Source organism: Ipomoea triloba, chromosome 8 (genome assembly GCF_003576645.1).
Source record: "Ipomoea triloba cultivar NCNSP0323 chromosome 8, ASM357664v1".
In the NCBI taxonomy this organism is placed as follows: domain Eukaryota; kingdom Viridiplantae; phylum Streptophyta; class Magnoliopsida; order Solanales; family Convolvulaceae; genus Ipomoea; species Ipomoea triloba.
In genome coordinates, this window is record NC_044923.1 from 1,488,050 (window position 1) to 1,548,779 (window position 60,730).

General features: G+C 36.8%; 8 protein-coding genes, 1 long non-coding RNA gene and 1 other non-coding gene across 12 annotated transcripts in view; 3 read left to right on the forward strand and 7 right to left on the reverse strand.

The window, feature by feature from the left end:
* Positions 1 to 728: 728 nt before the first annotated feature.
* On the reverse strand, positions 729 to 4,999 carry LOC116027800. The gene is made up of 9 exons (XM_031269557.1): positions 4,555 to 4,999; positions 2,863 to 3,014; positions 2,538 to 2,633; positions 2,399 to 2,461; positions 2,097 to 2,165; positions 1,901 to 2,003; positions 1,737 to 1,808; positions 1,550 to 1,638; positions 729 to 1,105 (listed from the first exon to the last, which is right to left on the reverse strand). The coding sequence occupies exons 1-9, from the start codon at positions 4,898 to 4,900 to the stop codon at positions 953 to 955; spliced, it is 1,143 nt and encodes a 380-aa protein (XP_031125417.1). The 5' UTR covers positions 4,901 to 4,999; the 3' UTR covers positions 729 to 952.
* Positions 5,000 to 9,868: 4,869 nt separating this feature from the next.
* On the reverse strand, positions 9,869 to 12,175 carry LOC116027681 (protein HAIKU1-like). The gene is made up of 2 exons (XM_031269395.1): positions 11,946 to 12,175; positions 9,869 to 11,513 (listed from the first exon to the last, which is right to left on the reverse strand). The coding sequence occupies exon 2, from the start codon at positions 11,359 to 11,361 to the stop codon at positions 10,321 to 10,323; it is 1,041 nt and encodes a 346-aa protein (XP_031125255.1). The 5' UTR covers positions 11,362 to 11,513; positions 11,946 to 12,175; the 3' UTR covers positions 9,869 to 10,320.
* A 4,174-nt stretch (positions 12,176 to 16,349) lies between these two features.
* Positions 16,350 to 19,377, forward strand: LOC116026638. Of its 2 annotated transcripts, XR_004099866.1 has the most exons (3): positions 16,350 to 16,600; positions 18,174 to 18,402; positions 18,723 to 19,377. It is a non-coding gene; the product is annotated as an uncharacterized LOC116026638 (long non-coding RNA). The 2 variants fall into 2 exon arrangements; XR_004099865.1 differs by lacking the exon at positions 16,350 to 16,600 and having other exon boundaries at positions 16,607 to 18,402.
* Positions 16,355 to 16,438, reverse strand: TRNAM-CAU. Its single transcript is given in 2 exon segments — positions 16,355 to 16,390; positions 16,401 to 16,438. It is a non-coding gene; the product is annotated as a tRNA-Met (tRNA).
* A 3,675-nt stretch (positions 19,378 to 23,052) lies between the features above and the next one.
* Positions 23,053 to 25,712, reverse strand: LOC116027222 (transcription factor MYC2-like). Its single transcript, XM_031268708.1, has one exon. It carries the CDS (start codon positions 25,550 to 25,552, stop codon positions 23,573 to 23,575), a length of 1,980 nt encoding a protein of 659 aa, XP_031124568.1. The 5' UTR covers positions 25,553 to 25,712; the 3' UTR covers positions 23,053 to 23,572.
* Positions 25,713 to 44,939: 19,227 nt separating this feature from the next.
* LOC116027873 (probable ADP-ribosylation factor GTPase-activating protein AGD8) lies at positions 44,940 to 49,121 on the forward strand. Its single transcript, XM_031269644.1, has 7 exons — positions 44,940 to 45,142; positions 45,260 to 45,378; positions 47,540 to 47,969; positions 48,060 to 48,323; positions 48,448 to 48,570; positions 48,663 to 48,764; positions 48,856 to 49,121. Exons 1-7 carry the CDS (start codon positions 45,074 to 45,076, stop codon positions 48,961 to 48,963), a joined length of 1,215 nt encoding a protein of 404 aa, XP_031125504.1. The 5' UTR covers positions 44,940 to 45,073; the 3' UTR covers positions 48,964 to 49,121.
* Positions 49,122 to 49,329: 208 nt separating this feature from the next.
* On the forward strand, positions 49,330 to 54,106 carry LOC116027617 (ubiquitin carboxyl-terminal hydrolase 21-like). Of its 2 annotated transcripts, XM_031269322.1 has the most exons (9): positions 49,330 to 49,767; positions 49,838 to 50,666; positions 50,769 to 50,889; positions 51,007 to 51,117; positions 51,351 to 51,520; positions 51,593 to 51,931; positions 52,380 to 52,502; positions 52,801 to 53,323; positions 53,411 to 54,106. In XM_031269322.1, the coding sequence occupies exons 2-9, from the start codon at positions 50,001 to 50,003 to the stop codon at positions 53,716 to 53,718; spliced, it is 2,361 nt and encodes a 786-aa protein (XP_031125182.1). In that variant the 5' UTR covers positions 49,330 to 49,767; positions 49,838 to 50,000; the 3' UTR covers positions 53,719 to 54,106. The 2 variants fall into 2 exon arrangements, with proteins under 2 accessions (XP_031125182.1, XP_031125180.1); XM_031269320.1 differs by having other exon boundaries at positions 49,330 to 50,666.
* Positions 54,107 to 54,708: 602 nt separating this feature from the next.
* LOC116027549 (glycine-rich cell wall structural protein 1.0-like) lies at positions 54,709 to 55,218 on the reverse strand. Its single transcript, XM_031269251.1, has one exon. It carries the CDS (start codon positions 55,216 to 55,218, stop codon positions 54,709 to 54,711), a length of 510 nt encoding a protein of 169 aa, XP_031125111.1.
* Positions 55,219 to 58,223: 3,005 nt separating this feature from the next.
* LOC116027550 (keratin, type I cytoskeletal 9-like) lies at positions 58,224 to 59,783 on the reverse strand. The gene has a single exon (XM_031269252.1). It carries the CDS (start codon positions 59,781 to 59,783, stop codon positions 58,224 to 58,226), a length of 1,560 nt encoding a protein of 519 aa, XP_031125112.1.
* Positions 59,784 to 59,873: 90 nt separating this feature from the next.
* Positions 59,874 to 60,730, reverse strand: part of LOC116027551 (loricrin-like) — a 3,387-nt gene continuing 2,530 nt past the window's right edge. Inside the window, exon 4 of the mRNA XM_031269253.1 lies at positions 59,874 to 60,145. Coding sequence (XP_031125113.1) covers positions 59,874 to 60,145 — 272 coding nt within the window. The remainder of the gene's footprint in view (positions 60,146 to 60,730) is intronic.

Consider the following 60,730-nt stretch of genomic DNA (forward strand, 5'->3'; position numbering starts at 1 on the left):
CCCCCCCCCCCCCCCCCCCCAAACATCATTTTCATTTTATTTTTTTTTAATTTTTCAATCTGCTTTCTATCTCCTCAATTAATTACAGAAGTAATCATTGCAAAATAGGGCTCCATTTTGCATTATCTTATCCACATTTATGTGCTCTTTTCCATTATCTTCAGTTCAAAAAAGGCGAAATTTCTCACCCGGAGTCTTCCTATTCTGATTTTATTAGAATTATAAAAAGTTAAATCACAGCAATTCAATGGCTCTATAAGTAGAAAGGCCAAGGCATGATGCGGCCTATAAGACTGGAGTCATCACTCACATATGAGGGTGAAACTCCCACATTGTTACTGTCAAGATTCGATCATGTGTCTTTGAGTGCAATCTTTTTGTCCATGTCTAATATCTCTCCCTCGCTCTCATGCATATTAGAAGTGTTATTACACTCAAAAGACTCAAGAAATCATTTAGTGGATAGCACCCTAATATCACCCCTACCGATGCCATTCCAACATTCCTTTTCGATCTTTTCCTCCTTTTACATGACATGACAAATTTTTTACTGGTCGACTCTACTACTTTAAAGGTAGTATAATTTATCGTTAAACTACACTTAGAATCACATTTTAACCGGTTGAGTCTACTACTTTAAAGGTATAGTAGTATAATTTATTGTTAAATTACACTTTGAACCACATTTTCACATACCTCTATGGCTCTATATATGGCCTATAAACAACTTGAAAAGAAGGCCTCTTTTACATTGATTGATCAACAAAAGTTACCATTTACAGTTAAATGGGATTGTGTCTGTTAAGCTAGTATGTTCATATACAATGTACAAAATTACTTTTTCCAAGATATATACTTAATATATGTATGGCATATACTACTAATAATAGCAACAAGAAGCTCTATATATTAATTTACAAAATTTTCCCAAACCATGCACAGCTCCAATCCATCACTGATCCCTTGACTGTTTTCCTTCCTGTTTGAGCTGTTGGATCCTCTGGCGTAGTCTTCTCCGGTGATCGTTGATCTTCCACAGCCCATGCCCCAAAACGACAGTCGAGTATATACCGTGCGTGATGATGGGCGCGAGAATGTTATCCGTCTGTCGTGGACAGACAAATGAAGCGTAAGAGGTTCGTTTACAAAATGCAGACAACAGTACTAGGATGTTGTCAAAATGCAACAATGGAAAGTTTAACGTTGTGGGATATGCTTGCCTTATGCTTACTTCTCAGTATCTGGTTGTCATATCCTACTTAAAACCAATTGGTGATAACTAGGTGGGTATTAACCATTTAACTACATCCCTCCGTGGTAAGCCATAGCCCCACGTCTCGAATCAAGCAGGGGCTGAACTCAGCCAACCCTGCTAACGCCCAACGGACAGGGAGTACTAGGATGTTATCAGAATGACATAATGCAACAATGGAAAGTTTGTCGTGGTGGGATACATCAGGTTATAACATGCGACAACAGTACTAGGATGTTATCAGAATAATGCATCAATGGAAAGTTTATCGGGGTGGTATATGATATATTAGGTTACCTGGATCCATTCGAAACCGAGGTAGAGGGCTAGAATTGCTTCTAGCAAGGGAGAGTATATCTTCTTCATTTGCCGCCTCTCATACCAGGCTGCATAGTAGAACATTGGTTCAGAACAGATTATGTTACAAGTCTTGAAAGCAGGGGTGATAAAACTACTAGTTCTTAATTAAGTTAAATTTTCGTACCTGCAAATAGCTTTTTCAGATCTTCACGACCCGAACGAGTCTTCAATACAGGTGCAACAATATAAGCGGGATCTGAAGTGAAAGTAGAAATGAACGAATAACTTTTCGGATCAAATAGCAGCAGTATTGCATAAAAGTTCCTATAGGATACACTCGGGGCTTACCTTTTGGAGAGGAAGCCATATAGTAAAGAGAACCCGTAAGAGCAGCAGTGACAACAGCAGCAAACGCCTGAGCAAATGGGACGAATGGTGGCAAAACCCCAGTCTACATTTCGACGAAACAGAGCACATTACGATTATATATTCGAACAGCTGAAAGTTCAAACAAGAATAGACAGGTTATTAAGTATTAACCTACCATAGATGCCATCCCGCGAGCATCAGTGACCAAATCCGTGCTCCTAAGGAATATGTCTGCCAAAGCTCCCTGCAAATTATGAATAAGATCACAAAAGGATTCCATTTGATTGTCGCCTTTCCTTTGTTAACTGAAATACTAGTGAAAGATAGATGCATATCGATCTTTTGCAAAATGGCTGGATAGTTTTTGCCCCGAAAAGGGTGTCTGAATGGATGGAGCATGATTCTCGGGCCAAAATCTGGCAAGTTCGATTCTTGCCAGCATCCAAAGGAATAAAGGTGAAAGTACTAGAGACTGACCTGGACAGCAGCTCGGTAAAATAGCTCCTCCCCGACAGAACTTGCAGCAACGATCAGAACGAACTACAAAATAATATCAGATTCGTGAATTCTCTCTCTGTATGTTACAATGGTGCAGAACAATAGGCAGATAACTCACCTGCCAAGGCGACATGCCATAAAAGAAGTTTCGTAGCTCCTCATCTTCAACATCTCTAATGGCACGAGCATGAGGCGATAACTTCACAACTTCATCCTGTTTCAGTCGCAATAATACAGAAAGGTGAGCTTATACGGGTAATATCATATTAACCTAAGTCCTTCAACTTTCAACCAAAGACCTTGTGGTCAAGCGGCATAATTCTGGCTCTCCCAAATGGGAGGTCACGGGACAAATACTACATTGTAACAAAATCAATAGTACTAAAAAAAAATTGTTCTAGTTAGTGCCTGGAGCTCACGAGCAGTAAGGAAGTTCAACGTACATCTAGTATAAATAGAAGGGCCATGATTGGAGGGGCCGCGTATCCCAACCCTTCAACAATCGCATCTAATGTTGGCGTGAACCCTCCTGTACTATCTATTCCCGTCATGGAACATATAAACCTTCCAGCTAAAGCCATTGCACCATATATTCCTGAGTTCCAAACATAAACATCAAGAATGTCAGGTAATCACGAAAAAAATAAATCTTTTATCATTATTTTGTTCAAAAAATTATGCACACAAGGAAATATAGAAAACGGTCCAAAAACGAACAATCGAAAGGCAACATTGATGACTCCTGCAAAATGACAACAGAACTTCAAAACCAAAACAGTGTCCAATTTCGATGTCCCGTTTAAATAAGCACTTCCAAGATAAACACTTTTTGATAAGTTCAAAACAGTTCATAGAGTTTGTCGTTTAATTTCAACAGGTGTTTCAAAAATGCTTAAAATAAATTCGATATTTCCCTTTCAGTAAACCTATCCAAACACAGTAAGCATTCTGCTTTCACGTGTTTTTTACAACACAGTATTATTCTGCTGTTGTTACAAATATGAAACATCAAAGCTGAAAAGCTAAGCAAGGAAACTCAATATTTCACTTTTTAGTTCAATTTTCCAATTTAGGAAATAGGATGAACTATTACAAGAATGGTAGGCAGAGGTTAACCTCCTGTCTCTTCCCATAACTTTTTTCTTTTTTTTTTTGTTCTTTTTTTGTTTTTTATAACCCAAATTTCTCGACTTCGCTAAACTATATCCCAGACCTCATGAGCCCAGGAGGAGATAAATCAAGTCAATCTAGCTTCGAGACTCAGTACCAAACTGTATGCCCATAGTTCTGGACCCCATGAACCCACCTCCGGGGCCCATAAAGAGGTAAATCAAGTCAATTTAACTTCGAAACTCAATACCAAATTGTATGCCCATAGCCGTAGTTCTAGACCCCATGAACCCACCTCCGGACCCATAAGGAGGTAAATCAAGTCAATCTGGCTTCGAGACCTAATATCAAACCATACAAGGCAAGTCTTAATTGAAACTTTCGAGTCTTTCCATAACTTTTCAAAATGGAATAATGAATATCATTTTTTTGCTTTTGAGTTCTGAGAACCAAAGGGGCAAAGGGAAATGTTCACTTTTTCCATCATCAATGTACAGAAAAGACTCAAAAGAGACCCAAACCGAAATCTGTTCTTTTGCCCAAACTATTTACTGTATTATAAAGGTTTATCAGTTAATCTGGTGTTTATACAGTTTGCAGAGTAAATACTCACTAACTACTGCACTAATTCAGCAATTATTAACCCAGGGTACTTGCAAAGATTATAGCTTTTATGAAGAAACTCAAGAATTTTCACTGTTTTTTAGCTTGGGTTCTTGATTATCCGCTAAATTGAAGCATGTGCTCCATCTCAAACCTAAACTGTTAGTTGGACAACTCGTCCCCTCAGATTACTTTTTGATAGATTCCAAGCAAAACGTGTACCATAGTCTCTTTTTTATCGGAGTTACACAGAGAGATTCGAACGGTTCTATACCAAATTGAAGCATGTGCTCCATTTGAGCTAAAAATCTGATACTAAATTGAAGCATGTGCTCCATCTGAACTAAAAGTCTAAGTTGATAGTCGGACAATAAGCTAAAGAGTTGCAGATAATCAAAGAAAAGCTATGGGAAGAAGCTCACCGATTCCATAGCTAAGACGCACGATTGCACCGATCTTATCCCAAACTGGAAGTTCGGCTTCCCGGAAGGTCTGGTTGAGCGTGGTGACCTCCATAGTGGGTCCCGTGAACGTCCCGGCAGCTCCGGCCGCCGCGGAATCTCTCTCCGCCGCTGCTCCGCCTTCCACGGCGTCGCCGCCAGTTCTCTCCGCCGTCGCCTTGACTCTAACCACCGCAATACCAGCCGTGCTTTTCTTCTTCTTGTTCTTGATGAAATTGACCGGAAATTCGTGAAAGATTGCAGCTTTGCAGCCCGGAAAGAACGGTAGAGGGGGATTCGGCGCCCGGAATATCATCGGAAGCTCCATTTTTTTAAGAGAGGTCACCGGAGGTTTTATACGGCCGGCGAGATAATGATTCCCGTCCGGGTTCTTGTTCTGAGCATGCTGTAATCAAGTCTCGCAAGCAAGAAGAAGAGATTTATAGTATATAATATATGATATATGATATTGGCCGCTGGTTTTGTTTTGTGGTCTCAACTCTCAACATGTCAACCTCAATCAATACTTCAATGCTATTTTATTATTAATTTTTTACAGCACCCCATGTTTTTAGGGGTTAAATTATAGGTAAGTACGCGAATCAAGTCATGACAGTCACACCATACAAGTTTTATGTAACCTTACGGTTAAATGGACCTCCTCTTCTCCTCAAGGGGTGTGGACCGACCGAGCAATTTGAGTATGTTGCTGAGTGGTCATCATGCTGAAATGCGAAATTCTGAATGTGGAAATGTGGTTGCAGGTATCATGTACTGATCCTCCCTCTAATAGGCTGCTAAACGCATAAGTTAGACATTCGCTTATTGGATGTGGAAATGTGGTTGCGAGTATCATGTACTGATCCTCTCTCTAATAGACAGCTGAACACAGAAGTTAGACGTTTACTTACTGGATGTGGAAATATGGTTGCGAGCATCATATACTAATCCTCCCTCTAATAGGCAGCTAAACACAGAAGTTAGATATTTGCTTACTGGATGTGGAAATATGGTTGCGAGCATCATGTACTGATCCACCCTCTAATAGGCAGCTGAATAAAGGGATTTGACATTTGTTTAGTGCTCACGAGAAACCTCTTTCACTTTAAAAAATTACTCTCATGTAAATGCAAGTAAAACTCGATCTTTAATCTTTCTTCTCAAACTTCACCATTGTAACTAATTAAGCTGTCCATACTAGCTACCAAGATATATCATTTAATTTTGACAGTGGCATAAACTATCTATTTAGAGGTTGTATCGGTTTATCAACTGTCTGGAGCGGTTAAATTGGCGTGGCATACTGTTTTTACACTTCGATGTTAACAAGGTGGTTTTAGGGGTGGGTCCCACGGTAATCTCGCAATTATGTACACTGTAGTAAAGGGTTAGAAGATTTTTGCATTGCGTGGGGCCGGAAAATCAAGCTGGCCATTGAGAATGCGCCACGCGGAGATAACGAGGGATTTCCTGAGCTTGAGAGATTATGTACGATTGGTCATTTAATCCATCCATAATTGACAGTTAGCAGAAATTTATGTGGTATTTAGGGATGAGAATTCTAGCTAACACCTTTTTTTTTTAGTGGTGGACATTTAAGTTTTGTACTTACTGTGAATTTAAATTGGATCTGAATATATAGTTGTTTCAATATCTAGTGTCATAAATTCTTCTCTTTAGATAAGGTCGTAGTTCCAATTAAAATGAGAATCCTATACAATATCTTAATTTGGACTTTTATTAAGTAATTTGAAAGCATACGTACATATGTGTGTTCAAAAAGTTATGTCAAAATATAAAATATATTAAAAAATTACATCTAAAGTTTTACATAAAAGTGGAATGTGATGTGCACATTTAATTTAGACGCAAAATAAAATTTATCAAATTTTGGGGGCCTTGTGCATGGCCCTAGGCAAACATGTCAAGAGCCGGCCTTGTAACTCTAGACCTATTGCGAATTTAAGTATGATATCAATATTGTCGAATATTATTCTATCTAAACTTGTTGTGAATTCAGATTAGATGTGAGTTTATATGTATAGTCGATTAAATATCAATGTAAATTTTTAATAATGCCAGAGGTTATTCAGTTATTCCCTCTAGACTCATTGCAAAATTAGGTTGAGTGAGAGTTTATTTATGTAGTTGTTTAAATGTCAATGTTAATAGTGTCGAAAGTTTTACTCACGAAATTCGTTGTGAATTTAGTTCGGAAACGAGTTTATATAGGGTTCTACCCTCTAGACTATGAACCCCCTTCTTTTTATACACTATTCTCTCAATAATAAGTATTCAAACTAAAAAAAATAAAAAAAATAGCACATTTCAAAAGACTAATTCAATAGATGAGATACTATTTAAAGTTTAAATATCACTTCACAATTCTTACGAAATCAATTAAAAATGTAACAAGAGGTTACGTGTGAAATTCGAGATCCCATATGAAACTTCACATTCAGCTTTAAAATCGTATCATTTTCAATTATCCACCATCAAGATTACATATATTCATTTAATTTGTACTTGTACTCTAGAATTTGAAAGTGTGACGCCAATTATTCAGACATTGTACTATGTCAAGACTTTTAGAATTTGTACCAAACATTGGCACATGACATAATTGCCGAAGTTTACCTACCATTTTTGAACTTTTTGTCAACCTCTTTTGGGATAACCTTGTACTTCAAAATGTTAAATTATTGATACCTTTTAATATGTTTCGAATTTGTAAATTCTTGTTTCAATTTTAAAATGATTAATTATTGAAGTCATATCATTTTAATTTCCTTTGGATGGGATTTTTTTCACCTGAAAAATAACATTTTATAGCGTTTATTTTTACTTTCTCGCTGGTGTAACTTGAATGTTCGAATATTACAACTTATGACATATTTATGCAAATCGAACGACAAACATAACATTAACTATGAGAATTGTCGGATAATCAAATAACTCCATGTCTTTCACTCTTTTGGAGGTATTAATGTCTATAGTTAGAATAAAGTAAATATTCTTGGATCGAATTTCTAGTTAAACTTGAAGCGACCTTGTATGGTGACATTTTCTTTGAAAAACCAAATGATTTTTGGTTGACCCCATCTAGCAAGTCGAGCCTAATCACTTTGGATTATTGACCATCATCCAGGCATCATTATACCATCATATTTAATTATTTAGCTTCGTTATTGTGAACGTGATGACTAATCTCATCCGTTTATCAAAGATGACCAATGGTTGAAAATTAAGAAAAAAGTGCAGTGACTTTTCTATGACTACGATAGTGTATTTGGAAACACTCAATGCATTCGTAGATACCTAATTGTGTACTTATGATCTATAACTGTGCACTCACGTGTGTGCACTGTTAGTTATTTACGAATGTACTTTTAAGCATTTTCAAATACATCATCGTAATTACGAAAATAACATCGCATTTTTTTATTTATTTCCAAGCCTTGATTATTATATAGGAATTTATGAGATTAGTCTATACGTTCTCACGAGGCATCCAATAAAGAAAATAATGAAAGTTTTTAAGATGAAGTTCATTGCCTTAGCCCTTATTGGCTTTATATGGTTGAGTAAAAAAGATGGACATTTTCTTTTCCCAAAAAAAAAGATGGACATTTTCATAATGGGCTTGAAGATCCAATCCATGATACCCAAATTGTCTATTGAAATTTATTTTTGGTCCTACAAATTTGATTGTAAAGTAACAAGTCTATCAATTGAAATGCACAGAACAAGAAAGTATAATTTGGTAAAAGATGGGGTGAGAGAGGCTCGAACTCTCGACCTCAGGATCACTCAAAGCTATGAGACCTACGCGCTAGCCAACTGCGCCACCACCCCATTTGTTTATCTAAGTAGAAGCGTTGTTTATTATTTCTATCGTTTGTATTCTTACAATACAATTCATTAGCCAAGGTGAGTCTGGTTCCTGTATAACCTATATTCATCACGCTTGAACTGAATATTTATAATATTAGACCTAAACATTCATCAAGTTCGAACTATACTTTTATGTTCATCTCGTTCAAAAATTATGTCTGCCACTCCAGTCTCACTTCTAGACATGCCTTTAAAATGGCGGGCAATCCATCCAAATTAGTCAGGTTGTTAGCTTGGTTCCAAGTTAGTCAGGTTGTTAGCTTGGTAATTATTACAAGGTTCTAAGCTTTACTCTCAACGGCCTATTAGCCTTCTTGATTCGAAGACCGATGAAAACAACCCTATCCAAGTTGGTCAGACTGTTAACTTAATAACTACAAGATTCTAAGTTTTACCCCTGACGATCTATTAGCCTTCTTGATTTAAATCGATCAGTTATAGGTAACTTAGGTTATGTTGGTTTACCTCCTTATGATTCTTCACCGACTAAGGTCACAAGATAGAGTTTACCCAATGCTCATCTAAAAATAAAATAATAAATAAGGGGAATGACTTCTGTTATGTGTTTTCCCAGCAGCCATTTTTGTTGCATTGATATCTTCACTGCCCAGATTTAACCATTTAAGCTTCATTTCTTGGACTAACATGGATGTCACAGCAGCCATGAAAGCATACACTGTCTGATCTAGAGTCTAGAAATTCATAGAAATGTGATCAAGGAAGATGAATTTGCAGATGGTATATCTCGCTCAATGCTCAATATGTACTGGATGAAACATAAATGCGTATTTCAATTATCAGTTCAGACTTTTAGTCGAAACAGAACATATCCTACAACTCATCTAGTTGTGAAAGTAACCTCGTTGCATAGCACTTTCAAAGGAAGAACAGATCATTGCCACTCTGTTTCGACTAAAAGTCTGAACTGATAATTGAAATACGCATTTAGTTGTGAAAGTAACCTTGTTGCATAGTGGTTTCAAAGGAAGAACAGATCATTGCCACTCAATCAACACCAAACAAGGGCAACAAGCCAACAACCATTACTTTCAAGCATATAGGAACCAAGAAAATAGCACAAGACGAATCAAAAGGAACTCGACGTTGATGCTATTCTACCTGTTCCCGTCGTATAGCTTAACCATTGAAAGACGAGACAGACCGCCTATCGGTTGTGTCCTTCCCTCGACTCCGGTGGTACGATGCTCCAACTAGATAATCCAATACCATTTTCTTTCTTTCACATAGTACACATTAATTACACATGCATTGAAAAGTAAACCTCAAATTGAATAGTCAAGGCACTACTAGTCACAAAAGGTCATTCAACTATCAATGGATCACATATTTCTTGCACTGAATAAAAAGAAAAACAAAAGAAGGCAAGCATGACATCATAAAATTGATAAAAAGTGCACATTTATAAGATGATGTGGTTTCAACCAAGTTAAAAGAATATAAAAAAAAACGTTTACATCTATAAATTTCAGTAACCTACATCCTTACAAGTTACAGGCCACGCTTGTTGTTTGGAAGAGTTGTTTAACTAACTCGCCACCTAACATGTGTGAGCCGGAAATAAACTGGTTACATTGGCTACTGCTAGGAAATCTACGTCTAAGATGTGAAATGAGTATTGACAGAACAGATACAAACAGCAAATGAAAACAAAATACATATTTCGAAGAAGATCTTACATTTTAGGGTATGAATCTCCATAGGAGAAGACACTGAATTCTCGGCAACATAGAAGACAGGCTTAGCTGCGATGAACTCCAAAAGTGATTGGAGAGGATGTGATGTGCATTTGTGCAAGAACCCGAGGGGAGTCAGTAGCTTTTGCTCCTAGGACTATTAAGCCCTCCATCTAGGGCTTGTAATGGGGAAGAATCCGGACGGGGACAATGGGAATCCGTAGCCAGGAGACGGAGGAGGATGAGGCCCGGGACCAAGAATACCTGGCTGACCGATAGGAGAAAAGGAGAAATTAGGCGACAGTGGTGGGGGCTGCTGCATACCCGGGGAAAGCAGTGGGTATGATGAGTGTGGAGACAACAAATTCAAGAACCCGGAAGGCGAAGGCAAAAGGAACTGAGAAGTAGGGGAAGGCAAAAAAGGAGGACCGTTTATTCCCGGGGAGGGAAGAGGGGATGGAGCGCCATTCATCCGGGGAGACGGAAATGGAGGAGCAGCAGCATTCATCCGTGGGGATGGAAGGCCATATCGAGGCGATGGAATGGGCGGGACAGGAGGGTTAGGAAGTAAACCGGATGGTGGCGGGTGTGGTTGACCGTGCATAGGCCCTTGTGGTTGAAAATTTGGCTGTCCTGGTAAGTGTGTTTGTTGTCTAGGGCCTGAATCCACAATTGAAGTTTGCAAGTACCGCATATAGGCTGAAATGGGAGACTCAGCCGTATTCGCCCAAATATCAGTAGGAGTAAAAGGCGGCAACACAGGGGACGGGGGCTGACCATACTGAGGAGGCGGGGGAGGAGGTCTAGCAAAGCTATTATTATACGGAACATTCGTGGGACCCTGGGGTGGACCCACCATCTGAGGCGGAGGGCGGATGGGAAGTTGAGGACGGTTTATTGGTGTCAAGGGAGGAGGCTTAATCTTTTGCAACCTAGTATTTTGCGGTTTGGGAGCATTCGGTGGCCTAGGAGCAGGCTCACGCAAAGGCGAGCCTGTCAGCTGCTGAACTATGCTCCGGAAATCGTTCTTGTTTATATTGTAGACCTGCGGTTGAGGTTGAGGCCTAGCACCTCCCGCACCCCCAACGTTAGCATTGCTGAAATTCGGTTGGTGTATCGGACTCTTCTTTATATTCTTCCCCATCTTATTCACCCCCAAAGTATCTGGATGTCTACCCATCTGCCTATTCGAATTATCCATTTCACACAATCTCAAGCCTTTCACTATGATCCAACAACAATTTTCTCTAAACTTTCACTTCTTCTCCCAACACAATCTCACTGAACTTAACTACCAATCACAATTCACAAAACTTCAAATGCCATCCAAAACAGATCCAACCACTCATAACCCTGCAAATCCAAGTGTGATATACTTAAAATCACTTAAAATCAAGAAATAAAGCAAAACCATAAATGAAAATCATAAAACTATCCATCCATGCCCACCAAAATCCCAGATCAAATCAGCTTAAGTTCCTTCAAAACCCAATACCCAAATTCCCAAATAATAAAGTGTCACTAACAGACAGCAAAATACTCAATACCCAATTGTTAATCATCTCCAAAAAAATCCCAAAAAAAAATCCAAAAAATCAGAAAAAGATTTCATGTTTTTAGCTATTCAACACTCACAGAAGCAAACAGAAGTCAAATAAACCAAAAACTCCCAAAAGTCTTCGCCTTTTTCCAATTTTCAGCCGTGTTTTTCGTTCACATCGCTGGAAAACAGTAAACCCGGCACGAAAATAGAAGCCAAAAGACAAGAGGGGAAAGAGAAATTACAGCGTGATTCGCGGCTTTTGCGTCTGAATCTCAATTTTCTCCTCCTCTTTCCGCAGATTCTTTCCGGTGAGGTTTGTCTTGCTAAAACCCCTTCCGGCGGGGAGAAAACTCTTGACCGGAGCGGCGGATGAGAGCTCTGAATCGAGGGAGGCGGCGATGAGCGGTGGGTCAACGATGGAACGGAGATTGAAAAAAAGGTTGCGAGCGAGAGAGCGAAAAAAAACGAAAAGAAAAAAAAACCACAAAAAAATGAGACGAAATGACGAATTAAAAATTATCGTGCGCGGTGGGGACCACCGGCGCTGTTGAATTGGACTCTGAGAGTGATGGCCCCCACTCCACGCCCGCGCTATAATGCACTGCCATTTACGTCGTCGCCGTCGCTGCGTGACGGAGGCGGTCAAACCCCCCGTGGCGGTGATTATAAGGGACGTTATAATAGTCAAGAAAAAACCAATACAACGACGTCGTACTACCATAATTCTTTTTTTTTTTTTTTGGTACAACGTACTACCATAATTCTAAACTGAAAAAGTAACATTATATGGTGATAACCCAGGAAAATTGGTCGAATGGTCAGACAATTAATTTGATAACTTCAAAGTTTCATATTTGATTTGTCATGAAAGTTGTCTAATGTAGTAAATAGGGGTAGTACAAACTACAAGTTACAGAGCTAAGGTTGGTCCGGAGTAAGGCCCCTTAGCCTAGCCTACTTGTTGGTTTAAAGTGCGGAGTTGTGACAGCGGGTCAGAGATTCTCGAACTTCCTTCAGCTTATAGGGGTAGTCAAAAGTCCATCTCTTCGTAATAAATGCGGTATTTATAAGGTAGGAGGGGGAGCATGTTTCGACCCTGCAACATGCACGGCACGTGGAACGCATGCACGGGTCTAAGTCGAGACCCAAGGGGACTTGACCACGTGCCTTAAAGTCCCTGCGATGTCGCACACTCTTGCCAGAAAAGAGGTCAGTACGTCGGTCTCGACTTGATTAGGCTATGGCGCATCGCCTACTAAGGTTCTCGTACATACTGTCTCTTGGCGATACCCGGTTGAGAAAAATGGTCGAGAATTTCCTGGGGAGGTTGGTTTGTGCTTCGTACCCACGATGGGCCGCAACCGACCACTGACCATGCAAGGGTATCAAGGGATATTCTCCATCATTGTCTATTGGTTTTTTTTATTTGAGTCGGTTAATTATGTACAACATAAATTAATTTTGCTCATTATGATCCTCTATTAAGCACAAGACAAATTTCATTCAAAACGCAAAATCAGATAGCATGCAGTTGTCAATTTTCCGTATAAAGGAATAGTCTTTGCTCCCAAACTATAAAGGATTAGTCTTGATCCTCAAGGTGGAGGCTCAGGCTCAAAATTTGGTAACCTCTATAAAGCAAAATAAATTAATAATATACTCACCAAACTAATGGACTCTTCTATATAAAAATTTGGGAGTTTAATTGAATTGGTTCTAATTATTATATAACAAACTTTAACGAACATACTAGAGCGTTTAAATCAAACAAAAATATGACATATTATTATGAAAATTTACAAGGAGATCCTAGGTAACATCCTTTATATACAATAGTCAAGAAACAACACGGGAAAGATAAATCATACTAAAAAAAATACTATGCTACGAGCTCGACCAACAAGGTATTTGCAAGAATCCAACTCGTGACCTTCCAGTACGAGAATTATGTTTCACCAACTTAATCGCCCATTTCGGAGCTATCTTAAGTCGAAACTCGAATTTGACATTAAATTATTAGACCTGAGATCTAAACCGATAGAGGTTAATTTCTTTTAGTGAAGCCAACACTATTATTAAATAATAATTAATTATAAATCATTTTTTATTTCGATTTTTTTTAATGAGTTGTTAGAATAATATTGGGAATTTCTTATTATTAAATATTTAAATTTAAATTAAAAAGAAAAGTTGTATTCCATAGCTTAAAACACAGTCTAAATCCTATTGTTAATTATAACGACTTTCTACCAAACTTTTATTCCCTTCAAATTTGACCGGACCTTAGGCCGGTGACCTATTTAGATCAAGACCGGTTCGAGTTAATTCATTTTATTTACTTCATTTATCATTTTATGTGTGTTTACTAACTTAGTGTTGATTTGGTCAAATTACTTAGTGCAATTTGATTTTTGCCCACGTATTCTTGATTGAACCGGTCATATAAAAATTTTCTTGTGTAATTTATCTCTTATGTATTATCTGTAGGCTATTAGGTATTAGTGAAATTAACTCAATGTACACCCTTAAATACTGCTTGCAAGTTTCCTCGTCACAAAAAAAAAAGTTATTTTTTCTCATGATTTTAGTTCACATCTTGACGTGACAAACATATTCCTTTTATTCTCACAACCATGAATTGACTACCTTCATCGATTATGCACTAAAATTTACTTATTAATCAAATACAAAACGAAATAATTATATCTTGACACGTAAATAAGTGAAATCAAGAAGGGAATGTAGCATCGCTCTTGTCAAAAAGCAATAACCAAAATCCTTTTTTTTAGTATAATGTTTGTTTTATTTAATTTCATATTAGTAAATAAAATTTATATAAGATACAAAGAGTTAATTTAAAAATTATAAACCTTCAAAAAAAAATTAAAAAGTATAATAAAATGCAAAAGGAAAATTTGAAAATTATTATTTTTAATTGAATTTCCCTAACAACTTTTTAGTAGTTGATGTTAATTTTCTTTGACCCAAATTTACTCAAGAAATTTCCTTTTATTGACATGTTTAACCCTATAAAAATGATATCAACATCTCTCCCAAAATAAACAAACTAATTCATTTTAAAGTTGATATTTTAACCTTATAATTGTATTTTCGGTTCCGCTTACTAATTGTCCTGATCATAAGTTTATTTTTTTTTTTGGTACAAATTGACAATATAAATTTGTTTTCTCTTTTTTTTTTTTTTGTGATGTCAATTTATTCAAAATTTCTTATACTCGTTTTGTAATTATAATTATTGTGTATTTATGTTATTTATCATTTCGAACAAAAATATGGATGAAATCATTTGACCGAAGGAGATGACCAATTGAAGAGTCAACCTAGCTAAATGCTAATGTAGTAGTTGCGTGAGGAGTTCCTTTTGTAGCTTGCTTGTGTATCCTCCTATGTGGTTTTGCTATTTTTGGCAAGGAGGTGTTTTAATTTCATTTATTGTAATATTGTTGATGGGTTATACCTACTTAGTCAATATAGTAGTTTGACATGCACCTTAGGTAGTTATACTTGGCTGGTACATAAGGTCCCATGTTACATAGGAAAGTTTGTGAATTCAGGGCGACTAAGCTGATCGACTAACCCTGACAGGGCAGTTAGGATGAGACACATGGAGTCACAACAGTAGATCAGACCAACTTAGTATAGTTGTATAAATCGATTCCAATATAGTATAAATAGCTTGGTTGGCCCCGCTCATAAAGAGCATGAAGAACGAGAATGAAATCTTTCTTTAGTCCCAAAATATCGAATAGTGAGAATTTTATCTAATCGAATACTTTCGAACTTATGCAATATCAAGTTGTTTAAGTACTGTGATTAATCCTGGATTAAGATTTGAACCAACATGATTGGGGTTATAACCTATCACCCATACAGATTAAACAGAAAGTAAAGTATGTAAATGACACGATAATTGATAACCAAGTTAAGAGATAACAATTCCTACATCCGAGGGGGAGGGGGGCATTCCAAGAACAGATTGCTCAATCCTTCATTCACCAATTTCCTAATCAATAAACCTTACAACATTGTATGGACGAAGCACACAGAAACAACAACAACTACTTAGCTCTATTTAGTAGTGTGTCGATTGAGCTCTTGATCAGAACGCTCTGAAGCTCCCTCTAATAACGTCATGTCCTAACCTCCTGTTAGGTGATCTTGTTGTACCACAAGAGCGCTTAAACATTACATACTCAGACTCTAAACTAATGATTTTCTTTCAAAATTTTTAACAATTCAGATGAGATATTTTCAAGTATTGTTCTTTTGAAAAAGTATTTTATTAACAAGGCATCTTGTACTCACTTAACAACCTATATCTCTTTCTAACTATTGTGCACAATTGTTTATATATGAAAGCCTAAGCCTCTCACGCCACTCACGCAGGTATTCCACCCTATTTAAATTTAAATATACATAAAATAACCTATAGCACTATGGAGTTGATGCTAAGTTGCTAACTATGGGCTATGGTGGCTATGGAGTTGATGCTAAGTTGCTAACTATGGGCTATGGTGGTAGGCAAAAAGATTGGGGTGAGGGCTATGGTGGTAGGCAAAAAGATTGGGGTGAGGGCTATGGTGGTAGGCAAAAAGATTGGGGTGAGGGCTATGGTGGTAGGCAAAAAGATTGGGGTGAGAGAGGCTCGAACTCTCGACCTCAGGATCACTCTAAGCTATGAGACCTACGCGCTAGCCAACTGCGCCACCACCCCAATTGTCAAACAATTCTATATGATCGCTACTTGAATCTACAGAACATTTGTTTGATTGTTTCTTTCCTGCCCTTATTCCCCTCATCCGATCAGAAGTCAAATCCACCATTTCTCTGATGATTGTCTGTGCCCAAAGGGAAAATTCCTCTTCAAGCATAAAAGGTATTCTTCTACTTTCTATCTTTTATTCTGCTTGTTTTTCTCAGTAGTTTGGGCACTCAAGATTGTGTTTTTCTTTGGTTTTTATGATTACTGTCATATGCTTTTCTGAATTCAATTTGCTCATCCAAGAATAAGAAGAAGAATTATTGAAATTTGAAAGATACCCAGTCTATGGTGTTCATGTCTGCACCTACCATGGCTCACAAGGAAACAGTGAAACTTCTCTGACCAAATTGCACTATGTGCCATAATCTACACCACTGGTTTTTAGCTCAAGAAAATCTCCACCTTTCACTTAATACTGCTTAAAGCTGCAATTTTGCTCCATTCATGCCTTCACTGCCCACATTTACCTTTCTTTCTTTCTTTCTTTCTTTCTTTTTGGCTTGAGTAGGAAACCGTAGTCACTATCCGAGAACGTGCACAGGTAAATCCCGCCTTGTAAGGACCCAAGAGGTAATCCGACTTTGGTTGCCCATAGCTTATCGGTTCAACCCAAGAATACCAATATATATGCTATTCCCACTAGTAGCTGACTTTGTGGTTATCAAGCCAATAACCCGACTAACTTGGTTGGGTTGCCCCTTTGTTATTAAGTACAATTGCCAGTATAGATGAACAAATACTACAATGTAATAGAGTCAGTAGTACTAAAAAAAAAAGTATAGTTGCCAGTAAGATGGAAAATCTATGGGGACAGAAAGTAAATACAAAGTATCTGAGGAACAATCTTTCTAAGCACTATGATGGAGTCTTTAAAGGATGTTTGTGTGCTTGAAAGTTGTGATCTTTGATCTTTGATTTGTTTATATCTACTGCCATGTGGTTTGGGATTTTTTTATCAAATTGGAAGTAAAAGGAAGAAAGGTATGAAATGTGCTAAGGATATAGGATTTCAACTTTCTTCAATTTTAGTAATAGACAAATGGTGTGTTACACTAGGGAGACTTTAGGCTACATTTACTTCAGTTTTTCTAGTTTTCGGTTATCTATTCTCTGTTTTTCGAATTGGGTAAATGTACAGGTTAGCGTGTTCTTTGTTATATTCTTTCCTTGATAGAAGAAGGATAACACTAGCTTGAAAATTGGAGAGGCTGTTTAGTGCTTTGTGAGGGATAAGAAAAAGACGGGGTGGATTACAAATGTTAGAAGAGTGAAAATACTAAGAATGGCTGGCAATCCCAACCGAGTTGGTCGAACAGTTAGCTTGGTTAAGATACTGATTCTCCAACTTATAGGTCGAAATTGTGTAAAGTTATTGATCAAGCTCAACCATGAAAGCTTCAATCTATGGTTTGATGTTTCTGTAAGTTATAATGCCATTTGCACTTCTTGCTGTAAGTTAGGCATATATGCAACCTGAAAAGACTAAATTTTTTCCTGTTTTCTGAGGCAAACAGTCTTGAATAGGTAGAGGTAAGCCTTTTTTTTTTTGGGTGACTGAGAAAAACTTGCAGTTACTATTCGAGGGTGTGCACTGAGTAAACCTCGTCTTGTGTAGCGAGTTTTATATGGTAGCCTGTTAGCATTTCATTTCCCTTTCTTGTTAAGACGCCTAATTAACCATTTGCAGAAGCAGCATTGTCCATCTTTGGTTGGAGACATCACTAAATTTCTCAAAAACTAGAAACCTTAAAAACATGATCGAGAAAATGGCAAAAGATCGGAGCAACCCTAGCCAAGCTGGTCAACCAGTTGTTAACCACAACGTTACGTTTCAAGTTCAACTCCCGGTGAAAGCTGCTTGTTGGCCGTTTAGGCCATTTACCCCTTTGTGATCCTTTGCTGGTTAAGGCCATAAGGTAGGCTTCACCATAACGCACCTTCCGGTCCAATAGTGATTACAGGCTTTCCAATAAATCAAAAAATGGCAAAAGATGAGGTGCATGTTAGGCATAAATTATATTTATGCATTTTATTATCATATATCATCATGAATAAGATACATATGTATATGAACAATTCTGGAAACAAAAAAATTACATATAATACATATTTTTGCACCCAATCACCCCCCAAATGATCAAGTGTACATGCATATATTCCTCATTTGTTCATATATATATAACAGAGTCTTCAATTTGCAGTTTTTAGACCTAATTTCCTTAATCTGTCTGGTCAGGCTTTCACATTCTGTCTCAGATCCTCAAAACTCCAATCCCTCCTCATCCCACTGCTCCTGACCAGCCGAGGCGTCTCGCACTCCACCGGCCCGCTGTGCCTGCGCTGTGACACTCGGCCGCCCTCTGCCTTCTGCCGCCCGGGATTTGACGTGGCGGCGCCGTTGTTGTTCCCAGGGGCCGGCCAGCTGGGAACCAAGTTCCCCGACCAGCTCCTGTCGTGATGCCGCCTCAAGCTCCGGCCATTCCTGGCCTTCGATCCGCCCACGATAATGGCGGCCTCAATTCCGCCCCTCAGCGAGTTCGATCTGTGGCACGTCAGGCAATTCAGACTCATAATGGTGATGATGAATGGATCAATGATATGATAATGGTTATGGAATATGATGAAGATGATATATAGATACTAGATATAGGTTATCCGTGGGGGGCGGAAAGATTTTAGTTTTGTTTGTGGGCTTTAAGGTTTTGAGGATACATATTTACTTACTAGTATAAATAGGTTGTAGCATGCATGGAGAGGAGGAGGTGACAAAACTGGCTTCATTGTATGTATTATATATACGTATAGAGAGATAGACAGACAGAGAGAGAGAGAGAGCTATTTTGATGGAGGAAAGACAGTCTTACGTTAATGGCCATTGTTTTTCAAGTTTCTTGTTGGCTCCAAATTCAATCCCATCCTATAATTAAGCTCAGCCAGTGTTCGTGTCGGGTAAGTCCTCAAAATGGTGACAAAGTTTGTTCTCATGCGTTTTAAAGTAATTGTATTCTCAAGATTTAAATCCGAGATGTCTTGGTAGGTGTTGATTTGAGAAACTCATATGACAACTATCATTAAACAATGACAAATATAATTAATGTGTTTGACAAATTCTAGGTTTCCAATCCATGCAAGCAGGTGCCACTCCTACTTTTATTTTCGACTCCCCGTGACTAAGCTAAAAGTCTAAAACATATGCAAAATTTAAGACAAAACTAATGACTATCTTGACATAAGGGATCGAAATAGTCAATTCTTCATTTTTTTCCCCTTGTTTCTATGTAATAGCGGTTTTGTTGGGAACGGGTCCACCATAAATCAAGCATGTAAGTACAGAACAGAGTAGGAAAGTATAGTAGTAGTATTATTCCTCAAGGCGTGGGGTCCAAAATGATACATACAAAGCTCGAGATACTACGTTGATCGCACCACCCCTGGAAACGGGGGTGCGGGCAGGCATTCAGGGCCGCACCAGGGGTGTGGGACACGCAATGATCGATGGGGGCCAGTTTCTTGGCTGACGACACCCTTCCACTTGCACCACTGCACCGCACCACCTCGGAAACAGGGGCATAGGTGGGGTGCTCAGCCCCGCACGGGGGACACGCACCAGCTAACAAGGGTCAGCGCCCCGGTCGATGACCCCATTAGTAGGTCGTTGATGGCGGGGCGGTACCCCATGCTAGCCCGCCCCACCACTCTCTCGTTGACCTTCTGACCTTGTACCCAGCCCAAGACCTATAGTAAGCCCACTACTCTCAGCCCATGGCCTATATCCCCATCAACTCGCAAGCACAAGACATTAAGATTGAAGACCATGTGCAACGGCCTTGACAAAGATGGTGTTAGCAAGACAATTCTTACTTATTTTAATAACTAAAAGTATAATTAACATTATTTTTTTGGATGACGAGGCAAACCCACAACTACTACCCAAATGTATATACTGGGTAAATCTCACAAAACTCTGTGCAATGAGCTTGACCGAAAGAGTATTGACAAAAATTAAACTCATATTTTTCTATTACAAAAATCATGCTTCATCTACTCATCCACCATTTTTGAGCAATATAATTAACCTCATTTTTAAGTGGACTATGTGTAGAGCTGTCAAAATGCGTCGGACCAACCCATCTAAAATATGGGTTATACGGACCCAACCCGACGGGTTGGGCCATTTTGACAGGTTTAGGTGGGGATTGGGGAAAACCTAACCCCCAAATATATTATGTGAAAAATATGGAGACCCATCACCAAATCCTGACTTATGTTCATCCAAATTAGATTAAAATAAGATTGCAATTAAAATATGACTGCTTGATAGATTAAATAAAAGAAAAAAATATAGTTAATAAGGAGGTATGGACAAGATGGAAAACGAGTGGGACATATTATATTATATATATAATGATGATTTCTAGGAATAATTAAGAAATTTCACATGTAAAACATAACATGATTATTTTCATTAATCAACATCATTTGTCCTAAGTCCACTCCCCAACAAAAGTATCCACCTCATAATTTAGTGAGGGATTAGATGTTTATCAACATCTTTTGTAGTTTAGTGTCCTTTATTTTATGTTTCATCGGCAGACAATTAACAACCCTTCAACTCATACCATATTGTCTTCCACACGTAAGGTGAATGCATATATTCATCATCTCAAACTTCATTTCATTATCTCCATGCTATTTCATACCGGTCAGTATGCCTTGATACAATTTCACATCGACTTTATTAAAAAAAAAAAAAAGTATTGCAGAGTATTTAATTTTAGTACAGTCAAAGCGGGCCGACCTATTCCATTGTAGGCCTAATTTTTGGTGGATTTTTGTAGGCTGGCCCGCGAGCTAGGGTTCATGCAACCCTAGCCTACCATACGCGGACAAATCTGAACCATTGATCTAGTAGATTTAACAGTTGAAAATAAACAAAAATTTGTAATATTTATGAAAATGGTCTCGTTCATATTTTATTTGATTTCTCATCCATAAGATCTTAGAGATCAATAGTTTGAATTTACCCACACCTTCTCGCATGCATGGGGAGTTGGTTTCGGGAAATACTCTTTCTTTGGGGTATGATTAAGTAATTGTTATTGGTACTTTTATTGAAAGGCAGACTACTCGATAATTTTTTTTAAATAAAAAATTGACAAAATTTATAAGCTTATTCATTCAATTTTATCAAATTACAAAAATATACTCCGTATTACATTTCCAATTATTTTTAATATTTTGTACTGGTACAATTTGGCATCATACAATTTTCGTCATACAATGAAAAAATGTTGACTTCTTTTTGATATTACACTTTTGATTTATATGACAAATTATATGAATGTTGAGCTACAACTCATTAACAACAATTTATATGACAATTAATTGACAACTAAATAAAATTAGGTTAGGTGGGGCTACCGATCTCTTGAGTAGTCACAACTTCAAGACACAAGGTTTAATACTGAAAAAAAAATATGATTATATATATTCTTGTACCAGAAAGTCACGCCCTCTTAGTTAAGTCTATTGTATATGGTCTTCCTAATTCAGTTCACCTCTCATTTTTTTTCTCGGTCGAGCCCATCCATAGTAGTTACCGATTTTCTCGTCACCAGAACAAATAATAATAATAATAAATAATGTGAAAGGTTGACAGAGATTAAGTTAATCTACTATATTTAAGAAGTGTAGCAGTACAGTGCATGCATGTATAATAAATTTACCCTAAACAACCTTTTTGACAAATTGTGGCACTTTTCAAGACCAACATTAGTATCATTAAGGAATTCAAAGAAAATCAGAACCTCAATCAACTTCTCTGAAAAAATCACAAAGAATATGTGGTAATTCACAATGGCAAGTTCAATGAACTCCTAAACAAACAGTAAATGAGAATATTAATCATATCCAATTATAAACAAAGAATAACATCCTCATTTAATGTTATTTATTTATTTATGTTTGACTAAAGTATCAATTTGCATTGTTTTTTCTACCATGGTTTTAATAACTTGGTTTAGTTTCATCCCATCTGGGTTGTTTGTTAAAAAAAAAAAAAGTGTTAGTTATATACATCTCATTTCTAACCTAATTTAGACGAATAGGTAAACTCAACATCTGTAAAAAATAAAAATAAAAAAATAAAAAAATAATAAAAAATCCCTAGGTGTATATACCTAGGGACTATCATATGATAGTGAGGATGAATTTTCGCTATAAAAAAATCACATAAGTATGTATGTACTCAATCTTAAAAGAAGAGTCAATTCCAAAATTCTCTGCTCCTTTTGGATTATGAGTAAAAAAACTTATCAAGTTTAAACACAATATCACAATTTCAACATTTCGATCACTAAGCTATGTCCTGCAAACAACCCACGGAATCTATGATAAATATAGTTCAAAGAAGCCCAAAACATGAATTATCAAGAAAAAAAAAAAAAAAAAGAGTTTTGCTTTTAGTACTATATATAGCTTGGATTTAGACTCCTCAACTAAAAAAGCTTTTAAAAGCCCAATATTTAATCGTTGGTGTGAGATGGGAAGAACTCGTACACGCACCGTAACAACAATGGAGGATTGAACTTCATCTCATCTCTATACAATTCTGCAGAAATTTGATATGTACAAATGCACCACAGAATTCACAAAGACTAGACATTAATGGAGTCCGGAATTAGAACTTAAAATCAATAAAACAGAACTAAAATAGTCTAACAACAATATATACCCACTAAAGCATACTTAAACAGCCCTTCTGTCTATTTGTCTGATCATCATAAGTTCATAACAAATATATAATACAGATGCATCTAACACATAGATGTTCGGGTGATACAAGCACTGGATCATGGGAGACAGCCACGAGAATCAGCCACGGAAATCAGCCACTGCAATCTGCCATGAGAGACTGCAACAGGAATCAGTCATAGAAATTGAGTCGAGAGACAGCCACGGGAATCAACCACGGAAATCAACACAGGTTCTAAATTGCTCGGACCATTGGCCCTTGATTAGTTGGACCAGTGGCCCTCGGTTGATTTTTGTGTGACAGATTGCCCGGGCCAATACTGGCCCGGGATTTTAACGATTTGAAGTGATGCTTGAAGTTAGAGCTAAGCGGAGCTCTTCTTGGTTGTAAACATGGCTGCCCATCTTGACCGTGGCTTGTTGGATCATTAAATCGTTGACCACGGACACGCTGGCGTGGTGGACGTCGAGGTCGAGGTCTTTAAGCGCCACCATTAGACGCGCCGCCGGGTGGTTCTTTTTGCTGCATTGTATTCTAATCATAGCGTCCCAGCCGATTATTTTCACGTCCACGTCGATATCCACGATTTTGCCGGCGAGTTTGGGGGGCGGGTCGGTCGGCGGCGGGTCGGGTCGGCCGGATTCTCGGGTTGAGAGTTCTTTCTTTAAGGATTCCAATTGGGTTTTCAGATCTTCCTGGGCGGACTCGGTGGATTGGAGCTTCGATTTTAATTCGTTTATGTACGAAATAGCGTCGCCGAGGAGGGACGCTTTGTCCATTTTTGAAACGTTGGGCACGACGGCGCGTAGCGCGTAGAATCTCTGGTTTAGTTTCTCCCGCCGTTGTCTCTCCGCTTCTACGTGGTTCAGCGGCTCTTCCCGGCCGTTCGCCGGTTTCCGGCCGCGCTTCTTCGGCCGTTTTTCCGGCTCCACCACCCGGCTGCTGTCGGCTTCTCTCACCACCGAGGCTTCGAGATCTGAGTGGTCGGAGTCGCCTCCGGCGGCGGCGGCGGCCGGCACCACCACGCCGGAAACAAAAGAAAGCATCCCCTCGTCGTTGCTCCCCCGGGAAGTGGTTGTTCTTTTCTTGGTTTTGTTCTCGTCGGTCGCCGGAAACTGGCCGGGAAAAATGGCGTCGTTCCCGTTTCCGGTGCAGGCGCTTCTTTTAACGGCGTTTTCACCGAAATTCAAGATCTCCCCGGACTCTCTCTTGCAGGAAAGCGACGTCGTTTCGTTTCTGACGGCGGCGCCGTCGAGGCCGAACTCGGAGAAATTTAATCCTCGGGGGAAAAGCTGGGAATTGTTTTGGGTTTGGACGGTTTCTGGATTTGGGTTTTCGTTTCCGAACACGATTTGCTTGGTGATTGAGGAGGGAAAGGAGTTTGCTTGGACGTTTGTGTTGACGGAATCTTTAACTTCCACGCCGGGGTCGGTGAGCCAGAGCGCCGACGGGTCGTTTTCCGGCGCCGCCGCCCAGGAGCCGGAGGCGGAGAGGGAACCCAAATCGGGGTTATTGAAATTGAACAAAACCCGGACTTTGTTCATCAAATCTGTGCTCTGAAAAATCACCTCCGTCGATCCGAGCTCTACGACGCCGTTCGCCGACGGGATACACACCATGGTTTGGAGCCCGAACCCCTGGGCCTGTCTGGCTCGTTCGCAGACCGAGCTAGCGAGCCGTTCCGGTCCAGCGAGCCAGACCGGGTTCGATGTGTAGAAGGCTTGGCCCGGGAGGCCCGAACCGGTCATGAATGATTGGGTCATGGAGACTAAGAAGAACCACTCGGTGTCCGTGACTTCCTCGTCGACGGCGTCGTCGGTGGAGGCCGGGCCGGAGATTAAAGAATTGAGCTCCCGGAGGACCTTTTTCCGGTGCTCTTGCTCCGCTATCGACGCCGGCGACGACCCTTTCTTGCTCCGCTTCGCCTTGTCCTCCTCCCCTTTATAGTACCCGTCGCCCCACCCCAAAAACGCCTGCGCCGCGAAATCGTCGACGGAGCTCTGCCAGAAAATCGCGTACGTCCAGCTCTCCTGCGCGCCGTCGATCAGCGTCTGCAGCCGCTGCTGCAGCGTCTCCTGGTTGAACGCCGCCGTCACCGGTGGCGCGTGAGACGGTGCGTGAGAAGTTGTCGTATTCATCGCCGCCGACCCGGCGGCGTTGATGGCGGTGGTGGTATTATTACTAGACGGCGGGAGCCAAAACTGGGGCATATCGGAGGACAAGAACGCCTCCATCATGGAAGCGTCATCGCCGGCGGCGCCGGCCGCCGTGGCGGCCCAGAGATTCGTCGACGGCAGCCTATAGTCCGTCATCCAACAATCGGAGAACTTGAGATTCACAGTGAAAAAATTCTCGCCGGATTTTCAAGAAACCGAGCAGTGAAGTCTGCTCTCACTGTATTTCTAGAGAGAGAGAGAGAGAGAGAGTTGAGAGTAAGAGAGTGGTGGAGATGAGAGAAAAGAGAAGATATGGTGGAGATATGAGGGGGGCAGTGGAGTTGAAGCTTCCATGATAGCAACGCCGATTAATCGGGGCGTGTATTTAACATTTATCGCCAGCGTAGTAAAGCCGGCGCTGTCTTTTTTACTACCACCTTGGACTTTACCACACGTGCAACAATATTGCAACCATTTTCATCTCTCTACTAGGAAAGGGAAATCAAATCCTCGTGTTCCCGAGCATAACTTAATTGGTTAACCAGTTCGAAATAAAGTTAATATATTTCGTTAATCATTAGCCGTTATAAAATGGGGGTTTCAATCTTTCTCAAGAGATGGTGTGAATTAAATGCAGATTTTGTAATTTATTCACCTACCAAAATTCTATAATAAGAACATACATGTTGTCGGATTTAAAATGCAAATTATATAAGAAAAGAAAAATAAACTTTTATGTGATAATAAACCATTGTGTCACTGCAGGTTTCATTCGTCATTCGGGCTTATTATAGAAGTGGGATTTACCCACTGGTTAGTTGAAATTTAGGCATATGTAAGAGGATATAAAATATTGTGGTGGGTATTGAATATTGAGGAGCTTATGAAGTGTTAATTGAAATATGTGCTCCATCTCAATTAAAAGTTTAAGCTGATAATTGGATTGCACTTTATGTGTGTATATATTATATGCTCAATAGTTTTGATTGTGCAATGTTCCAATTTAAGAAAAGGGGAATATAATGTCCTAGGAAGATTGAGTTCAATTTTATGCCTTATTATGTGGATTCTATGATAAACCATTAAAAAATAGCAAGTCATTAAAATGGAAATGGAACAAATATTCTTCATTTTTGTATTTGTATGAGAATCTTCATGCAGTTGGCAATCAGAATCCCATTCGTGTATATGTTTTATGCACTTCATATTTTCTATAAAAAGTAATTGAAGGTAAAATCATAAATTTTGTTTATTTGGTTGATTGGTTCAAATATGCGAAATCGGGATAAGAATTGAAATTGGATGGATTTGCTTATTCTGGATTTGAAGCGGGTGTAAACTGCGTTAAAAAAAATTTGTGCAATAAAATTGATTGGAATGGTGTTAACATGAATCAAACCCGTGACATTTATGTAAAAGAATCATATTTCACTCACTCGACGACCACCAATTATTATCATTGACCAGCATTTATCATGAGCATTGTAGACCTTGCTCTAGATTATGTATATATATGCAGGTAACATATTAGTATTTTTATGAACTGACACGCGAATTCATGGATCTAGAAATTAGTATGACAAAGTCAAAGAAATTAATAAAAAAAAAACATATGATTACAAATTTGACTCCTAGCATGAGTAGCCTATTGACTTTCTTGATTTGAACTAATTAACTATAAACAACTTATATCGAACTAATTACCGATTTAAGAATAAAATATAAAATTTATTCAATGGTGATTACAAATTTTTATCATCACTATACCCAAAAAAAAAAAAAAAAACACATTGAAGAAGCGTACGGTGTCAAGCTACAACAGCCGACCATGTTGCGGAACACAATAGGCTATTGATTAGCCATTTTGCTGGCCCCACACATAATCATATATGCACCAAATATCTACATACACCCCAATTCCATCACAAAATTTTAAATTACCAACAAAAAAAAAAAAAAAAAAAAACATAATGCACCTGCCAACAATTATACTTCTCGTCTCAAAATGAGTGATCAAGTAAATAAATAGGCAAAATATGATTATTTTATAATAATGTTATGAATTCGATTCTTGTCAATAGTATATTAAACAAGTCTATTGCACAATATCTTTTTAGTATGATTTATCTAGTTGCATGAACGTAATTTACCTAAAACTTATAATTTGTACATAGTACAAGAGGTGCTGATATCAATCGGTGCTATAGACTTTTCCATATATATATATATAGAAGATTATTACGGTAGAAACTAAGACTCTCGCTTTCATTTATTCGAGACAATCATAGCACTATCTCAATAAGAGTGTCCTTATTTTGTAAAAAAATATTTATATAGAAGTTTATATGTATGTACAAATTCGACGATTACCTCGTGGATGCTTTCTTGTTTCGATATGAAAGTGTTCACTATCCCTTTTGATAATGTTTGTTTGCTTTCATTTTTTGTGATTTCGTATAGTTTGTTTTGGGAAAAAATATTAATAAAAATTACCTTATAGAATCACATTATAAAAATTTCGGTCGCTAAGTGAATGTGTATTTTACCTTAAATTCGTCGTCCTACTATTCTAATATCAACTTTAAAAAAAAATACTAATAGATCACTCTTAAAAATTAAATTTAAATTTTTATAATTATCAAACTAAATATTAAAGTAACTCTGCTTTGTAATTGTATGTCTTTATTAACTTCTAGCTTCCGAGAAAGGGCCGCCACTCGTTGAGCGTAAAAAACGAATTAATCGTCGGCCGCGTATTCAACTAATCGCCATCGACAGTCAACTATTCAACTCACACTGCACTCCAAATTTTGTTTTATTTTTTAAATTTATTTTTAATTATTTTCTGGTACTCTCATTGTCCCTACATGGCTACATACCAATTTAACTTTAACTTTCCAATTTCTTTTTAGGGCCCCACAATTATTTTTGTCTATATTTTCCATTTTGTTTCTTTAATTTGCCTTCAATTTTTGACAAAATTAAAATGAAATACTTTATATATAATCAATTCTCATATTATTCTGAAAAGAGTAGTACTATGTTCTCCTAAATTCACCTTCTGACAGTTACCTTCTTCAATCTATGAGAATTGTTTTTTTAAAGAAATTTATGAGAAAGTTAGTCACCAATCTTAGCTGACGAAAGATTACAATGAGATAATATTTGATTGTTTTTTTTTTGTATTTAATTAATAAATGTCTATTTTTTAAATTTAGATAAATCTAACTAATTCATGATCAGTAAATGAGTATTAAAAATTGTATTGTTATGTCAAGATATGAGCATTGGAATATGAAATCAATATGAGAAAATGGCTGGTATCAGATATATAAATAAAAAATATTATCGATATTCTTCAATTTCGATCCTTTAGTTATGATTTTTTATTTATTTTTATTTTTTTAAAAGAACTTTAAACTTTTGAGTTCAAAATCAACGGTTGATCATAAGTCATAACTATTAAAAATGTGTCAATTTTAGTCTTGAAAAAGAACTAACATAGAAAAAGGGCACAACAGTCAACAAATCAAAACTAAAATCAACTCTAACATTTAATAATGATAAAGTTTGTCTAATATTTTATTGAATGATTTTTTTTGTGATATAACAACGCTCTTGACAGAGTTGTCTACGAATAGTATTTGATCGAGACTCAATAGAATTGCTTCGCATTTTAAAATACGGATATCACTGCAATTAAAAAAAATACACACACTATTTTTTTGAGTGGTAATATCTTTACTAATGAGCTACATATGTAAGCAAATAGAATTAAAAATTTATAATTTAATATTTTGGCTGAGCTGAATTACATCTCTTTTAGCTTTGATTTTGAGCTCAAGTTTCCCAACAAACATCAACTTTGATGCATTAAAAAAATAATTTTTTTTAATTAAATCTTTACTTTTATATAGGAGAGGGATAACAATTTCAGTCCGCCACGCAGATATCTACCTGAATCCACCTGGCATGGATCACTTTTTTTTTTTTAACATGAATTCATCACTATTAACACCAATTTGAATTAAAAATAAACCGTTACTTATGATAGATATTGTAATACTTATAACAGAAATTGTGATACTTACACACCCAATTGTTTACCGCCCAACCTATTTAATGGATAATGATTCATGAGACGATTTCACACAAATTTTTTGACAATAGATAACATTGGCTAGGAAATGGTATTATTATTTTGATATATATAAAGTTCACAATACATAAGGATCTATTAGAGTTACGTTTTTATTTTAGACAGCTCTCAACAAGTCGGGAAATACTAAGGACGTCCTTGAAGGGTTAGCTGATTTTTATAGTGTTTAGTAATGGAGCACATGTCGAGATTCTTGTCAGTAAGGGAACACTTACCTATGACTTAGTGATCAAGTTGATTGTGTGTTCTGTCAGAGTCGACTTGAAGGATAGGACAATTGAAATTACATTTCATATATCATTTTTTTGTTCATGTGAGACTAATTTTTGGATCTGACAAGTTGAGAAGCGCACTCTTAATGTTAAAAATGATCGAGAATCACCATATTTATTTCATATATATATATATATATATATATATATATATATATATATATATATATATATATATATATATATATATATATATATATATATCCCATCAATAATAATAATAATAATAATGGCCATAGGCATACACTCCACAAAAGTTGAGAATATTGGTGGAGGTTGGTTGGCATGAAGCGAGGGCATTAATAATAACAATAATATATTTAAGGGGTCCATTCTTGCTGGTCCGAAATAATTATAATATCTCTTGGTATTATATATATAACGTGATTGTGGCACGTTTTGGGCAATGCCTGTCCTGAAAATAACGTTGATTTTTTTTTTCTCTGAGTTTTTTATCCTAAAAAATTTATTTTGTGACGGCTTTCGTGACATGTGAATTATGAAGAAGAGCAGAAGAAGCAAGCAAGCAGTATATTACATCTGTCTTAGCTTCATTGTGTTAATTTGTCTTTTTACATTTGTCTATTCGTATATCCTTATCTCATCGGTTAAAAAAAATTATTAGTAAATATATTATTTAATTTGGTCCAAAAGAAATGACCAGGTATTTTGAGTATAATTTTTGTATCAAAATATCACGAGTTTAATTCTTGTTAATACGTTATTGGTTGACTCAGTCAAATTAGGTTTCTTAGTATGATTTATCTCTTCTATGCGGTTTGTGAGCTGTTACATAATAGCAAGGTTAATTACCTGATGCACATTGTCTTTAGGGAATGCGAATACAAACTAAATTACAATAGCGAGAACACTCTAATATTGAGCTTGACATATCGAAAATAAATTAATAACGACACCTTATAATTAAGAATTTTATTATAAGATTTACTTGTATCAAATATATCAAAAGAGTCGACCCTCATTTTTCCTAGTCTGATCTTTTCATGTAATAATGAGTCATGCACTTCGAGTCCTTTGGTTATCGACTGTACATTAAGTAAACATCACTTTTATATTGACAAAATCAAGCTCATGATTTTTTAGATGATAATTATGTTTCAGTTTTCACCCTATCGACTATCCCTTTCGGGGCATAAAATTAATAATTATTGGTACATATCATCATGTGATCGAGGTGCATGTGCAGATAGATAAATTAATTACGGAATTAAGTAAAATTTTAACATATATAGTTGCATACTACCACATTGGACAACTAATTCATGTTAACTCCACTATGTTCCATGTGCTTTTATGTTAATCAATTAATTACTTAATTATGTTATTGTCCTTCCCTAATTAAATATAAAGGCTGCTTTTTGTATAGTTTATTTAATTTTTAACTTGCAACCTCAGCATCGTACGTGGATATGTTTGACAACTCAACAGACAACTAATCACAACCCTTTTATTAATATTTTAATTAATCACTATACTTTTTGAGTTCTACTGACTCGGTTACAATGTAGTATCTGTTCATAATTAATCACTATACTTATTAGTATTATTATAAGAAAAATGCTCATTTCCCCTCGTAATTTTTATTAATATTTTAATTAACCACTATAATTATTAGTAATAAAAGATTAAAAATTAATAGTTCATCTAAAAATAAGTAATTTTCACCATTGGGCGTATGAGCTTCTACAGACTTGCAGAGATTAGGAGGGAAATTAGAATTATTTCGGAGATAAAAAAGTTTAATTTTTTTTTAATAAATCTATTTAAATCTAACTTTGTTGTCATCACAATTGTGCAACGTGGATAAAAAAAATGTCAAAATTGAGAGGTCCCTATTTTAGCTATTTATTATATTTAGAGAATTATAGGTTTTTATTAATACATTGACCCCATTATATTAATTTTAGTGGGTCAATTTTAAAAATTTTCGATATAGGAGTGTAATGCATTTAGAATGATCTAGTCATGTATTTTAATCTTATCACCGATATTCTTAATACGAATATAATATCACCACTCTATATTTAAAATGATACAAATCTTTGTTTTTTTTTTTTTAACAAGGAAAACCTGTTGCCACTACTTAAGAGTTGAAAGTACACATTAGGTAAACTCTGCTCATCTGTAATACCTCGCAAACTATACAAGAAAGATAAATTGTACTAAGAAGAGACATTGTGCAACAGACCGACACAACTAAAAAAGTATTGATAAAAATAAAATTCGTGACTTTTAGTACGAGAATTATGCTCGCCCGGCTATCCCAGATTACAAAGCCTTTGATTGTTATGGAAGGGCAAATCCTAGAGATCTTACAATTGCAACATTATATATGTAGATGTTGATGTGGGAGTCCCAAATCCCCAATTGGACAATTTTGTGGGGTTAAACTTAACAGCAAAATAAACGTGAAAGCAAAGGTACAGGCCTGTATTAAATATAAAAAACAAAACAAAACCCTAGGTCATTTTCACTATTGTTTGGGCATATGCTGCAATGCAACTTGCACAATGTGCGTTTTATTAATTCAATAAAAAAAAGATTATATATTATTAATTAATTACATTATATATTATTATAATCCTAATTTGATTAGCCCAACTAACTATATTCCTTTCTTTTCAAACACGTTTTGAACATATCAATAATTAGATTATGATAATGTTAACAAGTTACAATTACGTTAAGGGTACCGATTAAAAATCATTAAATGTTTACGAATGATGTTTCTGTTACAAATTAAAATGCTAATTAGGTGAACTAAAGAGAAGTACTAAGGTAGTTTAGTTAAATTAATCCATGCGTACAAAACGGATATTATTGGTGCAAAATTACGTATTTAATGTCCCTTTTTTGTTAATGTATACGTAGCTATTCCATTAATTCATAACATAAAACGTTTACATCAATGATCAATGAAATGGTAAACCATTCCTTACAGTCAGACATAAAAACAACTTTTCTAACTATGCTATAGAAAACTTGAATCGCAGACTGTTTCATAACAAGCTATGTTCCTTCAGGGAGCTTAAAGCTTCATCAAAGATCTGGGTCTTCGTCATCATTCTTTTTTGCTCGCCCAGGATAAGATCAACACTTGTCGAAACCAAGTTAAACGATTTATGCTAATGAAAATGAAAAGCTCGTGAAATTAACGAGAGGAAAAATGCTCGTGAAACTAACGAGAGGAAAACACAATAATAGAGAAAATAAAAAGTGGTAAAGTCAAAGTAGGGTTGGGAGTTCAAGACTACCAACACAAACCCCAATACCTACCTACTATTATTTTATTCAAAGGGAGAGAAAACTGAAGAAGAAGATATGTGGCGGTGGTTGGAGGCGGACGGAGTTGCGACGGTGGTCGGGGCGGAAGAAGAGCGAGAGCAAACATAGAAGGTGACCAAAACCGCCGGCTCAAAGCTCCCTTAGTGATTATTATAATTTTTTTTTAGAGAATTTATTGACATTTTGATGATTTTATTTTTGAAAGCAAATCAAAGAGTATATTTATAAATGCAACGAAATGAAGTCAGGAAGGACATAATCCCAGTACAATATGTTAGCCTGAGCATAGGATGCTGTAACTAGAGAATGAGCTAAAGAATTAGATAAATTAAACGAGGTATAAAATGAATAGAATAAATATCAAACGATCGCATTAGGTTCCTACCGTCACTGTTGATGATACCAACATAGGACCTAACATTAGTTGATTACGATTAGATTATGACAAAAATTAGCGCAGTCCGAGTATAATCTAATGGTAGATATCCCTCGGTCTTTCAACCAAGTGAGAGTCTCTTTGCGCGCTATTTTTTCCCCCATTAAGAGACATGACCAGCTCATATTGTCATACCGAACTTAAAAGTGATTGGATCCTCTTAGCACCTACCAATTAGCACCTACCAATCATCAATTGTATAGTACACATGCCTAACCTATAATAATGTCTAGATATCAATTTTTATGATTAATCATTTATCGTTGCATCAAAAGTTATAGTTAACAGTAGGGCTTTGATTTAACGCTAGCGAAGATGTAACTAATAATATTAACATTTGCGTCAAAATTTGTAGATCGTTAACGCTAGCGAAGATGTAACTATATTTTCTTATACTTTGATTTAAAAGAAAGCTTGCAGTTGCTGTCCGAAAATTTGCTTTAGAAACCCACATTGTGACCCTAGTCGACAAATGACCACATACAAGAAGATAAACCAGCCTAAATTGTTCATAGCTGACCACACACACACATATATATATATATATATATATATATATATTATACTTGTATAATAGTCATTATTATGTTTCGAATCTAAACCAACAACAGTATATTAATCTCGACCGTCAAAACGTAGATCCAGTCAACCAAAGGACAGTACAAACACTAGATCAGACCAACTCAATGTGCATATATAAAACCTAATTCCACCGTAAAGATTTACCTAAATCTAAATAATTATTAATTAATAATTTTTAGATACTACCAAATTTATTTATTCTTTATTATTATATATTCTTATGGACAATACGGTAAAAAATCATTTTCTAAAACAGTAAGAATATTTACACGTGAATCACACCTAAACTGTTCTACTCTGTGTCCTGTTTGGCTGGATCTTGAGGCTCCTAATTAAAACGAGTACAAGAAATGGTTGTATTTACATAAAATAAAATTGTTATTGTCGTATGTACGTCGTAGGTATCGAGGTACACATCGGAACTTTTTTTTTTTTTTAATACTTATCTGAAATGAAAATTAAAACATTATACTATATGTTTGTCAAAAAAAAAAAACATTATACTATATTGTTTACTATTGTATATCATGCATTTTGAAACTAAAAGAAAAAAGCGCAAATTGATAAAAATGTCTTTGTATTTCTTATTTTAACAAGTTACCACATGTCGTAAGAAGTACCGAAGCTATTTCTCTAAAAAGATGTATATCTAACATTATACAATGACTTTTACTATTGTGTCTATTTTTAAACGTAAAAGGAAAAAGTACGGGTGGGTAAAATGTTCCTATATTTGTTATTTAATGAGATAGCACCTATTGTTTTTTTAGTACTACTGACTATGTTCCAATATAATGCAATATCTGTTCATAATTACTTTCTCAACCTACTGAAACACAATACCGAATTAAAGTTATTTATTTGAAAATATGTATAATTAAAATTATCCAATATAATGTACTCAAAAAAAAATTATCCAATATAATATCGTGTACTATTGTACATCTTAAATAAAAGGTAAAAGTAAGGGTTGATAGGAAGTTAGCATTGGTTGTAAGAAGTACCAAATTTATTTCTCTGAAAAATGCGTAATTGGACCGCATTTGTTGAGAAATTGTAAATTTTGTAATTAGAATATTTGTTGGATGATAGGTGATGTGTAATCCCATACAAAAAAAAAATGCTTATTCTCCATGCTTAAATAGACTATTTATTTTTTATACTTATTCTTAATGTAGCATGATAAAATATCATGAATCTTAGTATTATTTCTATATAATTCAAAGACAAAAAGTGAATTTTCCTTTTAAATTATTAATACAATATGAGTATCTAACAAGATAAATGTAAACATTATATACAACAAGTAAATATTAACACTTATCTTAGACCGAATACAACCATTATTAATATATCGTTTAAATAAAGAGAGAACATTTTAATTTTTTTTTTCGCATACTGCATTGAAATTTACATCGTGCAATATAAAATTAGTCCAGTTAAACATTTGTTGTGCTTTATTAAGAAGTTGTTCTACCAAACTCAAACCCCTCCCATCTGAATCAACAATTTTAACCAAAAATAAAAATAATGTTTGATATATAAATAAACAAACTTATACGATTGATTTTGAAGTTTGAAGGGATAAGAATAGAATTGTTTGGGGAGAATCTTTTCTTGACCAAATAACAGAAGAAGCCAAAGACATAATTGTATATTTCAGCTGGATCTCTTTCCTTTTCTCACCTGGCAGGGCGAAATACGAAACGTGCCCAAACGCGGCGTTATGGACCGTCCAGTCCAATTATTCCAGGATTAATTAAAATTCGGGGATAAGTTAACGTGTGGCCGGAATCATTTCACAGGGCTCTTCTTCAACTTCAACTTTACCTTCGGATTAGAGGTCCATTGATTGGAAAGCAACATTTAAAATTACTTTTAGCGGTAGCGTGGAGGTTCGGATCCTGCTAGAGACAATTTAGAGATTAGACTCTCAGATATGACAGACAAAAGTTGAAATGGACGTTTTGTGCGTAGAAATGTATATTTTTAGTGTTGAGTTATGATGTAATTCGATGAAACTGGAAAAAAAACCTTTGGGGTAGTGGGCTAGTGATTTTTTAGCAGTTAGGTAAGGGTTCGAATTCTAGCTACCACAAACAATCTAAAAATTGGGTCTGTTTACTAACAGAAAACTGTTTTCTGTTTTTCAATTTTTCAGTTTTCATTCTCTGTTTTCTGTTTAGAAAACTTGTATACTAACACTTATTTTTTCAAATTTATTTTTTTAAATTAACGTTATAAAATTAACAATAAGTTTAATTTCGAGTTATTTTTAGACCTTATATTTAAAATATTTAAAGATATATTTGGTTTAAATAGAATAAATATATATTTTACTTTGAAGTCCAATATATGTAAAAAAAAAAAAATTACATTTGATATCCGGACCAAATTTATATATGTATATAACATAAATATAAATATATTTGAACCAATAACATATTAAGTTCACAAAAAAATTAGTTTAGATAATATTAATATTTTTTGAGCTAATATTTAAAATATGTTTGGATATATTCATTTGAATTATATGTATGTAATATATAATTTTTATTTTGAATTCTAATATAGTAATATATGTGTGAAATTTCAATATCTGATATATGGACCAAAATCAATAATCAATTGAGTTCAATCAAAATATAAAGTGTGGTATAGATTTCAATTTTTAATTTGGATAATGTGAATGATGTATAATTTTAAGCATAATCAAATAAGTAATGTTTAAATAAATAATGTAAATAGAAAAAATAGAAGATAATGATAAGTAAAAGAAGATGATAATAAATGTAATCATAGTAATGAATAAATATGTAAGTAGATAATTGTGAGAATGTGGTTATAATGACATATAGTCTAATAGATAATAGCTAATGCTGTTTTCCATTTAGAAAACAGTTTTTTTATAGTAGAAAACTGAAAAATTATTTCCTGTTTTCAAAATAGAAAACTGTGCTAGTAAACATGTTTTCTGTTTTCTGTTCTCCAATTTTCAAAATTTTCAGAAAATTAGAGAAAATTTCCAGTTAGTAAACTAAGGGCCTGTTTACTAACAGAAAACTGTTTTCTGTTTTTCAAATTTTCAGTTTTCATTTCTCTGTTTTTCATTCTCTGTTTTCGTTTAGAAAACTTGTTTACTGACACTTATTTTTTCAAAATTTTTTTTTAGATTAACGTTATAAAATTAACAATAAATAAAAATATATCCGAACAAATAACCTATTAAGTTCACATAAAAATTTACTTTGGATAATATTAATATTTTTTGAGCTAATATTTAAAATATGTTTGGATATATTTATTTGAATAACATGTATATAATATATATTATATAACTTTTTATTTTGAACTCTGATATAGTAATATATGTGAAATTTCGATATCCCATATCGGGACCAAACTTATATCCGATATAACATAATTTAAAATATCCGAACGAATAACCAATTGAGTTCAATCAAAATATAAAATCTAGTATAGATTTCATTTTTAAATTTTGATAATGTGAATGATGTATAATTTTAAGCATAAGCAAATAAGTTATGTTTAAATAAGTAATGCAAGTAGAAAAGATAGACGATGATAATGATGTAATCATAGTAATGAACACTTATGTAAGTAGATAATCGTGAGAATGTAGTTATAGTGACATATAGTCTAATAAATGATAGTTGATTCTGTTTTCCATTTAGAAAACAGTTTTTAATACTGTTTCAGTTTTCTAGAAAACTAGAAAATTATTTCCTGTTTTCAAAATGGAAAACTGTGCTAGTAAACATGTTTTCTGTTTTCTGTTTTCTAATTTTCCAAATTTTCAGAAAACTGGAGAAAATTTCCAGTTAGTAAACATGCCCAGCTTCCCAATATGAAATCTTTAATTTGTGCATAAACTGTACATTTTTAGTGTTAGGTTAGGATGTAATTATGTGAAGTTAAGGTACCTGAGTTATATAAAATATTTTTTTTTTTAAAAGAAGAAAAATTACACTTTCTTCTCTAAATATATGGTAATTGTAAGATTCGTCACTACTTGTTGATTGTGGTTACTTCTTGTCCCTAAGCTATAACTGATATTATAAATTTCGTTATTTTTCTAACAAATTAAACCATAAAGATGAAATTTGCAACTTCAGTTATGACTTAAAACGAGAAATGAGCACGACTTGTTAGAAAAAAGATGAAATTTGTAATGTCAGTTATAACTTAATAACGTACGAGAAATCAGCACGATCAACAAGTACAAATGAATTCTATAATAACTCTATAATTTAGAGATGAAATGTACAATTAAAAAAAAAAGTAATACATTAACAAATTCACAAAAATACAAGCAACACGTGACTGCTAAACCTCAGCAGGCACCAGGGAGAGAGACAGGATTATTAAAAACAAGATTGCATATACAATGTTTTGGTCCCCTACTAATTGTTACAGTCCAATAATGTTTGCCACGTTTCATTTTCTTCATTCTTTTCTTTATCTGATCTTCTCCTGTTTTTGTCATAAACGTAAATAAATTAATTTTCAATTATTCATTATTGTGTGCTTAACTGCTTGATTGCTTTCTAATGTGATAATAAAATTGTGGAGTAAGCGAAATGTACGCGACACAACTTAATTAGGGAGCGCGCAACATAACTTAATTAGTCAATCAATTCAAAATAAGTTCATATGCTTTGTTTTGATAGCAGCCGCAGCCCGCAGGGTACAGGATCAATAAAATGAAATATAGATTTGCATGACTTGTTATGAACACTAGCGTATACATATTCGGAAGCATGTAGATCAGCTAAGAGACATTTTGCAATTTACTCGTTCACCAGTCTTCAAAGCAGAACAATAAAAAGCCTTATAGACTTGCCCTCCAATGCATCCTCGTTAAAGGATTTAGATTATACTCATTCCAATTACTAGACTCGATCGGACCCAGTATTGTTATTTATCGCCACTACTGTCTTAATCGATCAACACCCTTTTTGGGATCTATGCTAGCGCGCAGTTGGGCACCGTAACCCGGCTTCCAGTTCATTCCGCATCGCCAGTTCTACTTACTAAAAATGGCCCACTTGGAGCTGTACGTTGATTCCGTGGCGTGGTGTTCGACGAAGCAGCCACGTCGTCCTACCTATTTAAAGTTTAAAAATAGATTGAGGGCCGTTAGTGTTACTCTCCGACCGTCACCCCATGCCAGGTGAGATTATCCGCTGAGTTTAAGCATATTAATAAGCGGAGGAAAAGAAACTTACATCAAACTTATATATAATTAGGGTTGAACTTAAAGCACAACACTATAATCTTTAAGATGAATTAATCCTAAATATTGATACTATTGCCACTGACATTTTGGTAGTTGCAAAAAAGTGTGCATTTTGTGGGGTATGCAACATAGTTCCACCAGCAATCGCACATGGCCTAATTACACATGCAACAACCTTTTCAACAACTAAAATCATTAAAGTTCAAGCCCGGCCAAGAATAATTTTGTTCCAAAAGCGATAATTAATGAGTGACATAATGTTATATTTTTATATTTGATTATTGTGTAATTTATTTTTTTTAAACTTAGAGTGAACTAAGATTACTTAATTTACGAGCAACCAATAAATATAAAATGTTTTGTTGTTACGTTAGAGAAGATGATTATTAAGAAATAATTTAAGAGAGAAAAGTAACATTTTTCTTACTTGAATTGTCTTGGTTGTCTATCTTTCATTATTTTTAAATCTAGACAATTATGGCTATCACTTCTATTGATGGACAACCTATGCCACGAGTTGTCCGTTAACAAAAACAACCACCGAATGTCATTATTGACGATTAGTGGCAGTTTTTTTTTTTGAATTAAAATTTTAAAAATAAAAGTGGTATAACTAAAATTCATTTAAGCATCATGACATAATGTGTTAGTCTAGTCAGTGCCACGTTAGCAGTAATATGAATTAATTGCACTATTTTGTCTGTCTAGAGAGTTACACTATCCATTGAATTTATGGAGCGAATTGATACTTTTTTTAAGTGTCGGTCTTGAGAGCTTCTAGATTGTACCTTTGGTAAGGACTTCAAGTTTTATAATTAGGAGTAATTTTGTGTAAATTATTTGTAATCTTTGTATGCAGATAGTATTTTTAGTATAATTTAAGACTAGTTTACTGAAATTTTATTAATTATCTCGTAAAATCATGTACTTGCATACTTAAATAAAATTTAATTACTTTTAACCACAACCATAAACCTACAATAATAAAACTATTTGTCTAAAGAAGGGTAATTGAGTGAGTGGAACACAATTATTGTATCAGAAGGTCATGAGTTCAGTTCTTGCCACCCTCTCAGTCGAGCTTATCGCACCGTCTTTATAGTGCGATTTACCTATCCTTTGTGATTTGTGGACTATTATACATGATTGAGATTTAATTATTTACTATATACCATTGAGAAGTGGATCCATGTTTCTCTCGACATTCAAGCCCCCAAAAAAATTTATTTATTGAGCATGAATGTATTGATGTACCAAAATTTGTAAAAATCAAATCAATTAATATATGATGAGTGAAATAGATCCACCAATTATATTGTGGGGTCACCGGCCATAAAGTCTTGTTATTATTATTTCAAAACGTGCATGTATGTTTCTAGCAAGTTTGTCTCATGCATATTGATTGATGTATTTTTGTATTTTGGGAGTTTTTTTATATATAAAAAATAATTACTAACCTATACTACGTACAAGTGAGACAATTCAAATATAACATGACACTTTTGTATATTGACAAACTATCTAATTAATTAGTCTCCTTTTAGAACACAATCAATCAATAAAAAGAAGTCACATTAAGTATATATTAAAAAAAAAAAAGACTTGAAACTAAAGAGTGATTCGTAGTAGATTATAAAAAATAAAAAAGATTATTAAAAGAAAAGTTGAGGACAATAATGAAAAATATCATTTGCACCTTGAGTTGAGCCATTCAGGACCTTCCGAAAAAGTCGGAATTGAATTGCAATCTTCAACATATTCATAGAAAGAGGCTAATAGATGCGCAAATTATATGGAATTTAAATAGGAAGTTTAATAAGTGGTCTTCTGGTTTTCTGACTCCTGTCAAAGGGATTTAGGCCTATATTCTTTTTAAGGGCAAATTATTGTGTGGACGGAGTGATCCACATAACTGTTCAAAACGATGCCGTTTTGATGTTTTAAAGGCAAATTACTTTGAATTAATCCACATGCCCGCATTTATTCACAACTGTTTGGTACTACATACGTAGTACAAATTTCTTTAACCCTTCATTCCTGCAGGTTTTAATGGAGTGATTATTATGTTGTGTACAAATAATTTTAGTGAAGTAAAAAAGATAGAATATAATATTTTGGCCTTCCTATGATCATTACTAAATTGGGAGGCCAAACCCACCTTTTCCAACATATATGGGGGTAATAATGGGAATGTTGTCACACATAAATGCAGGAAATAATGCAGTAAAAAAAAATGTTCTTTTTAAGTAGTAAAATATTCCATGACTCCATCTAAAAAAAAAATGATAATACATTTAATAATTTACTACTTTTTAGTTTTACCCTAAAAAAACCCGTTGCCCCTTATAGAAGAAACAAAGTAAGTGTGACTTTATAGTAGAGATACCAGCTATTCACAACTGGAAGCAATTTCGCTCCTCGTTAATAGAGATTGGTTGTGCTCAGTTAACCATATTCATTGTGAAGCAAACAAGTGTGTAGATTAGACGATGGTACACAACTACTACTCCCTTAATTTCTCTTTTGATCTTATGGACTTACAATGCCCTAGATATTTATAGGTTGCCTTTCTTTTTCTTCTCTTTGATCTTGTGGGCTTACAATGCCCTAGATATTTATAGGTCGCCTTTCTTTTTCTTCTTGTATGTTTAAAAACAACTACCTAATATAAAGTGACAAAAAAAAATACTGTCCATATCATACTCCAATAACTTTATGTAAAAAAGTTCATTACGAACTCAAATATCAACTAGAACTATCTGTCAAGTTCAATAAAATCACAAACTAAACATAGAAAAGCCTAAAGCATTATACTATATAATTAACATACAGTGTGAGTCGAACATAAAACTAATCCCGTTACCTTATACAAATGACAAAAACTTTAGAACCAAAACCCTTACTTACGAGTCTAACTTCGATCCCAATAACAAAAGAACTGATATGAGTCGAACATAAAGCTAATATAATCCTGGTGCTCTTGTGGTTTAGTGACACCCGGTTGCACCCCCACATGGGAAGGGGTGGGTTCGAGTGCTTCATTTGATTGAGAAAGTAGCTATGAACAAATACTACATTGTAACAGAGTCAATAGTACTAAAAAAAAATCCCAACAACAAAAAAAAACATAGTATCAACACACATGAGTCATGAATATTTGCTAGCTAGCTATATATGCAAGTCATTTGTGATAACTTTTTTTGACCTAGTTTTGGTTCAACTTTCTTTGTATCAAGAGGGTAGTGCACCTTTCAATTCAGTCAAGTGTGTGTTGGGAAACATTCACCAAATGTACCTAGACATGCATGTGACCGATCAAAATCAGCCCAAAAGTTCCAATAATGGGGTAAAATCATAGTGCCTCAACAACAGCAACATGATAAGCTAGGGCACCCATTATTTTCATGGCACCACAACACATGGTTCCATGGTTGAAAAGTGGAGGGTTCACTTTATGTTGCATATGCTGCCTCTTCCTCTTTGGGGCTTGTGATCAACAAGCAAAACAAAACAAGAGATATTCATGTCGTATATTGTGATCTGCGTTGAACGTCATGATTTTTTAATATAGATATTTATTAATCGGTCAGTTTTATTGTGAATTAATTAGATAAGATTGTATAAAATGATATGAATTTTGACATAAAGATAGAATACTTTTTTTCCCTTCTAATTAATTCACAAAATGATATGTAGAGGTAGGCTTTATTCCATCCTTTCATGTAGGAGTGTCAAAGTGGGCCGAAGTCTGCGGGTCAACCCTAAACCGCCCCGCGGTGGGGCGGGTTAGTGCCTATAATTTTTAACCTGTTAAAATGCGGACCTCACATACTTGGCATGCACGGGTTAGCGGGCTGCGGGCTTTTCAAAATTTTAAAAAATATATTTATATATATGTTACACAGCAAGGCGCGTGCACACACAACGTATCAATAATGATATATTCATCTCTCGTTTGCACACTTCCAACAAGTTGCCAACGACTTATTGCGATGCTTGCGACCAATTTACGATGTCTCCGTCACTGACGTTTGTCAAGCAGGCCAGGGTCTTCTTGAGCTAATGAGACCTCAATCCCGAAACCTTTGGGATATCTTTAGGCGTCTGAGCACCTCTATTTATATGAGAAATTCGCTCCAATAGTCCCCATAGAAAATCACTTCTAGAATTAGTTAACTATTTAACCATCCTCTTAAAATCACACTCCACCACACTATGAGCAAATCTCTTGCCCCACGAGAATGACCCCAAAATGTTTATAGTAACCATCCGTACATATTTAGTTTGACCCCTAACCTTTATAAATTACATTTTTCTATTCGAAAATGAAAAGCATTCGAATCCATTTCGTATAAGGCTTTTGTAAAGAAAAGAGCAAACAAGTTGGGCCAACTAAAGATGGGTAGAAAATCAAGCCTAGCCCAATAGAGCTGCCACCTTATATGGATTAATGAGACGACATTGGGCCAACCCAAAATTAATGCAATCACAAACAACTAAATGGACCATCTCGATTCATTTAACTTGAAAGTGAAGGGGTAATATAGATAGTCACGAGTCTGTTCAGGGTCAAACCAAGTCTAACTAATACTCTAGTAGCTCGAGTTTGCAACTTGACAAATGTGTCATTGAATTACAAGTTACTTGGCAATTGATGCGGTTAATATACAAGTTTTTATACATCGTCAAAGTATTTGGGCTCGGGGGTAGTTGTGTTAGTGATCAAACGTTCCCGAGTGCAGACGTGTGTTGTGAAATTGTCCAAAAGTCCACCATTTAGGCATTGAATGTGCCTTATATAGAGGCCTGGAAGGTTACACATGCTGAGTGTCCAGCGTGCACACAACGCGTCCTGCATGCACCGATTTCAATAAGGGTAATCTCGATAGGTACACGTGGGATGAGATTCCCAACTACCACACTAATAGGAATATAGGATATAGGTGGGGTGTTGATGTCAGCTCGGGCTTACCCCTTAAACAATAAAGGTATCTGCTCGGGATAGTCATTCCGACAATGTAAGCTAAAGTCGGTTCCTGAAGCCTGAGCGCGCGGTGTAACTATTACACTCCCTGTGACTATTCTTTGATCTCCACTCAAGTCGGGTTAGATCCAAATAGGTCAGCTGTGTTCAGGAGACGACCCTCTCGATATCAAGTGCAAATACTGAGCACATAGAGTCATATACGAACATAGATTTTTCCCATTATTAATGACAAATATTATATTTCGATAGTACTTCTAATTGAAATTGTGATATTAAAACACTTTAATTGTGCCAACTACCTTGTGGTCTGATGGCATCACTGTTACCATTCCAAATGGAAGGTCTCAGGTTTGAGTCCCATCCCAATAAAAGATGTTGGCATTATCATGTTGTTTGAGCAGATACTATGTTTAGAGTTAGATTGTAATACTCAAAAAAAAAAAAAAACACTTTAATTGTCTACAACCTAACATAACGCATGGTTGGAAAGTTCCCTTTATTACATATTTTTATCTTGAGACCAAAATTTTAGCATAATTGAAGAAATTTTTACCCGAAGACGAAAAGCTACTTGTTCTGTTGCGCCATTCGGTTTGTGGCGTTCCCTGCGGAAGTGCTTGCGCTCTCTTCGTTTCTCGCTACTTTTGGGCTCTCTCTAGATTTCCTCAGCAAGCCATGGCTGCCGAAAATTTCAGCGACAAAAACGCCGTATTCCGCAAGCTCCGTTCCAGAGCCGAAAACAAGGTGATCTGTCTGTTCCTCTTTCAAAATTCGATCCACTTTTATTTCGGATCTAGATGCATTATAGTAGGCCGAGATCTGATTCGGATTTGGCATAACGCTGTTCGTTTGATTTGGCAGATGTGCTTTGATTGCAATGCGAAGAACCCGACATGGGCGTCGGTGACTTACGGGATCTTCCTGTGTATCGATTGTTCCGCGGTGCATCGCAGCCTTGGTGTTCATATCAGCTTTGTTAGGTGAATTCTGTCATGCTCATTGCTCCTTCTTATTCAAAATTGTGCGTTGGAGGATTGTTGTTTCATTGATCAGCTGATAATTCGTGTTTCGTCTTAATTAAAAGTTTATATTACTTGTTTCATTTCAATTAAAAGCTGATAGTATGTGTTTCGTCTCAATTAAAAGCTAATAGTATGTGTTTAGTCACAATTAAAAGCTTAAAGTTTATAGTATGTGTTTCGTTTCAATTAAAAGCTGATACTATATGTTTAGTCACAATTACAAGCTTATAGTACATGGTTTAGTTGATAGGATCTGTTTTGTCTTGATTAAAGAGCTGGATAGTACATTTTTTGTTTCAATTAATAGCTGACAGTACGTGCTTTGTCTCAATTGAAATCTGATAGGATGTGTTTTGTCACAAATTGAAAGGTTATAGCAAACTTGTTAAAAGCGCGCAAAAGCGAAGTGAGCCCTGGCTGAGGGCCTCGCTTGAACAAGGCCCACAAATATGATAAAGCGTGCGCCTTTGTGGGCATTTTGGATAAAGCGGTGAAGCGATAAAGCGCAGAAAAGCGTGCTTTTTCATGTGTAGCGTAGTCAACGGTTATAAGTTGAAAAAAAAAAAAACAAACTAAACCTAATAACCTGGTCGGGTCGCGAGTATAGACTAGTGGAAGAAGATGATGAAGAAGGATTTGAGGATGATGGAATTATCAAATTTGACAATTTGGATTTGTGTGATGAAGAAGATGAGTTTGATATGGAGGATTGAATGACTTTGAAGGATTGAATGAATGAATGATTGACAATATGTTATATTTTGATGACAAAATGGCTTAAGTGACCTTATTTTGATGACTAAAGTTTGTTTTATTATGATGTTATGACTATAGTTGTTCTTATTTAATGTTATTTTGCATTAGTATTTGACTATTTGGAGTTTTTGATATATATATATATGAAAAAGCGTCGCTTCGCTTTGCGCTTTCGCTTTAAAGCAAAGCCCGACCTCGTCGCTTTAGTGCGCTTTTTCGCTTTAAAGAGTTTGGGTTATAGTATGTGTTTCGTCACAATTGAAAGCTTAAAGTACTAGTTTTATAACAATTAAAAGTTAATAGTTACATGGTTTAGCTGAATAGCTGATAGTTTTTGTTTCGTCTTGATTAAAAAGAGCTGATAGTACATGTTTTGTTTCAATTAAAAGCTGATAGTATGTGTTTTCTCTCAATTCAAAAAGCTGATAGTATGTGTTTCGTTTCAATTAAAAGCTGATAGTATGTTTTTTCTCTTAATTAAATGCTTAAACCAATAGTGAGATTGTGTTTTTTGTGCATATATATATGTACAGTTTATTTATTTCTTCGTAAAATTTACCAAGCTTTTAAGTGTTAGGTAATAGACATTACAGTATTATCTCTTGTAGGTGTAATGTTAGTGAACGTTTTAGGTCATTGATTATGGACACAGTTGATCAGCCTCAAAACAGTTCAAAAGATGAAGTGAAGAGGAAATGTTTTCATATTTATTTGCATGCATTTGGCATTCTTTGGTTGTCAAACTGGGGTTTGAGTATAGAATCCAAAATGACATCGAAGAGTTTGAAGATTTGAGTCTAGATTGAGATGAAAACTTAGAATAAGCGAATAGATTTGAATGATCTTATTGAACTTTATGAGTTTATGGTTAATGTAAGGTGGAGACTAGTCTTTATGACACAATGTTGTTTAGAAGCTAATGGGTTTCTCTACATTTTCAATAAAAATGGATGAAAGGAGTTCACTATTAAAGAAGCTAATGGTTTTCTCTGGTCGTTATGACACAATGTTGTTTAGAAGCTTAGTTGTTTTCTCTACATTTTCAATTAAAATGGCTGAAAGGACTCAATGAGATCACTTTGATTTCAGATTTTTGCACTAGTTCTTTCACTTCATAAAACTAGTTTTCTACCAACTGAAAATTTTTGTTTTTGGGGTTCACGTTTCTAGGATTTGTTCAATTGTATTTTGATAGGATCTTAGTTTTCATGTTCTTTATTTTGTACTCCATACAAAGTTGCGATTCTTGAAAATGGAAACTACCACTGCTGGTTCTCTTGCTCTGCACATGTGTTCTCGTAGAATCTTCTTTTTTTGGTAGAAATTCGATTCTAATGTTGACAAGAACCTTCGTGCTGTTCAGATCTACTAATTTAGATTCGTGGAGTCCGGAGCAGTTGAAAACAATGTACTTTGGTGGAAATAACCGTGCTCAAGTTTTCTTCAAGCAGCATGGATGGGCGGATGGAGGCAAGGTCGACGCCAAGTATTCCTCTAGGGCGGCTGAATTGTATAGGCAGTTACTAGCAAAAGAAGTTGCTAAGAGCGTGACAGAAGATGCAGACTCGGCAGCACCACCTGTTACTTCTCAGGCTGTACAATCTGCTAATGGATTTTCTGAGAAAAAGATTGATGAAGAACCGAAACAGACCTCCTTTGTTCAAGATGAAACCCCTGAAATTTCTGCTCCCCCGAAAGCTTCTCTTCCTGTTACTTCATCTGTTAAGAAACCTATACTTGCAAAGAAAACTGGAAAGTCGGGGGGCCTTGGTGCTCGAAAGCTTACAAATAAGGTATGCCACGTCTTCCCAAGTTGCAAAGTGATTTGTTTCGTGAATAGAATTCGTGATTGTTAACATTTGGTACTAAAAATTGATTTGCAGCCGAGGGAGAGTCTGTACGACCAGAAACCTGAAGAACCGCCTGTCCAGGAACCATCCGTTTCTGCAAATAAAACCACCACAGCTGGTTCATCATTTACTTCACGTTTCGAGTACACAGAAAACTCGCAGGCTGCTGAGGAGAATCCTGGAGGTCCTCGTGTTCTTAACCATGTAGCTCCTCCAAAGGCAACCAATTTTTTCGCAGAATATGGGATGGACAGTGGCTTCGCTAAGAAGACAAGCTCAAATTCATCGAAAGTTCAAGTAAAGCTTTCTTTCATTTTATTTTCTTTGTTTTCCTCTTCTTCTTCACTTTTAGTAGTTAGTATATAGAAGGAATTAGACTGGGTATTTCGTTCGTTCTCGTTTCTCATCCTGTCATTGCCAGGTCGAGGAAACTGATGAAGCGAGGAAGAAGTTTTCAAACGCGAAGTCCATTTCATCAGCTCAGTTTTTCGGTGATCAGAACAAAGCTGCCGCTGAAGCTTCAGTTTCCCTACAGAAATTCTCGGTACGCTACCCCTTACTATGGTACCTTTCAGCCCCGCTTTTGTCGATGTAATGTATCAGTTTCTTCACCATTTCCTGACCTTGCAAATTTAGGGTTCAAGTGCCATCTCCAGTGCTGACCTCTTCGGTCACAACGAAGATGACTCCACCATTGACCTCGCAGCAAGCGACCTCATCAACCGCCTCTCGTTCCAGGCAAGTGCTCGAATTCACCATTGTTCTTGCGATTTTAGATACACATCTCTTTGTACGAGTAACATTTACGCGTATTTTCAATTCTGCTCAGGCCCAACAGGACATATCCTCCCTCAAAAACATGGCTGGAGAAACTGGAAGGAAGCTCAGCTCTATTGCATCCACTTTGATGTCAGATTTCCAGGACAGAATCCTGTGATTACAAGAATTTGATTTATGAGTGTTTCACATAAACCATAGTTTGTGTCATTATGAGAAATGTTATATACTCTGTATAGGTATAAAGACAGTATTTCTGAATTTTTTTTCTTTTAATATCAGACAACTATTTTTTTGGGATATTATTCGCTATTTTTATGTCAAAATTATGTTGGCAGCCATGTGTGCTCAGATTCTTGACCGTCCATTGAGATGGGGTTGGATTAGGGCCCGCAATCCAGGTCCGAATCTTCACGTAGCCCTTAGATTCTTGACTGCCCATTGAGATAGGGTTGGATTAGGTCCTGCAATCTAGATTCGAATATTCATATTGTCCTGCTCGGGATGATTGTCCGTTGGGACCCGTCCCTAAGCAATGAAGTGCTACTATATTTTCCAGCTATTATGATTATTAGCAGCCATGTGTGCTCAGATTTTTGACTGCCACTAAGACGGGATTGAATTAGGGCTTGCAATCTAGGTTCGAATCTTCACGTAGCCCTCATATTCTTGACCCTCCACTGAAATGGGTTGGATTAGAACCTGCAATCTAGGTCTAAATATTCACGTAGTCTTGCTCGGGATGATCGTTCATTGGAACCGGTCCTTATGCAGCTATACTCAAAAAATATTTTCCATCAGCATTTGATCGATCCAATTAGAGTGTATGATCACTCAGACTAACTAAAATCGTTTGAGCCATTCGCACATTGGTCGCACATGATCTTCGATTCTTAAAATTGACAGTGTTTCGGTGTTTGGGATACTACTAATGATGCATCGTCCCCAACTGAATTGATTTCAGGTTTTTCCCTCCCTTTTCACGAATTTCATTTTCTGCAAAACAAAAACTATTTAAACCCTAATTTCTGCAGAAATTTTCAACGTCTCAACACTCTGCTATTCTCCGCATTTTAGTGGGAAATGAAGTCTCATAAGCCCTAGAGACACACTTCTCAGTTCTCAGTCCTCAGTCCTCAGTCCTCACCTCTCAATTCTCCCGATTCTCCACAAACTGGACTCGGGTTTCCTGGTAACATGTCGGGTTTCACCGACTCCTCACCGGAATCGACGGGAATGGGAAACGGAGAGGGTGATTTCAAGGAAGTAATGGATGAATTGGGCTCGGATTCATTACCTGCGGTTCGAAGCTCTTCTAGGTATTCATCTTGGTCCGGATGGAGTTTTGGGAGCGAATTGGGGCATACGGAGCCCAAATTGTATGGAGGTCTTGATCCTCAGCGCTCCGAACCTGATTGGACCGATTCGTGGAGTGCTGGTTATGACTCCAAGCATGAATTGCCTTTCTCTGCTTATGGGATTTCGGGTTTGGATCGGAAGAGTTTGAGTTTGGCCTCAGTAAGTAAATGGGAAGCTCCTCCCACCATTTCGAGTTGGTCTGATATAAAGGAGCAAGTGGAGATGGGATTCGAAACCAAATTTTTTCCGAGCGAGGCTGAGAGGAAACAGGAGGAGGAAGAACCAGTTGCTGTAGAGGATAACATATTTGCTAATTCTATATGGGAAGCTCCTCCCACCTATTCGGATTGGTCTTATGTAAAGGAGCAAGTGGAGATGGGATTGGAAACCGAATCATTTATTCCGGGAGAGGCTGAGAGGAAACAAGAGGAGGAAGAACCAGTTGCTGTAGAGGATAACATATTTGCTAGTTCTTTTTTCTGGGATGATAATTCTTTGTTGGTGGTACAGTGTCTTATATGCTATACTTGTCTTAGTTGCTTATCTATTAGGCTGATTGAATATTCTGTGTTTGTTTGTTTGTTATTCACTGGAATTATGTTATAGGGTGGAGGGCTTGCTAATTTGGGTAACACTTGCTTTCTTAATGCGGTGTTGCAATGCTTCATGCACATTGTACCTCTAATACAAAGCATTCAAGCTTGTGATCATCCATCCCCTTGTGAAGGTAGGATCAATACACTCAAATTTCAGTTTCGGGCCGTCTGTGTTTTATTGCTTTTATGTGAAGTTCTAGATTGGCGAATCGCAATACACTCAAATTGTGGTTAATCGTGAATTGCAGCTTGTAATGAAGGGTTCTGTGTGCTTTGTGCTCTCAAAGAGCTTATCAACATCTCCTTGGCTTCTAAGGGTAGCACTATCTGTCCCAAGAAGATTGTCAACAATCTAAGTTGTATCTATTTTGATTTTGGCTTACGTGTATACATGGTTTTTGCTTTCTTTTCCATGTAGTTTAGATAACTTATGCTGTTTATTGTATTCGTTTTCATTATTTTGGATTTAGTTTAATCCATAAATATGGCTAAATTCTGTCCCGTGATGTCTGCTTTGCATATGTGGATTGTACTTTTGAAAATGTTTCAAGAACTTTGTTCCACTTTGATCCTTAACTTTGTGAAAATCCAGATTTTTCCTCTACTTTTCAAAGGTTTCAACAGGAAGATGCTCATGAATTTCTCCAGTGTTTTCTGGAGAGACTTGAAAGTTGTTGCAATTATCCAAAGCTGAATGGCCAGGTGTCCTCAAAGCATGAGAATGTTGTAAAGCAGACTTTTGGTGGTCACCTAATTAGCAAAGTAATGAAAGTGTGACTATAATTTAGTTATGTGCTTATTGTCAACCAAAAGCTAATAATCCTATAATTGCAGCTGCAATGTTGCAATTGTGGTCACCGTTCTGACACTTATGAACCCCTGGTTGACCTGAGTTTGGAGATAGAGGATGTGGACAGCCTCTCTCTGGCTTTGGATTCTTTCACAAAAGTGGAAAGGATTGAAGATCCTGAGACAAAGTTTACATGCGAAAAGTGTAAGGTACAAGTGTCAATTGAGAAGCAGCTTCTGTTGGATGAGGCACCATTAGTTGCTACCTTTCATTTGAAGAGATTCAAAAATGATGGCTCTCTTGTCGAGAAGATTGACAAGCATGTAGCATTCCCGCTTGAACTGGATTTGCTTCCTTATGTGGAAAGGAATGAGAAAGTTATTGTGAGTTCCTTCAATTCTTGCATTATCCATGCTGTGATTTCAATGTTTTAATTCTTTACTTATTTGGTTCCTGACGTGAGTGTTGGTTAAATGGTTAACTAAAGAAAATATTAATGTTTAGGTGCTTTTAAAGGAAATCCACAACAAATTAATGCAACTTGAAGAAAACAGTTATTCTTTACCTGTATACTCTGCCGGTTAGATGCAATTCAGTATTACTCCATATATATCATGATAGGGCTGTGGCTTAGTGGACATAGTTTGAATAGTGCAATGCCTATAGCGAAGCTTGGAGTGAAAATTCTGTTTTCCTCTTTAGTTGTGGAGCCCAATGAACTCAGGATCTTTAATTTGGTGATGCAAATGACTGAATGAGCAGGATGAAAGCGTTAGGGCATCTGTTTATACCGTGACATCTTATTGATTCTTTATTTTTCCTCATCTACAGGAGGAATCAAAATATAATCTTTTTGCAGTTGTGGTGCATATTGGGGTTTCATTGTCTTCTGGGCATTACTACTGCTTTGTCCATGCTTCCCCCAGTGAATGGTACAAGTTTGATGACTCAAAGGTGCATCACTCTCCAAAGTTTCGACCTTCTATTTTTTGGGTTTTAATTTAGATGACTGCTTGTTTCATGTTAAGCAATGATTTTTGAGTTCTGAATGTTTCCGGGGTTAGTTGTTGATTATTAGCTACAAAAACCTATATGAATGTATGGCTTCTGCAACACCACATACTTTGATTGCTCGTGTTGTTGATTTCTCTTGCAATTAATCCCTTAATTGGTATTTATTGTATCTTAAATTAGGAGAGATTTATGGACTCACTAAATATGAACTAAGTTGATGCGTGTTTCGATCTTTTAGGTTACTCTGGTTCAAGAAGAGTTTGTCATGTCTCAGGAGGCATACATTCTCTTCTATGTAAAGCAGGGCACTCCCTGGTTCTCAGAGATCATCGAAACGCAGCATCTAATTCTCGATGCATCCATATCGAGCAGTTCTCCACATCCACAATCAGTGTTATATAGTGTTGATCAAATCTTTAATCTGTCTGCCAAAACGGAAACTGATCGTCCTTGTGATGTGAATGAGATCGGTAATGCTGCAGATGAGGCATCTTCAAATCTTGACGGGCCAAAAGATAATGGGATTGATAGAAGTGATGGAAAAGAAAACTCGAATGTGGCGTCTGCCCTGATACACGAGGGTGGTATGAACAATTCTTCAGATATCTGCTCTGCTGAAGCCGAGAAAACACCGCCTCCATCTGTACTTAAAGAAAAAAACTGCAAACAGGAGTTCAGGATAGGTAAAAGGTATGCAGATCTGAGTACTGAAACACCGTCGATATCTCCAAGCCTAGAGATATACAGTGAAGACACAGCTGGTAAATTTACTTATGTACTTCAATGTGATTTGCATTACTCGTTAGTATACAGATAGCAGTAAAACACACCCCGGGTTTGATTTGCAGATAACGCTTATTCTCCTCCTCGTGCCCTACTGAGACCAGCGGACGAGGCTTCATGCAAAAACCAATTACAGAATCACCCGGAGGGAGAAAAGCTAGTCAAGAAAAAGATCCCTAGCGCACGAGGGAGTGCGTCGAAGGGATCCCACAATGAAAGTTGTATGAAGAAGAGAAGGCGAAGAACGGAGGCTTCTCCAACCCGAGAAAGAAGTTCATCCACTCGCCGTTCCCCGCGGTTAGTTGGAGAAAGAAGTTCATCCACTAGCCGTTCCTCGCGGTTACGGCCTTTAACCGCCACCAGCTTCAGATGAGTACAGGTGAACTTGGGGGACAAGTTGATTATCTTAGGATATATGCTTGTTTCTGAGCCAAATAGTGAGAGAGTATTTTAGGTCAAATGTAAATTGCAGGGCTTATGTTTTATGTCCTTTCTCTCTTGCAATGCATGACAAATAGTGTTGCACTAGGTATAAGCTTTTTGTTTACCCTTGCACATAATACTAATACTAAGGTTTTTGTTATGGTACTGATCGATATCGGTGTTGATAGTACCGAGTATAACTATCTATACTATATTTGGTTATACTTGGTACTATTGGTCACTTGTGCCAATAATAATAGTTTGTATCAATATATGGTGTACTTGATATTATCAGTATCAACACCATAGAAAATCTCATAGTTATATTGGTTGTTTCAGAATGAAGTTACTATTATATTTTACTTATCATCCTTTAATTTTAATTTTAATTTTTACTTTATTCTGGCGTGAAATTTTATTGATTTAGAAAAAGTAGTGAATTGTGGGGTTTTATAGATAAACCAAAAAACAATAATATGACATTTATTTTTGTCAAGCTACAAGGTGGCACTTTTAAACTTTTAATATACTTAGACTAATCTCTGTGAGCACTGGATCAGCCCAATTAAGAGGCAAAGTACTGCCAAGAATATTAACATTTTACGAGTATTTATATATGTAGATTATTTACTGCTAAGAATATTAACATTTTACGAGTATTTATATATGTAGATTATTTATATCGTAAAAGCCCAACTGTCCAACTCATATTTGAATTAAATATTAAATACATTATACATTTGTATAATGTATAAAATTTATATTAATTGTTTATATTAGACATAAAAGACAAATGCAATGCTAAAATAATTATCTAAGCTTATCCAACCTAAATAGCCGGCTATTGTAACTATAAGTTCAAAACTTTATATTCTAATAGCCGGTGAGCATGATGTGAAAAACTTTCTCCGGCGGCACCGCCAGATCCTTCTCCACTCCCTCACGCGCCGCCGTGTGGTCCTCCTCCGTATCCGCCCCCATGCCCTCCTCCATCGCCGTGTCCTCCGCCGTATCCGCCCGCTCCGCCGTATCCGCCCCCATGTCCGTGTCCATATCCATATCCGCCGGCATGAGCTCCGGCATGTGCATTCCCACTAACTCCGGCGCTTAAATGCGCATGACCATGGCCGCCGCCGTAAGCTCCACCACCGGCTCCGGCACCGGCGCCGCCGCCGCCTCTTCCACCGCCGGCTCCTCCAGCTCCAGCTCCGGCTAGACCTCCGGCGCCGGCGCCGGCTCCAACTCCGGCACCAACTCCGGCACCAACACCAAGTCCAACTGAGCCTCCGGCGCCGGCACCGGCTCCAGCTCCGGCTCCGCCGCCGCCGCCGGCTCCACCTCCGCCGCCAGTCAACAGCCCGAAATGTAAAATACTCCGGGAAGCCGCCAAGCTTATTCCGAAGCTCAGCGCTAAAAAGAAGAATATACACAGCGCTGTATGCTTCGCCATTATTATATATTATATATTTTATTTGTATTATATATTATATATTACAAAACAAATTAATTAATAATGATAGTATGCATGGAATGGGTAAGTATTTATATGAGCTTCAAATATTAGAAAGGCTCATTAATGGAGGTGGAGAGCACAATTAGGAATGCTTCTGGTTCAGTTTAATTAATTACTGCACTTCCTACTCTCTCTCACATCCAACCAAATATGTATACTCTCTTCGTAATATATATTTTCATATTATTCATTATACTAATATTTTTATTTGATTTAATAAACTTTTTTCAGAGATGTCTATTAGCTTACTATGATCAGAGAAGACAATTTCAATCAATGATAATAATAATAATCATATTTTATACGAAAATTTAATACACGTAAATATATATTTTATAAAATTGTCTTGCATGGATTCTATATGTGCTTACCTATGTATTAGAGCGCTTATAAAAATTAATTTCTAAATTTCTATGCAAATTGGATTGTGACTTACCTTGATTTTTCTTCAATTTCTATGATTTTAGTTCCATACTTTTGATTATTCTTTGAAAACTTTAAATCGATTGATCTTTATTAACAACATTGTAGACACTTGTTCTATCTAAACTTTGTGTACATAGCTTACTCTTTGAGATAAGCTAAGCATGACTGCTGAAAAGATCAATTTGGTAGGATTCTTCGTGATGTTGCAACATACGAGCTTAAATTGTGAGCAAGAACCTAGGGGAGATGGTTGATAAAATAAATCTTCCAAAAGATGTTACAAACGAAAATATCTTTTACCCTCCATGTTGTTATAATTTATTATACGGAACAAAGCAGTTGTTCAAGATGTAGTTCAGGGCGTTAATTAGTTCAATCCATGTACTTTCCTATATAGATCAAGTTTGTACGTACTAACCTTAAAATGTTAGTTCAAGAGTCTGAAGACTGAAGATCTTCTGAACCAGATTTGAGGACAGTTCAATAGATAGTTCAAGACAGTTAATCTGTCACAAATTATTTCGGAAGGAGAATATAAAAGCCTTGATTCTCTTCCTCCTTCAACACACAGATTTGAAGACTTAGCAGAAAGATGATAGATGGTAGAGTCGTCGAGCTAAACTGAGCAACTTGACGAATTAACATTCATGTCAAGTTGATATTCAACCTTAGATGCAATCGGGCTGTAACCGCTCGAAGACAACTCGAGAGAGCTGCAGTTGAGGGGGAGCCTCAACTTGATTGATTGAGAGATCTTTCACCAATTCTTCAAGAATCAACTCTGAAGTTGACGGCTATGGCTTAGCCTAGGGATTTTGAGTTCTTCACTCATATCATTGTGCTTTGGGTAAAACGGTTGGCATTATATTGATTATGAATGAAGAATTGGACTACTATTCTTATAGTGCCCCTAGATATAGGAGCGATTATTTACTGTAAATGTTCAAGTGTTCAGCTCATATTCGAATTAAATATTAAATACATTATACATATAATGTATAATATTTATATTAATTGCTTATTAGACATATAAGACAAATGTGATGGTGAAATAATTATCTTAGCTTATCAAACTCAATATACTGCTATTGCAACTGTAAGTTCAAAACTTTATTCTCATAGGTGAGCATGATGTGAAAAACTTTATTCTCATAGGGAGTGATTGGAAGCACATGCAAGGAGGAAATGGATGTCCCTATATACATCCGCAACATGCACAACCACTCACAAAAATGGAGAAAAGTGATCTCGAAAATGGTGGCAAGTGGATGGAGTAGATTCCTAACCTGTATCTAAAGGTCGGGATTTTGTTTCTTGCCAACACTCTTTTGGTCGAATATATTTATGATACATGGTATTCTTAGTATGATTTATCTTTTCTGATCTGTGAGATTTGTGAATTATTATATAAGAGCAAAATTTAGCTAAGAGTATCCACACTAATGTTTTTGGAACAGTAACAAATTTAACATTTGGTTTTTGGCTGATGGGAAGCAAAGTTTTTAATCAATTTTTTCTCATGTAAAACAAGGTTTTTTGCAAGAAGAGCTCGGATTGCGCGTGCCCCGCCCCCAGCTCGACTGAGCATCTGGTAACTCAGCTGAACACATATGCTAGACCTTTGCTTATTGCACACAAAGAGCTTCTACAGGTTGCTCTCACACCGCTGGTGAGACTCTCCTGGTCTCTTCCGAAACTTCACCTTGTGACCAACTGAACTGCCTATGCAAGCTTTGTCTCTTCTATTTTATCTCTCCTACATCTCACCTAAAAAATCATTGTAAAATTTTCAACTGAAATGAATGCTCTAATGCATATTCTCAGATAGTTACTGCGATTTCATCCTAAAAAATGGAGAAAAGTTGGAAATAATTGAAGATGTTGCATTGCTGTATCTTTCATTCAGATCATATATGTATGTATCTATCAGTGTATACGTTCAGCACCGAGTATTAATTGTATGTAGCTAGTGTGCTTTTGCTGTCACCCATATCCTATCTGCTCATCATAATACGCCACTACACACTATATATTATTGCTATCATCACTTATATATACTGCAACTAGTCCAAATGCTACTATTCACTTCTTGACGTTTTAATTCATAACTAATTTTAAGAATGATGATGAACAAAAATACTAAATAAAATAAGTCGTTGATAATAATCATATTTTCTTTCTGTTTGATTATGAATGTATATGATGATTACAATTTTTTTTTATAGCAATGATAACAAACTAATTAAAACTAACTACAACACCCATAATGGGACTAAATATGCTAAGAAAATTAACCTAAACAACACTAGACTAGGAAAATTGGCTGCTTAATTATAGCAGTTTTCTAAGTTATTCTTATTCTTAACTTTTCTATTCCGATCATAGGCTTCAAATGGAATCCTTTGAAAGGATATTATAATGTTTATGTAGGGATTCTGTCGGGTCGAGGTGTGAAGCCTTGGGGAGCGAGGAAATTTCGCAGCCGGGAATGGTGGTGTTGGGACTTAATTGGGATTTCAACGATTAGCGATATTAGAATGGCTTGAAGCTTGGCTATGCCCTTCACCTGCAGCGCTGGCGTGAGCATGAGCATGAGCATGAGCTTGGGCCCCGAAAGACAAACCCGCATGAGCGCTAGCACTAGCATGAGCACCGGCATGACCACCACCATGAGCACCACCACCTCCCGAACCTGCACCGTTTACTCCGCCGCCTCCTCCTGCACCAGCACCAGCACCCGCACCAGCACCCGCACCGACACCCGCACTAGCACCAGCACCAGCGGATAGTCCTCCACCTACTCCTGCGCTTGCTCCTCCATGACCATGACCTGATGCACCTACTCCGGCATGACTGCCACCGGATGCTCCTCCTCCTGCGCCTGCATTACCACCACCAGATCCACCCCCGGATGATTTTCCGCTTCCTTTTGAGCCGCCAGATGATTTTCCGCTTCCTTCTGAGCCGCCGGATGATTTTCCGCTACCTTCTGTGCCGCCGGATGATTTTCCGCTTCCTTCTGCGCCACCGGATGATTTTCCGCTTCCTTCTGCGTCGCCGGATGATTTTCCGCTTCCTTCTGCGTCGCCGGATGATTTTCCGCTTCCTTCTGCGTCGCCGGATGATTTTCCGCTTCCGCTTCCTTCCCCACTGCTAGATGATTTTCTGCTTCCTTCTGCACTGCTAGATGATTTTCCGCTTCCTTCTGCACTGCTAGATGATTTTCCGCTTCCTTCTGCGCCGCCGGATGATTTTCCGCTTCCTTCTGCACTGCTAGATGATTTTCCGCTTCCTTCTGCACTGCTAGATGATTTTTTGCTTTCTTTTGCACTGCTAGATGATTTTCTGCTTTCTTCTGCACTGCTAGATGATTTTCTGCTTTCTTCTGCACTGCTAGATGATTTTCTGCTTTCTTCTGCACTGCTAGATGATTTTCTGCTTCCTTCTGCGCCGCCGGATGATTTTCCGCTTCCTTTCCCACTGCTAGATGATGTTCCGCTTCCTCCAGCGCCGCCGGATGATTTTCCACTTCCTCCAACGCCGCCGGATGCTGCACCGCTTCCTCCAGCGCCGCCGGATGATCCGCCGCTTCCTCCAGCGCCGCCGGATGATCCGCCGCTTCCTCCAGCCCCGCCGGATGATCTCCGCTTCCTCACCCGAAGTTTCCGTGCCGCCGGATCCTCCGCCGCTTCCTCCAGCCCGCCGGATGATCCGCCGTTCGCTGTCCTCCCGCGCCGGATGATCCTCCGCTTCCACCGGCGCCGCCATGATCTCCGCTTCCACCGGCGCCCGCCGGATGATCCTCCGCTTCCACCGCGCCGCCGGATGATCCACCGCTTCCACCGCCGGATCCTCCACCGCTTCCACTGGCGCCGCCGGATCCTCCCTTCCTCCAACGCCACCGGATCCTCCTCCGTTTCCTCCAGTGCCGCTGGATCCTCCTCCGCTTCTCCAGCGCCGCCGGATCCTCCACCGCTTCCTCCAGCGCCGCCGGATCCTCCACCGCTTCCTCCACACTGCGAATGGTCCTCCTCTCCATCCTGCACCGCCGAATGGTCCTCCGCCCCATCCTCCATGACCTACTCCTCCACCATGTCCTCCTCCGTATCCATGAGCACCGGCAGCACCATGTAGTCCTGCATGTGCTTGTCCACTTAATGTAGCGCCTAAATGTGCATGACCACTACCGGAACCGTAAGCTCTACCATCGGCACCTGCACCGCCTCCTGCTCCTGCTCCCCCTGTTCCTCCAACTCCGCTCCAACTCCAGCTCCAACTCCGACTCCAACACCAGCACCGACTCCAGCTGAGCTCCTGCTCCGGCTCCCGCTCCACCTCCACCCCCACCCGGAAATAAAAGCCCGAAATGTAAAATACTCCGGGATGCCAAGCTTATTCCGAAGCTCAGCGCCAAGAAGAATATACACAGCGCTGTATGCTTCGTCATTATTATATAAATTATATATTATATATTATAGATTACAACACAAATTAATTGATATGATAGTATGTTTGGAATCCGTAAGTATTTATATGAGTTTCAAATGATAGAAAGGCGCATTAATGTAGGTGGAGAGCACAATTAGGAATGCTTCTGGTTCCATTAATGACTGCACTTCCTGCTCTCTCTCACATCCAACCAATATATTTCTCTTCGTAATATTTTCATATTATTAATTATAATAATATATTTATTTTCTTGTTTCAAAAAATATTTTTATTTTCTCATCCAATCTTGATCAGACAGTTTGTTTAACAAACTTTTTTTTTTGTTTTTTGAGAGAGGTGCCTATTAACTTCCTGACTATGATCGCACAAGACAATTTAAGTCAAAGATAATAATAATAATCATATTTTATACGAAAATGTAATACATGTAAAAATTATATAAAATTGTCTTGCATGGATTCTATATGTGCATTAGAGCACTTATACAACAATAATGGAGTAAGGGATGTTTTTGCAGCATTTAATGGACATTCTTCAGTGTGTACAGGATCTATTGGCAGTGTGTACAGGATCT

Coding starts and splice junctions, on each gene's coding strand:
- LOC116027550 (XM_031269252.1), bottom strand. CDS start 59,783: ATGGAGGATGGGGCGGAGGACCATTCGGCGGTGCAGGATGGAGAGGAG.
- LOC116027617 (XM_031269320.1), top strand. CDS start 50,001: ATGTCGGGTTTCACCGACTCCTCACCGGAATCGACGGGAATGGGAAAC. Junction 50,667..50,768: donor ATGATAATTCTTTGTTGGTG/GTACAGTGTCTT, acceptor ATTATGTTATAG/GGTGGAGGGCTTGCTAATTT. Junction 51,932..52,379: donor AAAGGAATGAGAAAGTTATT/GTGAGTTCCTTC, acceptor CCTCATCTACAG/GAGGAATCAAAATATAATCT.
- LOC116027681 (XM_031269395.1), bottom strand. CDS start 11,361: ATGGATAATTCGAATAGGCAGATGGGTAGACATCCAGATACTTTGGGG.
- LOC116027873 (XM_031269644.1), top strand. CDS start 45,074: ATGGCTGCCGAAAATTTCAGCGACAAAAACGCCGTATTCCGCAAGCTC. Junction 45,379..47,539: donor GTTCATATCAGCTTTGTTAG/GTGAATTCTGTC, acceptor CGTGCTGTTCAG/ATCTACTAATTTAGATTCGT. Junction 48,571..48,662: donor TTTCCCTACAGAAATTCTCG/GTACGCTACCCC, acceptor TTGCAAATTTAG/GGTTCAAGTGCCATCTCCAG.
- LOC116027800 (XM_031269557.1), bottom strand. CDS start 4,900: ATGGAGCTTCCGATGATATTCCGGGCGCCGAATCCCCCTCTACCGTTC. Junction 3,015..4,554: donor GCGTCTTAGCTATGGAATCG/GTGAGCTTCTTC, acceptor TTTGGAACTCAG/GAATATATGGTGCAATGGCT. Junction 2,004..2,096: donor CTCGCGGGATGGCATCTATG/GTAGGTTAATAC, acceptor GTCGAAATGTAG/ACTGGGGTTTTGCCACCATT.
- LOC116027549 (XM_031269251.1), bottom strand. CDS start 55,218: ATGGCGAAGCATACAGCGCTGTGTATATTCTTCTTTTTAGCGCTGAGC.
- LOC116027222 (XM_031268708.1), bottom strand. CDS start 25,552: ATGACGGACTATAGGCTGCCGTCGACGAATCTCTGGGCCGCCACGGCG.